The 72,089-nt window shown below is 32.3% G+C and overlaps 5 protein-coding genes across 5 annotated transcripts; 1 reads left to right on the top strand and 4 right to left on the bottom strand.

The window, feature by feature from the left end:
* Positions 1-17,848: 17,848 nt before the first annotated feature.
* Positions 17,849-18,832, bottom strand: LOC139494128 (maternal protein exuperantia-like). Its single transcript, XM_071282304.1, has one exon. It carries the CDS (start codon positions 18,830-18,832, stop codon positions 17,849-17,851), a length of 984 nt encoding a protein of 327 aa, XP_071138405.1.
* Positions 18,833-19,834: 1,002 nt separating this feature from the next.
* LOC139495453 (uncharacterized) lies at positions 19,835-25,277 on the bottom strand. Its single transcript, XM_071283735.1, has 6 exons — positions 24,427-25,277; positions 23,288-23,503; positions 22,780-22,909; positions 21,805-21,996; positions 20,672-20,842; positions 19,835-19,976 (listed from the first exon to the last, which is right to left on the bottom strand). Exons 2-6 carry the CDS (start codon positions 23,349-23,351, stop codon positions 19,859-19,861), a joined length of 675 nt encoding a protein of 224 aa, XP_071139836.1. The 5' UTR covers positions 23,352-23,503; positions 24,427-25,277; the 3' UTR covers positions 19,835-19,858.
* On the bottom strand, positions 25,273-26,979 carry LOC139494127 (uncharacterized). Its single transcript, XM_071282303.1, has 2 exons — positions 26,372-26,979; positions 25,273-25,466 (listed from the first exon to the last, which is right to left on the bottom strand). The coding sequence occupies exons 1-2, from the start codon at positions 26,817-26,819 to the stop codon at positions 25,273-25,275; spliced, it is 642 nt and encodes a 213-aa protein (XP_071138404.1). The 5' UTR covers positions 26,820-26,979.
* A 7,243-nt stretch (positions 26,980-34,222) lies between these two features.
* LOC139495449 (uncharacterized) lies at positions 34,223-41,399 on the bottom strand. The gene is made up of 2 exons (XM_071283733.1): positions 40,696-41,399; positions 34,223-36,794 (listed from the first exon to the last, which is right to left on the bottom strand). Exons 1-2 carry the CDS (start codon positions 41,239-41,241, stop codon positions 36,126-36,128), a joined length of 1,215 nt encoding a protein of 404 aa, XP_071139834.1. The 5' UTR covers positions 41,242-41,399; the 3' UTR covers positions 34,223-36,125.
* Positions 41,400-55,862: 14,463 nt separating this feature from the next.
* On the top strand, positions 55,863-59,607 carry LOC139494126 (fibrinogen C domain-containing protein 1-A-like; the record flags this gene model as incomplete). Its single annotated transcript, XM_071282302.1, has 4 exons — positions 55,863-56,018; positions 57,332-57,428; positions 58,209-58,415; positions 59,170-59,607. Coding segments are annotated over 4 exons (714 nt in total), but the record flags the coding sequence as incomplete, so codon positions are not given.
* Between the last annotated feature and the right edge of the window lie 12,482 nt (positions 59,608-72,089).

Here is a 72,089-nt window from a genome sequence, read left to right as displayed (position 1 = left end):
TGTTTTACAATTACATCATATTCCTGTAACAATAAACTCCACCTAGTCAACCTCTGATTCTTGTTTCTCATTTTATGTATGAAGGTGAGAGGATTATGATCAGTACAAACAAGAATAGGATATACAGTGGGATTCAAATAAACATCAAAATGTTGAAGTGCTGACAACATTGCAAAACACTTTTTTTCAATAGTTGAATAATTTTTCTGATGATTATCTAATTTCTTAGAAAAATATGATATAGGTTTCTCAACATTATCATCTGTCTCTTGATATAAAACAGCTCCAATTCCTACATCGCTTGCATCAACGACAAGTTTAAATTGTTTTTTAAAGTCTGGAGTAATCAGAATTGGACTATTAATTAAAAGTGATTTGCTATTTTCAAAAGCGTTTTAACAATTTTCACTCCAGATAAATTTAGAATCTTTTCGTAAAAGATGAGTCAATGGTTGAACCACAGTAGCAAAATTTGAACAAAATTTTCTGTAAAATCCAATTATGCCTAAATATCTCATAAGTTGTTTTCTATTTGTAGTAGGAGGAAATTTGGAAATGGCTTCCATTTTAGCCATTATATGTCAAAAATTCTCAGCAAGCCTCACACTCCTATTTTTCACTAAGGCTTGTAAGGTCTTAGTCCAAATAATTATGACGTCTTGAAAGGCTATTATAATTTTTTTCTTTGACGCCTTACTTCGACGTCATAATGCTGAAGCCGCCATTTTCGGTTGGACTTCGAGAGCATATTTTGCTCTCAACTTTGAGACCCGATTTAGCCATCAAATTTTCATTGAAGGCTAAAAAAAATTGCATATATAAAAATTCTTACCTTTTATGTGTTTGTTTGTGCAAAATATTTCCAATTAATCCCTACAGAAATAATAATATAAATAACAATTCCATCCGAGGCGGGAACATGTCGACTGCATTTTTTAAAACGTTTATCTGATTTCTTTTTAGGAGATTGTAAAATAAAAACTCGGTAAAATTTGGACAGACCCGAATTTCCGAAACCTTTGTTTTACATTATCCGGAAATTCAGGTCCGTCAAAATGTACCGAGTTTGGTTCAAAAATATATTTTATACTCCTAAAATGAAGCATCTTAAGGAGAAATCAGCTAAACGTTTTAATAAAGCAGTAAATTCCCTCTCAAAGTCCACCTGAAAATATGAGTTTGGCGTTATGACGTCGAAGTAAGGCGTCAAAGAAAAAAAATATAATAGCCTTTCAAGACGTCATAATTATTTGGACTAGTAAGGTCTCAGCTATTTACTTTTTTGTCATTTGCGATTTCTAGGTTTGTTGCTACTAGTTATTTTGACGTCCAACAGACAAGAGCTCTGTTATAATGAATTATAAGTGATAGGTATCCTGTGTTGAGTTGCAGATGTCTAAACAAATACTTACAGTAGGTGTGCCAGCAGACACATGCATAATGGAGTCTGTCCAAGTTGCTGTTTGTGTCTGAGGAGTTCTTGTATCCATTTGGGATTGAGGAGAATTATTAAAGTTTGTCCAGGAAGTCTGCATTTGATTTTGTGGAGTCATAGCTGTTGGTGAACATCTACCAGCATTAACTGTATAAGGACTAGAACTTGTTGATGCTACAGGACCTGGATTATTTCCTTCATCTGCAGATGAAGAATCTGTCATACAAAATACATCAGCAATCTGAAATAGAATTATGCAAATTTTGGAATGATGGTACATGTAAACTAGTCAATGTGTGCAAAAATTGGATGTCCTGCCCTCTAAAACATCTGCTTCACCTGTTCAAAAATTAAAACATTTCTTAAATGCTTCATTTAATTTCCACAAAAGAAAGGTTTAATGAAGTCAATGTTGTTTTTAAAAACTTCAACCACAGACTTTACCAACATGTTGTAGGCAAAAATTTGCATCTATAATATATTTTGTCTATTTTGATTACTAATCAGGTAATATAACAAGTACATTTGTAATTAATTTTAAGTATATATATCCTTGTATATAATTGTTAATTCTTAATATTATATATATATTTGAAATAAATGAATTATTTGGCTTTACATGAATGTTAACTGTTTGACCAATCGAGACACAAGGGTGATTAAATAGATTTTTAGGATAATTATTGAGAAAAGCTTATTGTGTCTTCTAATTCACTTGTCTCAAGAGTTTCTAGAATAATACATTCTCAAATGTATACTGTTGACCCTTGTATTATACATCTCTTCGAGGGTATTACCAGCCCAGTAGCCAGTACTTCGGTACTGGCATGAAAATACGGATTTTTTTGTATTATTAAAATTTGCTGTTACAAAATGATAGAAATTATTATAAATTAAGGAATGTATCTCCCACATGCAAAGCTCTGATTCCTTTCACGGATTTGGCTATACTGTTTGGACCTTTTGGATTATAGCTCTTCATCTTTTATATAAGCTTTGGATTTCAAATATTTTGGCCACGAGCTCCACTGAAGAGACATGTATTGTCGAAATGCGCATCTGGTGCAAGAAAATTGATACCGTTAATTTTATTAAACAAGTATGAAACTTATTTATCAATCAAAATGTGTTTATTCATATCATAAACGTATAACATTTGTGTTAAATCACTGAATCCTCTTCAAATTCAGGCCGGTAATTAACATTACCCAGTTAAACCGAGTAAAACCTGGGTTTTCCCAGTATTTCCGACTGGTCTGGGCAATATTCATAAAACCCAGGTTTTTGCCAACCCTGTAACAATCTCCATGTAAATGAGATGTGCCAATGCTAATACAACTGCATACCAAATACCATTGACTTATTATAAATCGTTCCCAAACCTAATACAAACATAAACTTGTAAACTATGAACATTTTTCAGTCAATGAACCATGAAGAGGGGATGGGGCTATATAATCTCCATGGAAACAATACTTGCAGATGCCAATAAATATGCATACCAAATATCATCTTAAACTGATCTAATCACTAACTAATACATGTAAACTAAAATAAGTTTCAAAGTCATTAGACTGTGACTGAGGAGAGAGGCCAAATATTCTCCATGGAAATTAGATGTGCCAATACTTATACAACTAAATACCAATTAAAATTGGCCTTCCACTAATGGTACCCCTTAAACTGTCCTAATCACAAACTAAGACATGTAAAATAAGCAAAAGTTACGAAGTCAATAGACCATGACTGAAGGGCCAGGGCCAAATAATCTCCATGGAAATGAGATGTGCCAATGCTTATACAACTACATACCAAATATTATTGACCTACCACTTGTGGTTCTACATAAACTGACCTAATCACAAACTAATACATGTAAAACAAGAGGCTGTCACAACGACAGCAAACCGGATTTATTAACATTTATTTGTGTTCTGGCAATATCACAAGAACCATTACTGATGAATGGTGAAAGTGAAAATCGTCAATATCAAATTTGACCTCCATTTTGTCATCAGTATCAACATATTAAAATTTGAAAAGCTTAGATTGAATGGTTTATGAGTAAATGCAATAAAGTGAATGGAAACGCCATTTTACGATCTTTCAAGAACCATAACTCCTGAACGGTAAAAGTCAAAATCGTCATTATTGAACTTGACCTCTATTTTGTCATCAGTAACAACATATAAAAATTTCAAAAGCTTTGGTTGAATGGTTCATGAGAAAATGCACGGACACGACTGTAAACACCATTTTTCAATCTTTCAAGAACCATAACTCCTGAACGGTAAAGATCAGTTTCTGTAACAAAATATTAGAAATTATTATAAATTAAGGAATGTATCTCCCTCATGCAAAGCTTTGATTCCTTTCACGGATTTGGCTATACTTTTTGGACCTTTTGGATTATAGCTCGTCATCTTCTATATAAGCTTTGGATTTCAAATATTTTGGCCACGAGCATCACTGCAGAGACATGTATTGTCGAAATGCGCATCTGGTGCAAGAAAATTGGTACAGTTAACTTTATTATAGTAGTTCCACTGCTATTCGATTGTTCGCCCCATATGAAAGTAACTAGTCAATTAGTTGTAATAAAATTAACGGTACTAATTTTCTTGCACCAGATGCGCATTTCGACAATACATGTCTCTTCAGTGATGCTCGTGGCCAAAATATTTGAAATCCAAAGCTTATATAAAAGATGAAGAGGTATAATTCAAAAGGTCCAAAAGGTAAAGCCAAATCCGTGAAAGGAATCAGAGCTTTGCATGAGGGAGATACATTCCTTAATTTATAATAATTTCTATCATTTTGTAACAGTAAATTTTAACAACACAAAAAAAATCCGTATTTTCAGTCTGGTCACAATAAAATTACTGAATAAAGGCAACAGTAGTATACCGCTGTTCGAAATTCATAAATCGATAGAGAAAAAAATAAACTCGGGTTACAAACTAAAACTAAGGGAAATGTATCAAATATAAGAGAACTACGACGCAACGGAAACATAACAATAAAATGTAACACACACAGAAACGAACTAAAATATAACAATGGCCATTTACCTGACTGACCGTTAAAATGTGATAAACCTGAATTGCAAGTCCATATGAAAATGAACTAGAGGCGCTCATGAGCATTTGCCGCTCACCTTGGTTTATGTGGATTTTCAGCAAATGGCATTATCCAACAAAGCAGAAACTTTTAAATTAAATGTTTCCAAGATTCTAATAGTATTTTTATCAAGTATTTATTAAATCTTTTTTTTATATAATTCTTTTATATGGAGCTAAAATGAACAATATAAATTTAAGAAATTTAAACAATTTGTTAACTACCTTATTGCAATGACTAATTTTAAAAAAATCATGAATTTTAGGAGTTGGAGCTTGAGGTCAGTTTTGATGCAGGTTGGCAGAAACGTGGATCCGGATTTAATTACAATAGCTTAACAGGTAAACTTGACCTTGTAAAAGAGGGATGAAAGATACCGGAGGGGGACATTAAAACCCATAGATCAAAGATAAACTGACTACGCCATGGCAATGGTGGCTAAATAAGAAAAAGTTCTGCACTTTATTTAACTTTGCATTATTTATATTTGGTGAAATTGTCTAACAAGATCAAAACCTGTAATCACACTACCAATACAAATACTATAGTATATATATAAATTTCAATTATTAATGGACATTGGGGTATCCAGGGGTTGGAACCCCCCCCCCCCCCTTTTTTTAAATGGCTGTATCCGCCCCTGATGGGTATACAACATACTACATGTTAATTCAATATTTCACATTATATGACATGCAATATATATATATATATGTTTCATGTATGATGCATATTTATTACAAAATCGACAAAAGAAATATTTACCTGAAACATCGTCTGCCATCTTGGGATATACGTAACTGCAGTTACGGATATCAGTTTTACCCCAGTGTCCATATCAAAATGTTAAAATCGAGATGTTTAAAAGCTTTAGATATTTTAGAAGTTGTCGGCAGCACTGACTGGGGTGCTGATCGCAACATTTTACTTAATTTATATAGATCTCTAGTTAGATCTAAACTAGATTATGGCTATATAGTGTATGGCTCTGCAAGGAAGTCCTACATACAGATTCTTGATGCTGTGCATCACCAGGGTTTGCGCCTCTGTCTTGGCGCATTTAAAACCTCACCAGTTGAGAGTCTGTATGTAGAGGCTGATGAGCACTCACTCTCTAACAGACGTTTGAAGCTTGGACTTCAATATGCTGTCAAACTAAAAGCCTATTCAGATAATCTGCCTACAGCTGTGTTTTTAATCCGATTTATGAAGATATATTTTTGCAAAACATGAAAATAAAATTCCTCCGTTAGGTATACGTTTAAAACAACATTTAGCTTTTTTTTATTTAAAATCTGTTGCTCAAGTTAAAATTTGCAAATGTCCTCCATGGGAACTTCCCAAACCAAAAATGATATTTGATCTCCGTGAACACAATAAAAATAAAACAAATCCTCTTTTAATTCAGCAACACTATGCTGAAATTAAAGCCAATTATCATGATTTTTCAACTGTCTATACTGATGGATCAAAAGATGGCGACAGAGTTGCATCTGCTGCTGTCTTCAGGGACAGAGCTGCAACTCTCCGTTTGCCATCTGATGCATCCATCTTTACTGCTGAAGCAGAAGCAATAATTTTGGCTTTGAAATTTATTGCTTCTTCAGATAAATCCAAATTTATTATATGTTCTGATTCACTTTCATGCTTACAAGCTATACAAAATACTAAAATTAAAAACCCAACAATTCTCCAAATTTTATATGTAATGAGGAATTTAAAAATTCTTCTGAAAGAAATAATATTTCTATGGGTTCCGAGTCATGTTGGAATCCTTGGAAACACAGCTGTAGACCTTGAGGCAAAGCATGCCCTGGGTGACCCTTTATCTAACTGTGATATACCATATACTTATTAGAGAATATGTGTTTAATATTTTTAAAAATGAATGGAGTAAAAAAGATGATAATAAATTACATGAAATTAAACCTAATATAGGTAAACCTTTTAATAATTTTATGTGCAGAAAAGATCAATGTGTTGTTACTAGATGTCGTATTGGTCATACTAGAATAACACACGAGTATCTTTTAAAAAATGAAGATGAACCACAATGTGTACCTTGCAACTGCAAGTATACTATTAAACATGTTTTAATTAATTGTATTGACTTTGCTGATATTCGTAAGAAGCATTTCAATGTCAATAATATGTATGATTTATTTAATAATGTTCCATTTACAAATATGGTTGCATTTTTAAAAGAAATTGGAATTTATTATAGAATATAAAAATGTTATTATATTTAAGTCGTTTTTAATTTTTATCACGTTATTTTACTCATATTGATATTTATTTGTAAATAATCAATTTGTTTTAGTCCAGAATTTTAGTATATTGAAGGACTTTATGTCTTATTTTAAAAATATGCTTTAAATTGTAAAAATATTCGAATTAGCTCTCGCCGCGATATAGCCTTTTTGTGCTAATGCGGCGTAAAGCAACCAACAATCAATCAATCAATCTTCCTGTTCTTTCACGACAGCTAACCTCTAAACTTCTTCACCCAATTGGGACAAAGCCTCGTCCTTACTCTTATTGAAATTGGGGTCATTTGCACTTTTAGACTTGACAGCAAATGAAAGTTGTAATCTTTCTACATATAATGATAATTTTCAGGTAGAAGTATGTTGAACCGACTGGACAGGACAGCAAGTCGGGTTCACAATTTTGTTAGAAGGCAAAAGAACGAGGGGACAGAGTATAATCAAGCAGATGGTGATGAAGATGATTTTATACATAGATTATCATCAACTTTTCAGACTCAAAGAAGAGATTGCAGTCTAAGCTCCAAAAGAAAAAGAAAAATAGCAGATGGCGGCCAACAGACATGTTGTCAGTAAAGCTGACCTGCCTGTCGTATCCAGAGACAAAAAAATGACCAGTAACTAAGATGTTACTCGCTTAAATCGAATGGGACTTGGTAAATGTTTTATTTATAAGATTTGGCTCAGTGAAAAGGCCACTTTTTTATTTATTGGTATAAGGGATTCTTCTTAAAAAAGAAAGGGTAGGAGGTCGAAGTTATGAAAAAATATCGGATAGGAGGTAAAAAAAATGGATTAATCCTGTGGTTTTTTTTTTTTACCGAAAAACGAGAAACAATAAATGACATAATACAATCTCATTGAGGAAATACCATGCGCTCTGCATGTCATATATAGACAAACAGTAATTAAGCAGGAAATAACTGAAGCAGTAGTATGGAATAAAACATTGTAGTTAATCACATTTCAAATCAGACACAAAAACCTACATTACCAGAAGCTAGTGATGATAGTCACAAAGTAAAGGACCCCAGTGATGAACATGAAGTAAGATTAAGGCGGAAAAGATTTGGGCGGAGAGCGTTTACCAGCGGTATTTTCTGGCTAAGGTATACGGCAATGCAATCACATATGAGGATATTGGTTCACTCAATGAACACAGTTGGTTAATTGACAAAATAAATGTATTCATTTAGCTGTAATATTGATAAACATAATGTGTTATAATTATATGTACAGAATTAAAAACTTTTTGTTTACCTTGTGAATTTTAAAATTGAATATTGAGAAGTAACATAAATCGTCCAAATCATTAAAATTTTTCAAATATGATAAGAACACCCTTAAATTTTGATTTTTAGGTTTTTGAATCTTTTCTTAAGTTGATCACTATTTTGGTGAAGAATTATGAACTGCATTTTTATATGGTATGAGCATTATCACAATTTTTTTATTTACCAATCGTTTAAATTTGGCCTTAGTTAATTAAATAATGAAATGATGATTATTTTCAAAACGCATTATAACCAGATGCTCCGCAGGGCGTAGCTTTATACGACCGCAGAGGTTGAACCCTGAACGGTTGGGGCAAGTATGGACACAACATTCAAGCTGGATTCAGCTCTAAATTTGGATTGTGATTAAATAGTTGACACAGCATAGGTTTCTGACACAGAATGAATGTGTTTTAATGAACTTAAAATTTTTGTTTTCTCTTAGAGCAATTCACTATGCTGTTGAATATTAATCCTCTCAAAAAAATGTTTGAAGAAATTTTCTTTTATATTTATGAAATTTCAAATGAGAAAAATTGAACCCAATTTTTTTAATCACATCCCCCTTTCCCTTATTCCAAAACTAATCTCAATTAAAATTTCTAATGGAGTTTGCAACAATAACTACTCATTTAAATACATCATAAAATATTAATATGTAAAAAAACTGCTTGTTATCACTGAATGGTAAAGATTATTTTAATTTATCAGTTGGTAGTAAAAAGTGAATATACATTGTATATTGTATATAACAAAGATTTAAGTTGATTCTGGACAAAGAAAGATAACTCCAATTAAAAAAAAATCTTGCTATTGCACAATATTTTGCAATTAGATATTTCTTGCTTACTATTCTGGACAAAGAAAGATAACTCTAATTGAAAAAAAATTTGCTGATTCACAATATTGTGCAATTAGATATTTCTTGCCATTGCGCAATACTGTGCAATTGAAAAGACTTGCTATTGCACAATACTTAATATAATAATTTTAGATCCTGATTTGGACCAATTTGAAAACTGGGCCCATAATAAAAAATCTAAGTACATTTTTGGATTCAGCATATCAAAGAACCCCAAGATTTCAATTTTTGTTAAAATCAGACTAAGTTTAATTTTGGACCCTTTGGACTTTAGTTTAGACCAATTTGAAAACAGGACCAAAAATGAAGAATCTACATACACAGTTAGATTTGGTATATCAAAGAACCCCATTTATTCAATTTTTGGTGAAATCAAACAAAGTTTAATTTTGGACCCCGATTTGGACCAACTTGAAAACTGGGCCAATAATCAAGAATCTAAGTACATTTTTAGATTCAGCATATCAAAGAACCTAACTGATTCATTTTTTGTCAAAATCAAACTAAGTTTAATTTTGGACCCTTTGGACCTTAATGTAGATCAATTTGAAAACGGGACCAAAAGTTAAGAATCTACATACACAGTCATGACAGTTAGATTCGGCATATCAAAGAACCCCAATTATTCAATTTTGATGAAATCAAACAAAGTTTAATTTTGGACCCTTTGGGCCCCTTATTCTGTTGGGACCAAAACTCCCAAAATCAATACCAACCTTCCTTTTATGGTCATAAACCTTGTGTTTAAATTTCATAGATTTCTATTTACTTATACTAACGTTATGGTGCGAAAACCAAGAAAAATGCTTATTTGGGTCCCTTTTTGGCCCCTAATTCCTAAACTGTTGGGACCTAAACTCCCAAAATCAATACCAACCTTCCTTTTGTAGTCATTAACATTGTGTTTAAATTTCATTGATTTCTATTTACTTAAACTAAAGTTATTGTGTGAAAACTAAGAATAATGCTTATTTGGGCCCTTTTTTGGCCCCTAATTCCTAAACTGTTGAAACCAAAACTCCCAAAATCAATCCCAACCGTTCTTTTGTGGTCATAAACCTTGTGTCAAAATTTCATAGATTTCTATTAACTTAAACTAAAGTTATAGTGCGAATACCAAGAAAATGCTTATTTGGGCCCTTTTTGGTCCCTACTTCCTAAAATGTTGGGACCAAAACTCCCAAAATCAATACCAACCTTCCTTTTGTGGTCATAAACCTTGTGTTAAAATTTCATAGATTTCCATTCACTTTTACTAAAGTTAGAGTGCGAAAACTTAAAGTATTCGGACGACGACGACGACGACGCCAACGTGATAGCAATATACGACGAAAATTTTTTCAAATTTTGCGGTCGTATAAAAATGAAAATTGTGGCATGGTTACCAGTGACACAAATATCCCAGATAGATCTTCCAAAATAAAATGTACTTTTAAGGTATGATGATATTATTTTTAATTTGTTGAAATTGGATGAGCATATTAAGTTAATATGGTATATATTTCATTAAATTTTTTAAAATATAATTATATACTTATGTTGTATGTCATTGGTTTATTATTGGTTGTAGCATACAATAGAATATAACTGAATTCTGTACTTTTAGGGTTATGGACGCATACATTTCGTACCAGGTAGAAAATGATAAGGGGACAATAAAGGTGCGCCATGAATAGGTAGGTTGATATGATAGAGGCCATCTGGGATGATGGTCGGGGAAATTTGGACTGCCACTGGAAAATGAGGGTATCTTGGATGGGGACAGAAATTTTGCCATACAACAGGCCACCTACAGACCCCTCAAAAGAGTTGTTGCAAGGGTTCTTAACGTGCAAAGAGCGTGGCACTCTCTTTAAACGAGGCATCGGATTTAACGTCCCCTTCTGACCGGACGTGACTGCGAACTTGATACATCCCGCACAGCCAAACGGACGCCCCACTTCGGCAAGCGTTTAACTGTCGGTCGGGAGAACACCAACTGTACAGAACCAACTGTCATAGCATCTATCCATTGTCAGCATGGCTGACAATTTATCTTTTTATACACTACCTGACTCAATTGGTTAATGCCAAGTATCAACTGCTTATCACACTTTCACAATACAAATTGTATTCAAATTAGCCCTGACAAAGAAGATTCGTCTCTTTAAAACTGAATTTTTAGGCCTTCCAGTTCTACCTGAGCATTGCAGTTTTCGTCATCCAGTTGCAGTCACCCATCTCAAAAACAGAAGTTTCAAAGTACCAACAGCATGACGGTTAAACAACTGCAGCACGAAATTAAAAAAACTTTTAGACCGGATCGAAGAAAAATTTCAATTAAATTATATAAGGAATTATATTAGCAGGAAGGTAAAACTAAAAGAAAAGCAAAGCTCGTAAATTTCTTAAATGGACTCCAGGATGCCCAAGAAACCCATAGTATGGATCTTGCCACATTACTTGCAGAATAGGTACCTTTGACTTTATAACGCATGAACCTATTGTAATCTTTTTTGTGCATGTATTTTAATGCTTAAATACATTGTACCGATGGTACCTATGCATGTTATATTTATAACTAATAACTGGTTGCCATATTGAATTATACTCCTATTAACCATCATGATCATGCATATAATAAACAGAGTTCATGATCACTGCCTGGTTTAAAAAAAAACATATTTCATATCTACTTAACCTATGCTTAACTTTTCCTTATAAATATAAACATGTACTGTATTTGACCCAATAGCCACCCCACGCATTGGATTTTCTAGAATAGAGTGTTTCACAACATTGAAACATTGCATTTTCTAGAATGGAGTGTTTCACAACATTGAGTGTCTGCCTTTAAACTGTGGCTAATGAAAAATCACATGAATTTCAATCTTTTCAATTTTTTTTTTCATTAAACTTGAAGCTACAGCAATCTAAAGTAAAAAAAAATCTATTTTGAAAATGACAGGTTAAATGTGCAATTTATGAAAAAAATAGTGTTTAAAAGGGGGGTGTATTAGGCCAAAAACAGCACTAAAAATCATTGGACTTAACTATATTTTCTGTGTTGGACATGCTATTATAACATGTTTGTTGATTAAAATATGATTTTTCTTTTTGTTTTAGAAATTGACCTCATCAGCATGGACATATTTTGCATGTTTGTGATTGTGTTGATGATATTTGTGCGTATATGTATAATGGAGAGGGGGTGCAAACTCGATTTAGAGACACGATCATACCTTCAGAGAAAATGCCGTATTAAATTTCAGTGATATATAGTGTATTTCTTATTATTATGCAAAAAAAGTTGACATAGAAATTAAAGTTCTAACTCATAAGCCATTGGAAAACCAAGACAAGCAATGTTTCTCCATAAGTTACCCAACCAAATACTTGAAATACATAAAATGATGAATTAAGATTCATCATAGAAAGTACAGGCCAACTTTGTTAAAAAAAATTGTGAAAAAATTTCACTTACCAAGCTTACCTGCAGAACCAAGGGTATTATTGATTTGTAAACTTATACATGTAATAAATGTAATGTCATATTAAAAAAGAAAAAGAAAATTCATTGTGATCTTTGAAAATTATAGCAAATTTAAATGGTGTTGCCCTTCTAAAACTTAAATATGTTTTGAAGTTAATACACAGCTTCTAATACATATTGATACTTGTATATCTTCTTGTAGCTACAGAGGACAACAGCACTAATGATGTAAGAACTGTACATGTACATAGAAAACTGAAAGCAGGAACTTTTAAACCATACACAAATTTAGAGGAGGAAAGGAACTGTAAAATTAAAGCGTTAAAGAAATCCAAAAGTAGGGTGATGAACTAGCTGAAACAACTAGCTGTGAAACTTGAGAGGGAACAAACATACGAAGAATTGGACACTTTATTTCTAATTAGGAAAAAAGGGTCAACAATCATACAATCTTATGGATATGGGGAATTGAAAAGCAGATTTATGGAGGGATTGCCATTGACCGATGATTAAATTCACTTCAAATGTTTACAGAACACTACATTCAAAAAGTCGAGGAAGATCAAACAAAGAAATACAACAACTATCAAAGCAAATGTCCATATAAGGAGATTCGGTGACGAACATAACTCTTTATTTGATAGCTTTCATTTAAAAATCGTTGCCGGCTAATTCTTTCTTTTGCATTATAATAATTGGCTGTTGCCTGCAGTTGAATTTGATTGTGAACATCTTGAATCCCATGTTTCATGCATTTCTATTCTCATTTCAACCCGCAAACAAAGAACTGTTTATCATAAAATATTTTTGATGTGATCTGTATAGTAGCAATTCAGTCACTCTGTTATATTTTTGTTATTTAATGTATATCACATACATTTCTCGCAGGGAACTACCATTTAACTTCTAATCCCTTTGATGAAATCAAGGATTTGTCGTATAGTAAGAAGGATTGGAATCTCGTGGGCTTTTGCATAGATTGTAGTATAATATCTTATGCGGCGCGAGATTTTGTGAGATTACCCGTGATGCATCTGGAAAATGCTAAACGTGCCTTTATTAATGGCGGACATTTGCATCACCTAAATAAACTGACACCCGATATGTAAGTATTACAATTCATATTTATCAAATTTTATGCTTGAAATAAGAAGTTTAAAATGGTTCTGGTGTAATAAATAACTTTTACGATCGCAGTAAGAGTACACGGCTCCATCGAATGAATTTGCATAATGACCGAAGTGACCTCACCCTATCCCGCCTATTATTCTGTCTCATTTGTGGAACCATCTACCTTAGTCTGATCGTAGTTTAGGGCTGAAACCTCAGAAGGGTTGTTATGTCTCATTTGTGGAACCATGTACATAAGTCTGGTCGTAGTACAGGGCTGAAACTTCAGAAGGTTATTTTGTTTCCTTTGTGGAACCATCTACCGTAGTTCAGGGCTTAAACGTCAGAAGGGTTGTTATGTCTCATTTGTGGAACAATCTACCTTAGTCGGATCGTAGTTAAGGGCTGAAACCTTAGAAGGGTTGTTATGTCAAAATTGTGGAACCATGTTGTACATCAGTCTGGTCGTAGTTCAGGGATGAAACCTCCGCTGGTTGTTCTGTCTCATTTGTGGAACCATCTACCTTAGTCTGATCGTAGTTTAGGGCTGAAACCTCAGAAGGTTTGTTATGTCTCATTTGTGGAACCATCTACATTAGTATGGTTGTAGTTCAGGGCTGAAACCTCAGAAGGTTATTTTGTCTCATTTGTGGAACCATCTACCTTAGTCTGGTCGTAGTTCAGGGCTGAAACCTCGGAAGGTTTTTCTGTTTCATTTGTTTAACCGTGTATACGTTATAGAAATATTTCCCTTTTTAATGAGCATATCAGCATATGTATTCACAGGAAGTAATAAAATTAACGGTACCAATGTTCTTGCACCAGATGCGCATTTCGACAATACATGTCTCTTCAGTGATGCTCGTGGCCAAAATACTTGAAATCCAAAGCTTATATAAAAGATGAAGAGCTATAATCCAAAAGGTCCAAAAAGTAAAGCCAAATCAGTGAAAGGAATCAAGAGCTTTGCATGAGGGAGATACATTCCTTAATTTAAAATAATTTCTAATATTTTGTATAGTAAGAAGGATTGGAATCTCGTGGGCTTTTGCATAGACTGTAGTATAATATCTTATGCGGCGCGAGATTTTGTGAGATTACCCGTGATGCATCTGGAAAATGCTAAACGTGCCTTTATTAATGGCGGACATTTGCATCACCTAAATAAACTGACACCCGATATGTAAGTATTACAATTCATATTTATCAAATTTTATGCTTGAAATAAGAAGTTTAAAATGGTTCTGGTGTAATAAATAACTTTTACGATCGCAGTAAGAGTACACGGCTCCATCGAATGAATTTGCATAATGACCGAAGTGACCTCACCCTATCCCGCCTATTATTCTGTCTCATTTGTGGAACCATCTACCTTAGTCTGATCGTAGTTTAGGGCTGAAACCTCAGAAGGGTTGTTATGTCTCATTTGTGGAACCATGTACATAAGTCTGGTCGTAGTACAGGGCTGAAACCTCAGAAGGTTATTTTGTTTCCTTTGTGGAATCATCTACAGTAGTTCAGGGCTAAAACGTCAGAAGGGTTGTTATGTCTCATTTGTGGAACAATCTACCTTAGTCGGATCGTAGTTTAGGGCTGAAACCTCAGAAGGTTTGTTATGTCTCATTTGTGGAACCATCTACATTAGTATGGTTGTAGTTCAGGGCTGAAACCTCAGAAGGTTATTTTGTCTAATTTGTGGAACCATCTACCTTAGTCTGGTCGTAGTTCAGGGCTGAAACCTCGGAAGGTTTTTCTGTTTCATTTGTTTAACCGTGTATACGTTATAGAAATATTTCCCTTTTTAATGAGCATATCAGCATATGTATTCACAGGAAGTAATAAAATTTACGGTACCAATTTTCTTGCACCAGATGCGCATTTCGACAATACATGTCTCTTCAGTGATGCTCGTGGCCAAAATATTTGGTATCCAAAGCTTATATAAAAGATGAAGAGCAATAATCCAAAAGGTCCAAAAAGTAAAGCCAAATCAGTGAAAGGAATCAGAGCTTTGCATGAGGGAGATACATTCCTTAATTTAAAATAATTTCTAATATTTGTAACAGCAAATTTAAATAACACAAACAATCCGTATTTTCATGCCAGTACCGAAGTACTGGCTACTGGGCTGGTGATACCCTCGGGGTAGTCGTTGGTATGATTGGTAACGCAAATCCTTCTGGTAATTAAAAGACAATTACAAATTGGTTGAAGTACCAAGGAAGTCAACTACCAGTAATTCCAGACTGTGATTTGATGAATGTCTTTGATAATGAACAAGTCATTGGTAAGACATATTCAATAAAGTCACGAAATAAGGTTTCAATGTCAGTTATTACAAACAAAGGTTATGTCAAATTACTCTCCAAAGAAAATATGCAATGTAAACCAGAAACGGTAGTAAAGCCATTAATAGATATTGATCAAACTGAGAAGGGACCGATTAAAAAGACACAGGAGAATGACAAATTAAAGTCTATTATTTCAGACATAATTGATCAGGATGGTTAAGACTACATAAGAATGACAACAGAACACACCGAACAGTTGTATCACCATATAAATCATGCCATAGTGATTGTTTTAAAGGACCAAAAAGAGAATGGTGAAGATTTTATAGATTCTATAGACGATTTAGTTAACAAGAATTGTAACAAGGAAAATTACATAACTTCCGAAAAAATGTCAAACATTAAGGGGGTACCCAACACTAAACACCAAAAAAAACCTGTCGTTTAATTTTTTTTGTTTTTATCCCATTGATAAACTAGGTTAAGCTAAACATTTTGTAAAAATTTCGAAGGATTTGAACCATACGTTAAAAAGTTTTGGCAACTTGAATATGACATATTTTACATGCTAATATTAGCATAATTTTGAGGTTTTAGAAATATGGGTATAGGGGTATATATGTTAAAAAAAAATAAAAATGATCCTAAATTGACAAAAGCATAGTTAATAGTGAAAACTAAGGCAAATATTAGTTCACCAGTTCCATTTGCGTGTATTTTTTTTGTTCTGGATTTAAATTTTTGTCCGATTTAAAAAAGGGGGGTCTTAAATTCAGCCCGCAAAAGTGACTATTTTGGGTCCAGTATTTGAAGACGAAATTAAAAAAAAAAAAAATGTGTCGTTTAATTTTTTTTAAAAACTAACCATTTGTACTGCTATATTAGTTTGTTAAATTTGTAAAATATTATAAACTTTTAACCACCAGATTTTTTTCAATTTTATTTTTTTATAATACCACCACCCTCAATAAATAAGAGCAATTTCCATTCTGATAGTATATTTGGGGCATAGTTTTCTTGTCTTTTGACCTAGGGCTTAGATATTTTGTATGTTGACGTAATATCATGAGGTAGAGTGTCACATTTCATGATGACTTCATGTGACCTTGTAATTTGACCTCAAGGTCAAATAAATGTATTTTTTGAGAGAATAAAAAAACAAGGCCATATGCATTTTTTTGTCTTTTGACATAGGTCTTGCATCTTTCGTATGAGGATGTATAATAATGAGATGGAGTGTCCTGTGTTGTGATGACCTTCATGTGACCTTATATTTGACCTCAAGGTCAATTTTACTTTTTACTATAAACACTCTACCATGCCATGTTGTCTTTTGACCTTGGCCTTAGATCTTTGGTATGTAGATGAATCATCATCAGATAATGTGTGTTGCACCATGATGACCTTCATGTGTTCTCAATTTGACCATAAAGTCAACTTAATGTAGTTTTATTGCATGAAAATTACCAAGCCATAACTTTTGACCTTGTTCTTACATCTTTGGTCTATTAGATGGGTTAACATGAAGTGGTGTGTTCCTTGCAATTTTGACCATCATGAGACTTTAAAGTTTGGTTCTTATTTTTGTTAGTAGCTTCAGAGAAATAGTTTTTGGCATATCTATATGATAGGGTACAATATCCAACCACTAGTAATAAGAATGTTTGACTTTGGCGGTCATTTCTTCTGCAGACGAAAAATGGCAAATTCTTTATTATTCAGTGTCAATAGAACTGGGACAATAACTCAAAATATAAAATTATAATGCAGGGAATCAATTTTTCATATAACTTTGTTTTATGTACACACTAATTGCATTCTTACCACCTTCTAAGTTTCATTAAATTATGTTGTGCCGTTTGAACTAACAAGAAAAGGACAGACAAACTGACAGACTAAAACATCTTATCCCTGGCAAATGCATTGTGTTGGGAAAATAATAAAACAAGTATTCGGGTTGACACAGTCAGGTTATAAGAAAACGCAGACAGATATTTATTTTTTGGCCATACAAAATTCATTCCTCAGTCTGAAAATAGTCCTGAATGCATTTCACACTCTTTGGTGGTATCTTATGGTCCTGTATGACAAATTTCGATCCATTTACATCTCGTACAGATGCCAGTTTGAGGTGTTTCAACAATATACCATCTTTCGCTAGTTGCATGCAAACTGGCCTTGAAACAATTTTACTACTTAGTAAGCCAGAGTAGGAGTCCATGCAATTGTGGTATGACATGGCAAATACATCATCAGATTTCACTAGTAAAGCAAGTTTACTGTCATATAATGTTTTTAATGAATCCACATCCTCTATTGCATTGTGGGCGAGGTAATTTTCTCCTACAAACTGTTTGACAAGAGTCTGCTGCTTAAAATTTTCTACATCATGTTTGGGAATATACTTTCTAGCCACTTTCATTGTGTCAATAAAACCTTTCACTGTTTCACAAAATGTCGAAAACAAATTATATTCTTTCAATTTGTTAACGATTACAGGAATGTCAAAGTTACAAATGTTATGACCTAATATTATTGGCTGATTCTGTTCCTTTAAAAAATGTATGAAATCAAGTAGAGCTTTATGAAGTGATACCGGTTCAACTATTTGTCCTCGAACATACATTTTATTCGTTCCATGGCTGTAAGTTATACCAGTTATCTTACTGGCCTCAATCTGAATGTCCACTCTTGGAATGACATACCTATTAAAACTATTTGAATATGACTTAGCTGCTATTTGAATGATGTCGCTATTCCTTCCCAAGCCTGTTGTTTCTAAATCAAAAAAAACTTTGCATTCAGTGCCATCAATATTAAAAGGAAGTGGAATTTCTGTGGTCAGCTCAGGGTCCTGTTGTTGATCAAACTCCATTTGAGATCCATAGGTTTTACCTTCTCTTACAAGATGTTTACGCTCATTTGTATTGCGGTTCCTTTTCTTTTGTATACGGTCGACTTTGTATTCCTTTGAATTTTTCTTTTCTTTCCTTTTTTCCATTTTTTTTATCTCTTACAGCCGAAATTGCCATCGTAAATTCTCCTGGAGAAAGGTTTGCTGCTTCATTGTTCATTGATCTAAACAAAAATTGCAAAATAATTAAAATGTAATACACATATGCATTAAAATATTAAAAATCATGAAAAAAAACAGTAATCTCCATCTTGAACACAAATTTTTACCTATAATTGTAACTCTTTATTTATTGTGACTTGGATGGATAGTTGATTCATTAACACACATACCACATCTTCTTATTTATAAAGATAATAATTTGAGAAGAAAGTCAAAGATAATTGAGTTACATACTAGATAAACATAATTTGTCACTGTAAATTGTACAATTTATATCTGCAGGGCTAAAAAAGCAATACTGTTACAGTAATCTCCTTGTATATAAACATTGGATGCAACATGTAACATGGTTTCAAAAGATAAAATTTATTAAGGGAGACTGTGTAAGATATCATAAATGCCTCCGCTGTAGCTTTGCAATTTTCCAAGTTAAAAAGGGACAGAACTATAGATTGACAAATGAGTCACAACACAAATTTGAACTCTGTCTGAGTGTTGTGATTCTTATATGTATCAGTTATATAAAGTCAAACTAATGTTAGAATAAGGAAACAAAACAATTTGCAATTTTCCAAGTTATAAAGGGGCATGACTCTAGAACATTAAGTGACTCACTTTCCCTGATTAGGCAAACTTCAGTTAAAACTTCAGTTAGAGTGAGGTAAGGAAAGAGGATAAGAGTATGGTCAGACGGACGAAAAGTCATGGAGTGGACATACAGAGAGTACTAGAAATTTAATTTTCATGAACTTTAGGTCAAGGTCTTAGTTACCAATCCTGGAACTTGAGACAAGTAATATACCCACATACTTCAAATTCATTATATGCCACATCAAAAGATTAATAAAGTTATGGTCTGAACAGGCTTTTCTGAGAAGATGAAAAAGAAGAAAGAAATAGAAAGGGAAAGAAAATGAAGAAATCGTATTCAAACACTATGTCATCCTTCATTCAAAAATAAGATGTAAAAATTTTCATAGTTACCTTGGATAAGTAGCCATATCCTTCATTTTTCTGAAGCACAGCTGCAGATAGCCTATTCTGAAGTGAGCATGATCCACCATAATGTCTAAAAAAGAGTATGAAGAACTATTTAAGTACATTAAAATATATTCCCCTCTTCATTTATTTGAACTTGATGTCAAAGGTGCAGGTAACAGTAACATACTAACTCACAAAATATGAAGACTCTTTGCAAAAGATTAATATTTTTATATAAAGTTTTACTATGATAGTAATAACTCCCTTCATTGAAAACTAATAAACTGCAACCTGCCTGACAAGAAAATTAAGTTTTACATGTATTTGTTTTTTATTGTTATTGGCTTTCAACTAGCTCTCAGTAATTGCAATGTTACATATTTGTTTATCATTTATTTTATTTTTTACATTAATTTTGCCGTTAGTTTTCTTGTTTAAAATTGTGTTGACTGTTGTGCTTTGACATATATGTATAATTGGTTTCTCTTTACAAATTGTGACTTGGATAGAAGAGGTGTCTCATTGACACTATTACCACATCTTCTTATATAAATTTGTGATTTGGGGCCTTTTATAGCTAACTTTTTTCATATGAGAACTGCTCATTGTTAAAGGCCTTACTGTAACCATAGCTGTTAATTTCTGAGTCATTTGGTCTATTGTATAGAGTTGTTTTATTGGTACAGTAATCATACGACATATTTTTTTTATACTTATATTCATTGTTGCTTAAGAATGGGAACTGAAATGCATTTAATTTAATACCAAATAATTATAAATTACCTTGATTTAGGTGCCTTTACAGATACAAGCTGGTTAAAGCTTTCATTTGACTGTGTAGATCCAAGATCATTTAAAGAATTACTCCTTCCAATCATTTTTGTCACTAAATTATTCAATTCAACCTTTAATCCTTCAGACTTGAGTGGTTTCCCATTTGGTAAACTTTTATACCTGAAATGGAGATGAATGAAAATAAAGTTTACATTTCAAATTTGAATTTGCACAAAATACTTAACCTGAAACTTTAGTGTTAGCATATATGCTCTATATTTCTGTAAATGGGCAGATCAAGAAATTTTAAAATAGTGGCAGGAGGTGTTAAGAAAAAAGGGGAGGTCTTAGAAAAAAAGAGGGCGCAGCTTAATACAGCTGCAGAGGTCTGACCTAAAATCAAAAATCTAAATACATGGTTAGATTCAGCATATAAAAGAACCTGATATATTCCTCTTTTTTTTAAAATCAAATAAATTTCAATTTGGACCCTTTGGACCTCAATGTGGGCCAATTTAAATGGGGCTCAAAATTATAAAAACTTAATACACGGTTAGATTCAGCATATCAAAGAACCTCATATAAATGATATATATTAAATTTTTCTTGAAATCAAACAAAGTTTAATTTTGGACCAACTAAAAAACTGGACCCATAATCAAAAATCTAAATACATGTTTAGATTCAACATATCAAAGAACCCCAGGATTTCAAATTTTGTTAAAAACAATCAAAGTTTAATTTTGGACCCTTTGGACCTTAATGTACATCAATTTGAAAATGGGACCAAAAATTAAGAATCTAAATACACTGTTAGTTTTAGCATATCAAAGAACCCCTATAATTCAATTTTTTATGAAATCAAACAAAGTTTAATTTTTGACCCGTTGGACCTCAATGAAGACCACTTTAAAAACTGTGCCATAAATCCAAAAACTTAATACACGGTTCGGTTCAGCATATTAAAGAATACATTTTTATGATTGACATATGTATAATTGGTTTCTTTTTACAAATTGTGACTTGGATAGAAGAGGTGTCATTGGCATTCATACCACATCTTCTTATATCTATTATTTTTTTTGAGAAATAAGACAATACGGAAAATGATATATTGTCAATACCAGTATAGAAGATCTTACATAAATTTTTCTTGATTTTGATGATAGCTACACCAGTCAGCATCTTTACAATTTTCATGTGATCCAAAAATATGTGGTACAATTCTTTGCAGCCCAATCTTAATGTCATCTTCATTGTCACCTCCCTTAATGGCATACATAAAGCACCTCAAAATATATTGTTTTGTTTCATCCTTTAGCAATTCTTTGTAACTGCAAAATAAGAAACAAATAATGAATGTAAAATTTAAAAAAAAAATCATCAGACTTTTATGGGGCATGGATGAAATCATCAATCATGGTATCATGCATCTGCCTTTTAATTTTCAGAAAAAAGGTCCTAGTTTCTATTTTTTTTAATGTCTGCTTTTCTATTCTAAACTTAATATAGCCTCACTAAAAACTGTTTGGTTCTTCCATAAGCCATGAAGATTATTCATATATATATATATATATACTTATAGATCATTGTTGATCATTTCAACGAGAAAAGCAATCGAGTTGAGATGACCAATGATAAAATTGAGAATGGAAATGGGGAATGTGTCAAAGAGACAACAACCCGACTATAGAGCAGAAAATAATCTGTTTATCGCTATTTTACCTACATTGTATGGCGACATTGTCAATTTCATGTCAATTTCATTAGCAATGCCACATGCCTCCTTAGTTTCTAGCAATAATTTTCCATCTCAAGCGAGTAGCATGATATGAGAAATCATCACAAAAAAAGATCAAAGGAAAAATGCACAAAATAGCGATAATAATAGTTCTTTTAATTTTCAATGTAATGTTTGTGAATTCAGATAACACAAAGATCTTTATATGTCTTTGAACAACACAAAATTGAAATTTCATTGAAATGTTTTTGTTAAGAGTAAGTAGTCTTCACAGATCAATAGAATAAGATCTTTACGTAAGATTTGATTTAGTTAAGGATGGGCTTTAGCCTTGTCATAGACATATCTGTAACACTAAAATTAATTTGTAAAATACCTCTTTGAAATATTATACAAGCTTGTTGATAACCCCTTCTTCACATGGTTCTGGTCATCTTTTTTCTGTATGTTTCCAAACTCAACCTCAAGTCTTGCTGTTGTTGAAGCATCATTATCAGCATGTATGACTGAAATGAAGATTAAATAATTATAAACCTACAAAGAGGTCAAGATATACAACGGCAAGCATATTTTTTTATTTGGAAAATAGTGATAGCTGTTATATTCTGCCTTATTTAATTACATGTAGCTAATGTATTAATAAAGCAACTTAAATAAACATAAACCGTTTTTTTTTAAATTACATTGGTCATGTTATATCATTAACCAAAAAATCAATTGATTCTATGTCAGAAAAGTGTAAGAACAAAATCCAAGTTTCCTGTAAAAATTACAAAATGATCACCTTTTAAATTTAAAAGAATTGTGGAAATAAGAGTTATTTCCCTTTATATGGTATTTTCAAAGCATTTTGGGGAACTCTTTATTTTGAATATGAAACATACCATTAATTTCACATTCATCATCTTTTAATCTGTGGGCCATTGCCACCGCCATATCTGCCTCCATGGATTTACTAGACCCATGCCAATTCAGATGGCACTCATGCTCAGGAACTGTCTCTTTTTTGTTTTGATGGAACTCACAAATCTTACATGTCTTGCTTCTTAAATCGAATGACAGCACCTTTCCTGTCTCCTTTCCAATAAAAGTTGCATGTCCTGCAAGAATAAAAAGAAAAAGGTATTACATTAACATGATGCAATTATAAATTAACAGTTAAGTAAATATTGTTATGATTTGAATAGGGGTGTGAGATAACGAGTATTTTAGGCCTAAAATAAAATATCGTTTGTTTCCCCAATCCCGACCGACCCTGCAAAATTGGTGCACTCATCAAATTTTATTGTCAAAAATAAGTGAAATACTATTTTATACGTTTTGGATTTTCAGGCTTGCCGGATCGTCTGATAATGTTCAAGCTTTTTAGAAAAATAAAATTATTTCCCTACCTACCTACCCACACCTGGCTTGGCAGGGTCGGGATTGGGGAAACAAACAATATTTTAATTTAGGCCTTAATGAAATGCTAACAGAATGATGTCATGTTACAGATTAATATGGCGAACAGATACTGATAATAAAGAGCCTATAGTTCAGTGGTTGTTAGTTTATATCTGTCATATTTTCTTCATAAATGTTTTTGTTATTAATTATGCTGTTAGTTTTTTTCATTTGAATTGTTTGGTATTTTTCATGTTGGATATAACTTTTTCTCATTGTTGAAGGTTTAATAGTATAATTGTCTACTTTTCGTGTGAGCTCTGGTGAACAGTTGAGTCACTAACAATCATGTACAATGTAACACATCTAACTTCTATAATGTATACAAAATGATGGCAAAAGCTCACATATTTGCTATAATTGAACCAGGTAAGTTAAAAAGATCTACCCTAGGGATTGAATAAATATAAGTATGGGAAGATATTTCTTTAACTACAGCTTCTCATATCAATTTAAATAGTAAAATTAATGCTTTGTCCAATTAAGTTATTTATATTAATAATTGATTCAGCAAAATTTAACAACATACAGTAAGTAAATCATGAATGTCAGACATTATATTATATAATTATGTATTTACCTGTATTACTATTATAATTCCAACCAGAGCCTCTCTTTTGCCAGCCACCATCAAAACTTGCTTCAATCTAGAAAAGATTGCATTTCTTATAAAAAAAAAAGTCCCAGCAAGTTTATTATAAATTGACCTTAACCATTTACATGTACCTTAACCTTTAGGATACCTAGTTGTGTAGTAAGCTGCAAATATACATTATTAAGAACACAAAAACATATTTTGGGTGCATATGTTTGCAAGAAACAAACATTTGCATTGACTGCAAACCTAAAACACAATTAGAAATTATTGTTTTTGTGTTCCTCACTATTAAATAAAAAAAAAATGTGCTGTCCTGTGCAATTTTAGGTGGTGAAAAGTCTTGATCTGTACATGCATGTACATGTATGGTTGTTTATTCTGTTTATGAAATAATAAAAAAACAGCTTTTAACTTTAAAAACATGTTTGATGTTATATACATGTATATACATTTTTTACTTTCATAAGACACACAGTCCTATTAAAGTCCATTATAAACAATGAAGCATTACATGATCAAATTGTATTATAATTCTCATGTATATAATTATATATAACCTAACCACATTATTTATGTATGTGCCTGTCCCATGTCAGGAGCCAGTAATTCAGTGGTTGTCGTTTGTTTATGTGTTACATATATTTGTTTTTCGTTATTTTTTTTACATAAATAAGACCGTTAGTTTTCTCGTTTGAATTGTTTTACATTGTCTTATCGGGGCCTATTATAGCCGACTATGCGGTATGGGCTTTGCTCATTGTTGAAGGCCGTACGGTGACCTATAGTTGTTAATGTCTGTGTCATTTTGGTCTTTTGTGGATAGTTGTCTCATTGCCATTTGTGCTGAGTGACTTTTCCTCTCTTTGTGCCATATATATTGCAGGACTGGATTGTTACATTTTTAATTTGTCCTCTTAATTCTTTCTCTTTTTTCCTTAATGTGCTCTCTGTAATGGATGGCAGGTTACATTCTGCTAGAAAGTTCTGCAGATGAGTTGGGCCCATCCCTGCATGTATCATTCCTTTAATAGAATATGAGGTACATTGTATAATCAAAAATTGAGAAAAAAAATTGATTGCTTAATTATGGAAAATATATACACACCTGCATTTCTAAGACTAAGAAACAGTTGTGTTATTAACTTTAGTAAAGATGGTAATTTTTTTCTCTTAAAATTGTAAAATTCTATAAAATTTCCTAAACTGAAGATAAATTTACAAGCTGTCAGTCCTGTGCTTATTTCTCTGACTTGGCTTACAAAATATCTAATCTAAGAATATTAACATGATATTATGATGATGTACATGTAGTTGTACATTTAATGGTGAAGCCCTTCACAGTTTATAATTAGTTATTTTAACTCTTTTCAAAGCCTAATTTGGCTATGAAGAAGATAAGAAGGGAGGGGTTGAAAGTTGTTGATGTTCATTGAACAATAACAATATTTTCAACAATTAATTTGCTATACATGTAACACAGGCACTTGTCTCCTATATGCCTTAATCATGTTTAATAAGCTTTCACAACACAATAATTTGCCCAAGATTGCAAGCAATTTATATATATGCACTGTTTAAGTTAGACACATTAATTAGTAGTAATTGACCCCAAGGACTCTTTTTAGTTTTTAAACAAAAAATCATGAATGCATTTTAATATAATTATGTCAAATAAACAATGCAACATGTTAAATGTCAACCAGGCACAGATTCAGGGGGTGGGGGCGCGTTTGGATACCCCCTTTTTTGGACAATCAATGCATTTGAATGGGGACATGTAGTTGGAACACCCCTTTGTCCTGGGTTAGGAACCCCCTTTTTTAAAATGGCTGGATCCACCCCTGTAAACAGTAAAACTACAACTGTAAATATTAGCATCATACAGACTATTAGTATTATAATTTACAAGCATGTGATATAATCATACCTATGGAAGCTTTTGTGTTGATGTCATAACTTCCAGATGGTCCTCTCTTCCCAAAATGCACATCAGTAACAGTATGACACAGTTTACAATCTACCATCAGTAGACCACCTAGCCCAAACAATCGTTCTCCTACAATATCTGACAGGTGAAGTGGACACTTGCAAGTACAGCAATACATTCCTTCCGACAGGATATTCCACTCTACAATTCTTCTCCCAATTGTCCAAGATTTTGAAACATCAGACGTGTTATCACCTTCCAATTCAGCCTCAACATCAAGATACTCGTATACGTAATTGCCATGATCATTACGCAAGCCGACTTGCGGAGAATCTTCCAATTTCCTGCCATCATTTAACCATTTGAAGTAATCTGAACGACTCGATTTCTTTTCGGCAGATTTAGATCTCGAAAATTTACCAAACGTATTACGTTTACGCTGTTCCATTATGACAGTGATGTACCGTCTGCTTCATAACAACAGGTAAACAACTATTCCATGTCAATAAAACGCTTGTAATATGAGGCGTATTTTAAAACACTTAATTGACGTTAGTTAACTCAGAATTTTAGTAAGAGTTATCTTTTCTTAGGTGTACGGTACCCCCTTAAATGAATAACGAAAACGAGCTTGCATTAGCTGTGGGGAAAGAGAGATTATCAAAGAAGCAATACAAAAAGATAACAAAAAAAGCAACTCAACCAAAGAATGAAATGATACAGAAGATTGTTTTTGAGCATGATAAAGAAATTTTTAACAGCACTTAAAATGTTCATACAAAATACATATCTTTATTTAATAAAAAAGAAGGAGCACCAATCGTAATATAATAGTTATTGACATTACGGAGTTTTTTTTAAGAATAAATTATAAACTAATGTAACTAATCAGCTACATTGTAAGTATGTAATTCATTGTTGGTATACGATAAATTAATTTACAAATATAATTTGTATATAGACAAAAGGCTTTTAATGTGTATGAAGCTAGTGTCATTTCAAACATTTTTCTAACAATGTTCATATTCCTTCCCATATTGTATCGTTTACGTAATGAGATGGATATTGGAGAGGGGGTCAGTAAGTCAGTGATCTAAATGTATTCTAAATGTAGGGCATACTAATCAAATAGAATATTTTATTGATAACCTTACATATTCCATCGTTTATTTTTCAGAATGAATTGTGACCAATCCCGTAAATATAAAATCGGTGAAAAAAAGATATATAAAACAAGAAAAGGAGTCCTTGGCAAATTTGTCGAATGATCGTCGTATAGAATGTGAAGTTATTAAACAAATTAAATGCCAATTAGAAAGGTTAAAAAGTTTGAAGGCTGATCCGGTTACAGCAGTATTTGTGATCAAAGATGTCAAGAAAAACAGAAAGACTAGACCAACATATATCGGGTTAGGAGAGATCTTCGACAAAGTTAAAAATGCAGAACCAGCTCTTAGCAGCGATGGGTTAAGAAAGTAAACGGCGTAGACATGTTGTTTCCAACACATGAAGATATAATCAAAAATGTTACATTGGTTACTCCCAGCAAGTTAAACATTGGACCCGGACATTCAAAGCAACTAGCAGAAAGTCAGAAGAAAATGTTAGAACAGACAGCAACTGCCCCCTCCAATGACACTTTATCAATTAATTAGTATACTTTTAAAAGAAGGTCTACAGCATACATGTTTCAACAAACAGAAGAAAAAATCTAGAGGCTACGTCAAACTGAAATTATATTTGATATAATACTGCATGATAAACTCTAGATGTGATTTCGATATGAATACCTCATTCAGGCCCCTAATTCAATTATATTGTAGCCCTGTAATGTTGTGTTGTCATTTTAATGTTATATTTCACATGGCCTTAAAAGAGGGAGGTTTGGTATGCTACAAAACCAGGTTCAACCCCCCATTTTTGCCTTTAAAAATGTCCTGTACCAAATCAGGAATATGGCCATTGTTATATTATAGTTCATTTCAGTGTGTGTTACATTTTAACGTTGTGTCGTTTGTTTTCTCTTATTTTTGAGTGTGGGTTCACATTACCGTAAGACGTGTCATGGTACTTGTCTATCCCAAATTCATGCGTTTGGTTTGGATGTTATGTTTGTTGTTCTCGTTGGATTTTGTCTGGTGCTTGGTCCGTTTCTGTGTGAGTTGCATTTTGATATTGTGTCGTTGTTCTTCTCTTGTATTTAATGCGTTTCCCTCGGTTTCGGTTTGTTACCCCGATTTTGTTTTAGTCCATGGATTTATGAGTTTTGAACAGCGGTATACAACTGTTGTCATTATTTATGATTTAATTAACTGGTGTGTTATCAGCATTATTAAAGTTAGACGTTTTTCATATATTGACAATAATTTGACAAGTTTTAGGTGGAACTCATGGTTTACAAAATGTTCAACAGATTAGAAACAGGTGCTCCGCAGGGTGCAGCTTTATTTTAATGTTATTTCACATTGCGATAAGACGTGTCACGGTACTTGTCTATCCCAAATTCAAGTATTTTGTTCTGATGTTATATTTGTTATGCTCGTGGGATTTTGTGCACAATGTATGAAGTGCAAAATTATTGTCAGTGAAATTATAGTTCCATTATCTAATGTAAAATACTAAAACATTTTTATTGACTAATCAACTAATAAGAAAGGATAAATATGCTGAAATCTGAACATATTAAAAAAAAAACAAGACACTTTATATCTTCCACAACAGTTTAAAAAGCACTTTATTTAATATATTTCAACTTCAACCTACAAGCTTAATAGTGACTTGTATATATAAACATGATAAATATAAAAAAAATAAACGAAACAAAGTACAAAATGTATGCTGAAAATGGGAATCAAATTTGATTGGACTGCTTTTTTTTTCAAACCAGATCTCCCCCACCCCCAAGCTTTTAAAAGTTGATTTCACACTCCTCCTCCAAATGAAAACTAAAACATTCAGATTTACATATATGTAGTTGGGAGGGGAAACCTCCATTCAAAATAATATATATCCAAAGTAACAGAAATTTGCTGAACATTGCTCTTCAAAGGCTTTTCCAAAACACTACAACCATGGATTTTAAGTTGCGATATGAAAAGATCACACTTTACGATCTACCAGTTATACACACACCATGCGATTTGTGTAATAGAGATACAAGTAATAAACATGAGATTGAGAGCATGTTAAATTCAATAGACCAGACAGCAAGTCTGGATAAAGACCTTGTTGGAATTTACCACAACTTAGCACATTCCAGCACCCAAGATGGAATTAGACTGCTGTACTGGGTGGATTTAGAAAAGCTTGTGTGGTTATACGAGTTGGTGCGATGCCTGGACAACAACATTGGGCATGGAACCAGAATAAAGATGATGGTGGTGGATGTTATAGACCCTGCCTTTTCAAATGCACATTATGGGTAACTCTGTAAAATACATTCTAACAAAAAATATTTTTTCTGTATCCTTAACGAATAACTGTGCCAATGAAAAAAAATGGGGTATTTTCAGGATCCAATGATGTAAGAGAGTTTCTTCAGAAGCATCCAATCCTTCAAGATATTGAAATTAAAAAAAGGATAACAGCCACCAAGACAAAAATCTGCAATGATCGAAAAGGTCACAGAGACAAAATTGAAACTTAAGAAGATCCTCCAAAGTATGTGGCAAATGTTACTACAGATACAATTAAGTCGGCTTCATATCTTGACTTACATCTAGAAATTGACAATGAGGGTCGGTTGAAAACAAAACTTTACGACAAAAGAGATGATTTCAGCTTTCCAATTGTGAACTTTCCATTTCTAAGTAGCAACATTCCAGCAGCACCTGCATACGGGGTATATATCTCCCAATTGATACGATATTCCCGTGCTTGCATTTCCTATCATGATTTTCTTGATAGAGGTTTGCTGCTCACAAGGAAGCTATTAAACCAAGAGTTCCAAATAGTGAAGTTGAAATCATCCCTTCGTAAATTTTACGGACGCCATCACGAGTTGGTTGACCGTTATGGAATAACCGTTTCACAAATGATATCGGATATGTTCCTTACGTCGTAACTACAATCCCCTTCCCTTTCATGAATATGACCTACCGAATTAGACTATTTACCGGATTTGTAATCACATAAGCAACACGACGGGTGCCACATGTGGAGCAGGATCTGCTTACCCTTCCGGAGCACCTGAGATCACCCCTAGTTTTTGGTGGGGTTCGTGTTGTTTATTCTTTAGTTTTCTATGTTGTGTCGTGTGTACTATTGTTTTTCTGTTTGTCTTTTTCATTTTTAGCCATGGAGTTGTCAGTTTGTTTTAGATTTATGAGTTTGACTGTCCCTTTGGTATCTTTCGTCCCTCTTTTATAAAATGTACACACGTTGTGAGGAGAGAAATATTAAATGAATATTGTAGTTGCATGTATATTAATTTTAAATGTATTGCAGGGGATTGAGAATGTTGAATTCCATCCATCAGTATGTATTTTAAAATTATTTAAAAACGTTTCCAAATGTTTCGATCAAAGAAATTCTTTAACCAATTAACGTGACATTATTGACGTTCATACTTTGCATTGCTATTGATAAAGCATTTACAATATATACTAAGTAGAAGATAATTTTAAGCATCACAATATATTTTAAGCATCACAATATAGATAAACAAACATTTTGGCAACAATTTATAGATGAAAGGGTATATAATACTGAAAAAGTGTTATACAGCATAGTTTTGAATTGAAGAAACGCTTTCTAAATACTAAATAATTATTCGAATGCTTAAATACTTGCTTATTTACAATATCTGTATGTCTTATCTGCAAATGTTCTAAACTATACTAGTATTTTTTAAATATTACAATGTTTTTCATCTAGTAAATGAGTCTGTTTTACACGGTCATATTTATGGTTTTATGCACACAAAAATCATAACTCCAAATACTTTTTTTTTCTCACTATGCACCAGTTTTCATTTGTTTAAGATGCACTAAATATAGACATGAAAGACTAATTCAGCTTTTATAATGTACTTGTGCAACACCTTACCATATAAATAACTCTTTCCGTAGTAAACAGTTAGCATGTGCAGAACTAGATAATGTACATCTTTCAATCATAAATTTACACGGTCTCTTATGCAGATCATAGTGAAAGATCTAAAATATTTGCTTACATGCCTTGAACAATATATAATGTTTAAAAAAAGTTTATGCTATTTTATCACAAAACAATCCAAGTATAAGTTGATGCGAATAATATTCATTTATTATGAAAGCACTTCATGTTAGTTTTGCGAAACTCTGAGCAGCATGGATGGATGGCTTTTGTATTCAGATACAGAATATGATCATTTGTCAACCCTGACCTACAACAAATTTGAAATGATTGATGATGTCACCATGTTGGCTACTGTCAGTGAACATGAGTCAAACAATGATGTTCAACATAGTTGTCCTGTAGCCTACCTTTCAATGCCATTTAAAGCTTTTTTGAAGAATTTCGGTCTGTGTTAAGTAATGAGAGAATTGATTTTCCATTGTACTAATTATAGAACACATTTGATAATGTGACACCAATTTGGATAATCATGTAAGGTTGATTGATTGATTGTTGGTTGCTTTACGCCGCATTGGCACAAAAAGGCTATATCGCGGCGAGAGCTAATTCGAATATTTTTACAATTTAAAGCATATTTTTAAAATAAGACAAAAAGTCCTTCAATACACTAAAATTCTTGACTAAAGCAAATTGATTATTTACAAATAACTAGAGGCTCTCAAGAGCCTGTGTCGCTCACCTGTTAATGTGTTTACTGATGTCGGCCATCTTCGTTGGTAGGCGGGGTCATTAGACACTTTTTTTTTAAATAGATACCCTAGTATTATGATTGTAGCCAAGTTTGGTTAAATTTGGCCAAGTCGTTTTAGAAAAGATTTTTATACAAGTTACAAAAATGACGAAAAGTTGTTCAATATTGACTATAAAGGGCAATATATTTATTTATAGTGGATTGGGAAACAAGTTTTGCAACTTATATTAATCCCTCTCCACTTTGCGGGTGCGAGTGCTGCCTTGTAGCGGCATTAGCCTACTCTTTTTCGAAATCTACAAGGGTGTCTTTAACGTGCAAGAGATGTGGCTCTCTCTTAACACAGGTCAGCCATTTATCGTCCCCGTCCGACGGACTATCATCGTTTCCTCAAGACCATAATGGGAATCAACCAGGAACCTTTGTGTTAGAAGTCAAATATACTAGCCCTATTGCTTATAGTATCTGAGATATGAACTTGACCGCCAAAACTTATCCTTGTTCACTGATCCATGAAATGAGGTCGAGGTCAAGTGAAAACTGTCTGACAGACATGAGGATTTTGCAAGGTACGCACATACCAAATATAGTAATCCTATTACTTGTAATAAGAGAGAATACAACATTACAAAAAAATCTGAAGTTTTTTTTTGTGGTCACTGAACCATGGAAATGAGGTCAAGGACATTGGACATGTGACTGACAGAAACTTCGTAACATGAGGCATCTATATACAAAGTATGAAGCATCCAGGTCTTCCAGCTTCTAAAATATAAAGCTTTTAGGAAGTTAGCTAATGGCGCTGCCGCTCGATCACTATCCGTATGATGAGCTTTCTGCAACAAAAGTTGCAGGCTAGACAAAAAACTGTAAAGTTTCATCAATATTGATTAATCTGTTTAGGAGTAGTTGAATTACAGACTTGTTGCCATTTATAGCTATATTTAACTAAGTAAAATCAATTATCTCCCTTAAAATAATTGTGACCAGTAATAATTTCCTGCATGCACAACCTCAGGTTGTGTACTACAACTGTGTGAAGTTTACCAGAAAGGCTGAATAATTCTGACTGCTTAAAGATTGCAGTTGGGATAGGTGCAGATATGTGACAAGTTTAATTTTTTTTTTAGTCCTTTGTTGCTTCTTATTGTTATTGAAGTAATAACACACAGCAGCTGCAAGTAATTAGCATGGTTTCAAATGAGTATATTAGCATGTATTTTAATATAGCTATGTTTTCTTGTGTTTGTTGTTGAGTTTTTATTGCAATGACGAACAAGAATTGTGTCCAAAGTACACGGATGTGGCACTAGCACTATCCTTTTGCATGTTCCATGGACTGTGAAATTGGGTAAAAATCTACTTTGGCATTAAAATTAGAAAGATTATACTATAGGGAACATATGCAATAAGTTTCAAGTTTCAAGTTGAAATTTATCAAAAACTACCTTGACCAAAAACTTTAACCTGAAACTTTCATTTCTATGTTTAATGGATCATGAAATTGAAGTCAAAAGTCTAATTTGGCTTTAAAATTAGAAAGATCATATGATAAACAACAAGTGTACTAAGTTTCAAGTTGATTGGACTTCAGCTTCATCAAAAACTACGTTGACCAAAAACTTGAACCTGAACGGACGCATAGATGGATGAACGAAGGAACAGAGCCACAGACCAGAAAACATAATGCCTCGAGCTCTCTACTATTGTAGGTGGGACATAAAAATGATTTTTGTTTTGCAATAAAGATATAAGAAGATAAAGAGTGGACATGATCTTTTTCATAGGACATCAGGTTCTATGCTAAAATCTAGGTTTTGACCTTCACCTACAAAGTTGTACATACATAATGACATACCCTCTGGTATTGCTTAATATTCATGTGAAGTTTAAACTTTGAAATCATAACTGTTCTCAAGATATAGAGTGGATAATATTTTGTTGTGGATGGATGGACAGACTGAATACTATAGATTGACCTCTAAAATGGCGGGGTCTTCAACTCTTGCACTTAAAGGCATAGGTATAATATAAGTTGTCAGTGATAGGTAATCAATTATTCTTTTATTATAATAAACTGTAAAAACATAAAAATGCATTAATAATAGATGAACAATATTCAATATTAAATAGCAGATGATCAAGACAAAATTTAATAGCAATTTTAAAATTTGTTTCAGTGAATCATGTCTAAAAAAAGTCCAAGAATGAAAAAAATAAATTTTAGTAAAATTATTTTGGAAAATATAAGATTTATGCAACTTAAAAACAATAATGGTTTATTGGTTTGTAGTCACAAAATATATCTGCTGAATTATATATTTAAACAAAACGCACTTTTTAATACTAACAAAGGAGTAAAACACAAGGTAGTAGTATATATTCATGCTTATACATTAAATAATAATTTGTTTGATCTATAATGACGTTCTCCATGCAATGGAAGTATCTAATAACAATAAAATGAAAATTCAATAAAAAAAGTGTTTTGTCTGGGTGTGTCCACTGTTTAGTGTTCAAACAACTAGTGAATATTGAATAGACTAAAAGTACATAAAATTATTATAGTTGATTGTGCTTGTTTTTTAAGATACAAATATATTGAATTTTGGTGAGAAAAGTATATATTTTGACATGTCAACATTATATTAAGGATGAGTTTTATTATTTAAGATGTAATAAAATTTAAATCAAGGATTCATAAGATATTTAACAAATTGCTTATTGTTTTATATGTAGATGATATATGAAATGAAAAAGATCATTCTGTAATTTGATGAATATTAAAAAACTTTAGCAGCTTACACCCTCAAGCAATGGATAAAAATATATCAATTGTTTATTACACTTGAAAACAGTTCATTGTATATATATTCAAAATTAAAGTATTTTCTAACAAGACAGTTAAAAAAATGGTTGGTAGTATGTAAACAATGAATTTAATTTTTGACTGAATATGTTCAAATTGTCATCAGTGTTTTGTTTTCTTAGTATTTTGAGTTTTGTTTAACAATTTAACACTAATGTGCTTTAAAAGATAATCAAAATCACTAACTTAAGATGTCTAACATTAATACTACAATGACAATATAAAAAAATGTTGTCTTCCTGACAAACGACTAAAGACTATATAAATGTACTGTAAAAGTCATTGGACATGATCACTTGAATAAGTTTCTTGCACAAAGTTGTAGAACAAATTTACATGTATGTGCTTTGAGAATATCAAAATCACTAACTTAAGATGTCTAACATCCATACTACAATGACAATATAAAAAAATGTTGTCTTCCTGACAAACGACTAAAGACTATATAAATGTACTGTAAAAGTCATATGTTGTCTTCCTGACAAACGACTAAAGACTATATAAATGTACTGTAAAAGTCATATGTTGTCTTCCTGACAAACGACTAAAGACTATATAAATGTAGTGTAAAAGTCATATGTTGTCTTCCTGACAAACGACTAAAGACTATATAAATGTACTGTAAAAGTCATTGGACATGATCACTTGAATAAGTTTCTTCTTCAAAGTTGTAGAACAAATTTAAATGTATGTGGTTTGAGAATATCAAAATCACTAACTTAAGAAGTTTAACATCTATACTTCAATGACAATATAGTTTTTTTTTGTCTTGCTGACAAATGACTAAAGATTATATATAAATGTACTGTAAAAGTCATTGGACACATTAACTTTAATAAGTGCTTGCACAAAGTTGTTTTAGAATGGTGTCTATTTTAGATGGTGTAAATATGTTTTAAAAGAAATGTTAAATGCAGCTGTGCTATGCATATTCCAGTATTTTTGTAATTATCAGATAATAAAATTTAAATAAAATACATATATATGGATAAGGATAGTCTATTTATATTTCTAAAAAAAGGTTAACAGGTAATGATACATGTATTCATGCTTTTGAAGAAATTTGGTACATGTACCTACATCACTGTAAAAGAATCTACTATGTTGTCAAAAAGGTTAAAAGCGAATGTTTCTTCTAGAAAGAATTCTTCCATTTTGAGATGATCTTTAAGCAGTTCTTCTTTGTTGTTTAGTGTACAAAAGTTATTAATTTGAGTATTGAAGATTGTTAGTTTAGAGGGTTGGTTATCTTCAGGTTCATCTTCTGATTCTACATTTAATGTTGCAGTCAGACAGGAAACAAAGTTTTCTGTTTTTTGTAACATTTTGCAGAATGTGCATCTATTGTACTTTTCTTCTGTTAACATCTCTGGCAATTTCCTTGTACATGATTTGCACATATAACTTTGTGTTATTTTAATTTCTGTTACAGTTCCAACAATAGTTGTTGGTATTTCAGCAGCTGTTGCTTCATACTCTACAGCATTATTGAGATCTTCAGTTCTGTTGATCTTTGTGGACTTGGTTGTTGTGAGATATGTTTCATTTTTGAAGTTCCTCACGGACAAATTTTCAAAATTATATGTATTATCTAATTGCACACTTGAAACTGATGCATCCCATAGAGTAATTCTTATTTGGTTGGTGTTGTCCACCACAATTATGTCTTGGAGATTTGTAGGATTGCCATAGAGCATTTGTACTTTAGGGATTTCAATTTTCATTACCTTGGCTGTTGTTGAAAGCTGAAAAGAGATAAGAAAAAAAACCATGTAGAATGAGCGTGTCAGGGATAAACTATAAAAGGGGGGGGGGGGGAGGGGTAGTTTATTTTTGTCAAAGTCGAAATTTATTTTTTTATTTTTCAATGTGGTCAAACAAATTACATTTTTCAAATTTTAACACTATAGGTTTGTATAAATATCTTATTTATTTAAATGTATCGAATGAATTTCATGCAATATAGTTTATTCAAATTTGTGATTTGTACGGGATTATAGGATTAACATCTTCAAACACAATGAAAACAAGAGTGGACATAGAGGGAGAGATCCGTTTGCGCCAAAAATGCGTCCTTTTGCGCCACAACTCTTTTTCTCCGATGCTACGTTTGCACCACCTGTTTTAAAATTACATGGTATCATTTGCGCCAAAAATAAAATATACGATTGCGCCAATTTAAAGAAAAATGACTTCCCTCCTCCTTTATCCAGGCTTGGGACTTGCAGTTTTCACTGGCAGAGTTAAAGTAATTTTAAGTCATTTAATGATTAACTTTAATTATAAAACTATGTACAGTCGGACATCATAATAATATAGAATGAAATTCAAAACAGTGTGGCTGTGGCCATTGATTGACACATTAAATTCATCCATTGACTGGGGACAATTTACGTGAACGTTTGTCTGTAACGACCACTGTTCACGACGTACCTACGATAGACATTTAAACTGTAGGGTCACCAAAGGTTTCTTAACGCCTTTTATTATAAAATAATTCGAAAAAATAACCAGGAATAACCTTTATGTTTTGATTTATATAATTGATATAAATCAAAACATCGAGTTATTTCTGATAATAATTTTTTCTAACTACTTTATTAAGGTGTTGAGAACCTTTGGTGACCTCATAGTTTAAGTGTCTTTCAAAAGTACATAGTGAGCAGTGGTCGTTACATAAAAACGTTCACCTAAATTGTCCCCAGTCAATGGATGAATTTAATGTGTCAATCAATGGCCACAGCCACACTGTTTTGAATTTCATTCTATCTGTTTAAGAAGTTAAAGGCTAGAATTTATAACTCATTACACATACAAAGTCTATGCGGCTAAGTTCTCCTTCTGCATATTTCTCATACTTTTCAACGGCGAAACTTTCCTTTTCTGACACATGCCTAGTTCTAAATGCTGGTGCATTTGTACTTCTCAATTTAATGTAAGTTGTAGCTTGAAATTTTACTATATTGTCCAAAAACTAATAATTCATACACAAAAATCATTCTTAATATATATTAATCTTTAATATGTACGATCAATATGTGTTCAGGTAAATTGGCGCAAATGAGTTCCGAAAACTGGCGCAATTGATACATTTGAAATTTTTTTTTTGGCGCAAATGATACCCCTGAAAAACAGTAATTGGCGCAAAAGGAGTGCTGCCGACATAGATGAGTGTGGATAGTATTATGCATTCAGGGGTTGAATTTCAGATTTTTTGTGTACCAGCCAGTTGGACCAGTGGACTGAAAATTCTATTGGTCCTGCAAAAATGACATTTAACAAAGTCAAACATAAATTAAAGATGTTTACTTTTATTGTGGTGCCTTTGTTTACATATATTATACATTTTTCATAGAAGTTATTGTATGTGATTATGATAAAAGTTAATACATGTAGTATTCATTATCCAAATCAGGACCAAGAACTGTAAAAATGTTGTGATTGTTTTCAACATCATCATCTTTATGGCGACCATAGGGTGCCAAGTGGATGTCTGGAACGCTGTCCAGAAATATTCATTTAAATACTTGGCAGTGTATCAAATGAGCGGCGGTTTCATATCTTCCAAAAAGTTTTATTTTTTGTTTATTGTAAAGAACGCCCACCAAGATAGTAATTAAACTAATCAATTGCATTACTTCCAGTACTGTGTAATTGATTTTTCTGGTAATTTGTAAGTAAACAACTGAGATTGTGATGCAATCAGAGATTTTTATCGAAAATTTTAAACTGGTCCCCCAGACCACTAGCTGACAAAATCTACTGGTTCTGGACCACTGGACCAGCACCTATTTCGACCCCTGTGCATTACAAAGTATTGCATAAAACCAGGGTTTGAAATTAATGCAGGAGTTAATGCAGAAAACAGATGACTTACTTATGTGATTTTTCTGAGTCCAAAGGCAATAACTCTGCAAAAAAAATCACCAAACCAAAAAAAAAAATTTGAACTTGATCTGTAACTCACGGGGAGGGGTCTCTTCCTATATAAAGGTATATACATATGTGCCGCTGGAATGGGTCCCTTTTTTGATCCATCAAATATATGAATGGGGGCAATTTTACCGAGGAAATATATCAATAGGTAGTAATTGACCGATTGAGATATATCATTCAATGGGTCATAAATATATGAATGGGTTATGATTTCGCTGTGAAATATATGTATAGGTAGGGATTTCACAATTATTCAATATATGAATGGGGGGTGTTTTTTAAAATCCCAGCTGCACAACTGTACCCAAAATCCCATGTTGAGACCCCCCCGTGCTGTAACTTGTCACGGTCATATACGAAATATCAAATATCAAAGCAATATCTTCAGGCGCAACAAAACAATGTGTTGAAAGCTGATTTGCTGGAGAGATGGATTGACGTTGACATAATGCAAACCTATGTCTTCTTCAAATTTGTTTGTAAGCAACTATAAATTTTGCAAGATATGTACTCATGAGAGCACTAATGCCAGACTGACAAACTGATTAACATGATTAACAGACATAATGATATGGTATTTTTAGCGAAAGTCTACACATAAGCACGCATGGGACAATAAGTGAAGGAAATGGTAAACAAAGGTAGCTTAACCCTCTTGTTGCCGGAGGGACACTTGTGTCACTACCGGGAGTGCTGGAGGGACACATACACATGTACATGTATGTTCATGGTTAAATTTATGGAAGCTTCTCATCGATGCTGTATTTTTTTCAAACAAAAGACCAAAGATTAAACAGCGTTACGTTGTTGTCAAATGGGTGTAAAATGTACATGTAACAGTCATAAATTGAATGACGTTGTTATTTGGCATGTTATGTCTCAAGACGTTGAACTATAGTATTTTGCAACATAGGAAATGCAACCTTGAAAACAGTCGGCAGCAAGAGGGTTAATACAATGTATATGAATAGGCAAGATATATTTTGATTGGTGAACAGTTAATAATAGAATGAAGTTGTAGTTTTTGCACAGTTGCTAGAATTTTAGAGACAAAAATATAAAAACTAAAATTCAAGCAACTGTGGTTCTTAGAAGACGAAGTGGATTTTATTTTAACATTTGTTTTAGGAGAAAGGCGCTGCGGTATCTGTAGTGTTGCATTTGATAGCTTCTTATGGTTCATGTGAACTCTTTGGCTAAAATTGCTGATATTTAACCTAAAAATTTGCTCGAGTACAGAAAAAGTGGTACATTTGGAAAAGATTTAAGGCATATTGCATGACCTAGATAAATAAATTTCAAATATGTATTATATATATACTTTTAAGGATTTTGCTATATTGCATGACCTAGATAAATAAATTTCAAATATGTATTATAGTTTTAAGGATTTTGCTGTTCACTTTTTTTTCCATTCCTCCAGAAGGTGTTAAAATAAACTAAGTTGGGAAATTCTCACAGGGTGTCCACAGGTTATAATTGGAGTGATAACAGTTTATGTCAATTGGTGGATTATACGTCAACAGTAAACTGAAAATTCAAATATAATCCACCAATTGGTGGTTATACCCGACTTGTTTGTCTGTACTCAGTAAATTTTGAAATAAAAATACAGCAATTTTACCCTAAGGGTCCACATGAATCTTAATCATTTATGCAAATGAATGAGTGGTTCGTATAAAATAAAAGTTATTTTCTAAAATTACTTACAATAGATTTGACAGGAAGGGCCTGAACTTCAGTCAAATTTCTGGTAGGTGTTGTGGACTGTGTTTCTGGTTGGTGATTTAGAAATTTCAGTTTTCTAGCAGTCTGCACTACAGTTTTTTTGTTGAGTATGATATCTGTACCGGTAGTCGTCCTTGATGGTGATTCAGTATAATTTGATAGCTTCAGTGGGGATTTACCCTTTGCTGCACTGTCTATTATTGGGCGTTTGGAAGCATCAAAACATACAACTCTTTTGTAATTGGAAGTATTGATCTGTAATGTGAAGTCAAAGTACTTTGAGTTCGTTCTGGAAATTTTTATGGGGGATAATCCATGTATAAATCCTTGATATTCTTCGCTGTCAGTAGCACTTGCTGGTCTTTTATTACTAGCCATTTTGTTATCAATCCCGCTGTCGTCGATTATGGCGGGAAATTTGTCCGAAGAGTAACGATTCAAAGTCGGTTGTTTTCGTACGTGAATCATATAATAAAAATTTTGGAAATTACATTTCTTTTTATAAATTTTGTGTAGAAGAGTAAACATATAAATATATATGTAAAGTATTCATCAAAGAATGTTAATCAATACACTAAACTTTCAAGCAAATCAGGACTTCGGGATAGTTCGGAGAGCCGACAATCTTTCTTCCGGAAAACATTTTGTTTTGGTAAATTACTCCGGATGAAGGAACACCTCAACCTATACAGCCATGTCATATATAAAAACAGTTGTAGTAACATAATGACTTGTATATATATATTTATCATATATACAAGTTCCTACAGTACATAAAATGCAATTTAAATATCTAGAATAAAGAATGGAAATGTTAAATGCATAAATGCATTTATATATAATATATATAAATATTAGAATCTTTAATATTTCAACAGCTACTATCATAAGTATCAAACTAATACTTTTGTATTCAATAAAAATAAATGCTCAAATTATATCAGAAAGTAATGTTAGATTTTTTGTGAATCATCCATTTCTAGTGATAAAGTGAGAGATATTATTTCGAAATAGGATTGCAAATATTTCATGAGGAACAATTAGTGCGTAAGTTTAAATCATGAATCTAACAATGCAGTCACATTTATTCAATACATATAAATCAGCATGGCAAAAATTTCTGAATAAACAGTATTTATTGCTTTGTTAAAAGATCAAGTTTGTGTTCAGCAATCATCACATTATAAGACACTGTTATTTTTATCAAACATGCTTTAAATAATCATTTTGTTCAATATTATGCTATAACTGTTATTTTAAGGAATATAAATTTATTATTTTTTTTAATTAATTTTAACAGCTTAAAACAATTCTGATAAGCATTCTTGTAAACAAATGAATTTGTGATGAAATATGTACCAGTTTCACAAAAAATGCATTATGCACAAATTTCTGCTCTATTAAGCAAATGTTCACAATTTTTTTCTCTACGAAGCAAATGTTTACACGAATTGTTCATTAGTTTCTGTTTTATAAATGACTTTTACATATTTATCAAATGTATAAGCAAAAATGCAACCACATAGTTGTGTAGAATGACAAATTAATGCAATATTTGGTTTTTTTTCTCAACATTTAACCCTTTGTATAAATTAATGATTTACACATTTTGATAAACCTGTACTTAGAAAAAGACTTAATTGAAATCATAAGAAATCAAAAATGTTGGATTTATGGATTGTTTTTCAATTTGGAGAACTCCAAGAAATTATATTATAATAAAATATGTGGTATTTGTACAGAAACTGATTTATTATGTCTGATATGAACCTGAAAGCATTTCTTAAACAGAAAAGTCAATAAATATTGGATGAGATAAATATACAGATTGATTTAGCATTACAAAAATTAAACTGTACATAAATAATCATGATAAATGTTTAGTATATCATACATGTACAGTGAACAAAAGTATTGTAAATTGTATCAAATTATCTGTATGAAAAATTACAATGAATATATGTACATAACAGCAAGGATTTCAACATTATAAACATTTTGATTTTTTAATCATAGTACATCGAACAGCCAGTTAAATTTAAACATTTTGTAGAAAGAGAAACGAGGCATGGAACTTGTGGTCTTCAAAACTCCCTTTTTACATCTATATGAAAGAATGGTTTTTGATGGTATTCAAAAACAAATATTTCAAGAATTATATATAAATACATTTATTACAAGTAAATATCAGGAGTGTTCTCATGCAAAGTGCAAACAACTCTCCACTGATACAATGAGCATTCAGGTAGTAAAATTTGATGTCTCCAATCATTACTGACTTCAAATGAGTGGAATTCTACTTTTCTTCCATAGCAAAATGGTTGACCAATCACCAATGGCCTTTCTGCTATATGGAAGTCAAAGCAACACAGTTTCAAATTTCTTTACCTTTGCTACCTTTAATCCAGTGTACCTATAAAGAAGAAAGCTTTGTAAAGAAGCTTTCTTCTAAACAGGTAAATCTGGATATCAGGATTCTTGAAGCCAACTCATTTCTATTCCTACTTATAAAAAGGCAAATCTGTTGGAGTGGAAACCCATTTTCCTTTAAAACCACTCCTGCACATTTGAGGTTGCATTTTCAGCAACCCCAAATGTGTCATGTTTTTCAGCGGGTTTGATTTTCATGCTTTCAAACAAAGCTGGTTTTGGCATATAAAATAATTATGACACTGAATCATTGTATTTCAATGGCTACATATATAACTTTATGATCTGACCAATAGGAATCAAGAACATCTGCTTCAAAATTTACCTTACTATCAAAATTTAGGAAAATTAAGTCCAACAATGTACCATAAGATGTAGTAGGTTTAGACACAATTTGTGAACAGCAAAATGAATCTATCATGAACTTTAAAAAAGAAGTGTTCCCAGTGTTTAAATCAATATTAAAGTCTCCCATTATGATAAGTTTTGGGTGTCTTAAATACACGTCAGGAAGAAGGTTTGCAAGGAAAGTATCTTTTAGTTGTTGCAATTTGCAGTTTGGTGCTTTGTAAACAAAGACAACCTGAAAAAGACCTTTGCTGGGTGATATTATGTCTGCTATTACAAACTCTAAAGATGGAGTTGAGAAAGTTACTGTATTGTGAAGAACACAATCATTTCTATAATATAATACCAATCCATGAGGTGGTCTTGTATTAAAGTGTGTTTGCTTTTGGTCTAAGCGTACTGGTGGTTCAAAACCAGGTAGATGAAAATCATCATTTTCATCTGTTGAAATAAGTCTTGATTCAGCAATACCAATAACATCAGCATCCAAGATGTTAGGGTCTGATTTAACGTCATTAAAATGAGCATGCAATGACCTTGTGTTGTGAAAAACTACTTTAAAATAGTTACTTGATAAGTTATACAATGGCTTAAAGCACAACTGTAGAGTTGCATCTGTTCTTAGTCTGAGTAATTCTTGTCGAACACAATCTGCTACAGCTATTGCTTCTTGATTAAGATCTAATATCTGTAATCCAGTTAAGGATGTTACTCTGCTTAGTGCAACATAGTGAATATGTGGTATTTTCCCTTTACGTTTTGATTTCAGACTAACAACAACCTCGTGTAATGTATCTCCTTGCGATTTATGAATAGTTTTTCCAGCTGCTGGGCGAAGAGGAAACTGAATTCTTTCAAATGTCTTATATTTATAAGTAAATGATCTTTTAATGTCAAACATTGGAGTCCATGTTTTTTCAACATCTTTTCCGTACAAGTGTGAATATTTTTTTCTATTGTTAGCACCTATTTTGGCATCTTCAAACTTAACCCATATGATACTTGGTCTTAAAGATGTAGTTTTGCACTCAATCAATTTAAGTTCACAAGTTGAACCATTTGTAAGACCATCAGTGACTTCAATATTAGCTGTAAGATCATATTTCATCCCAATTGCTAGTACTACTTCTTTTGCAAGATTGGCTGTATCAGACTGTTTTTCTGGTAAAGAACTCAGTAATTTTGTTTTTACAGAGGCTGGTAAATCCCCACAAACTGTGTCAACTGCTTTAACTTTAACCTTTTGTGAGCCTAATTTAGATATGTATAGCAAATTAAAATTATCCACTAAAGCATTTTCAACAAACAAATGTGTAGCATTAGTTTTGTATGTTGGATCACTGATTGAAACAGTTCTGGTATTTAAAACTGCAAAATCATTTTCAGTCAGCTGATTTTGTCTCAACCTGTTTAGTAACAAAGCAAATTCTAAATCATCTTTTTGTCTCATTATTTCAGTAAGTTCATGAAAAGAAAATAATAATTTCCAGTAATTAGGGGCTAATGCTGTTAATCCTTTACTAAGATCATTGAAAATCCAACTGTCAAATACAGGCTGGAGTTGGAAAAAGTCACCAATAGCTATGATACTAACTCCACCAAATGAACAGTTACTTCCCTTGATTTTTTTCAGCCTTCTCTCCAGTAAAGAGAACATTTTGTTTCCAACCATTGAAATTTCATCAATCAAAATCAGAGACAAATTTCTGTATTTCATTCTGAGTGTATTGAGAACATCACATGACAATGACTGGTCAAGTCCTTTATTTGGTTGTATCTGGAAAGCATTGTGAATGGTCAGACCATTTATATTGTAAGCTGCCTTTCCAGTAGGAGCACAAAGAAGAATTCTAATATCGTCAGGGTCCTCACCTTCAATAGAACATAAGTGTCTGTGTAAAGCTTGAAATATTGCTCTGACAACTACAGATTTTCCACATCCTGCTCCACCTGTCAAAAATGTATAAAATGGTTCATGTTTTGTTTTAACCCATGTGACAACATGTTGGAAAAATTCCCACTGCTTTTTATTCAAGGATCTTATCAATCCAAAATAATCACTCTCACTTATTCTGTTGACATGATTTGTCAATTCTACTGTTCTTGCTTCTATTCCAACTTCACGGGACATATCATACAGTCTATGTTCTGTTGGTCTATCTGGATTGAAATGAACATACTGTTCAGATTCTGTTGGGCCTATTTCAGCATCTTCCATTTCTACTTGTTGTGTGGCAGGTGCTATTTGATCATTCTCATTACATTCATTTTCTGCCTCTTCTATAGCTTTCTCTAGATCTATTACTTTACCCTCATATTGCTTGGCTTTTTTTTCTAATAGTCTTGCAACAGTCAAGTACATTTTTTCAAATGTTTCATGTCCACATTGCAAATCTGAAAGTTCATTTCTCCATGGATAAAATAACATTAAGCGTTCTCTGTAGAAGTTTTCAGAGTCAGTCTTGTAATTGTATTTAACATATCTTATAACCTTAGGTGTTTTTCTTTGGTATATTCTAATACCATTCTTCAGAGTTAAGTCAATTTTGTTATTGTTTTCTTCTATAACATCTGTATTTGCCTCTTCATTTTCACTTTCAGATCCATTGTCCTGCTGTTCTGATTCATGATCTGAGGACTCTGAAGTTTTAGGATACTGCAATTCAAGTTCAGATACATAGTCGGCTAGACACCAATTCTCTAGTTGTTTTGGTCTACGCGAGTATCTTTTAATATCATTGTCTGATTCTATTTCAGTAGAGTCTGGGCCTAGTTTTTCTAGGGCTGATGATTGCTTTAGGAGGAAAGTTCTTTTGTGATGTGGAGATGTGTTAATGAATACAACTTGTCTTGTAGCTTTTGTTAAAGGCATCTGTAGTGTTAAGTAGGTTGCTTCTTGTGCGCTTGTCTCAACAGAATTTGAAAAGTAATTCCCAATGTGTCTTACTTGATGCTTCAAGTCTAAATTTCCCTGTCGTGCTTCTTTTGCTGCTTGATCTAGTAATGCACTCATACCTTTTTGTGATTTACTTATGTATGAAACAATATACACTGCACATGCAAATGCATCTAAAACAAACTGTAAATCATGATTTGCTTGCCAGGCTACCAACACAGTTTTCATGTAACCATTAACACGGACTTCAGATGGTTTTCGTTTGAGAAAAACTTTTGGACCACTCAAGTTGCTTCTAATGGCCTTAATGTAATTTTCATCATTCATTTGTAATACATCATCTAAAAACATGTCATATGTCATCTGGTCTATATCTTCAGAATTGTGAAGTGTATTAATTTCGTTTTGTATTTCTTTATATACAGCCTTGTGTTTTTCTATGTCATCATTTTCTCCCAAAGGTTCTAAAATAACTGTTGCTTTCATAGGTGGAAGGGGAAAACCAAAACGACAAATTGGGTGACCTTTTTTTCTGCATGTTTTTGAATGTTTATGAACTTGCAAATTGACTAAACTATCATTTTCTAAAAGTGAACAGGAGACATATTTATCAATAAATGCTACAACATCTTCATTTGAATCACTTTCATATACTGGTGCATTTTCAATCCAAATTAAGATATGAATATGTGGTGAACCTCTCTGTTGAAATTCAACCCTATAAAAAAAATCTGTCAATTTTCCAATAGGATCATGATCACTTTTCAACACCAAGTTTATAAACTGTTGGACACGATAATCAAAATATCTAGAGCATGTCACAGGGTCTTTCTGAACAAGTTTAGATTTCTGATGCCAATCCATTTCTTCCAATTCTTTGTCAGTATACTCTTTTCCATCATTTAATTTGCCTAGAATTCGTAGCAAATCTTTCCAGTTAGTGTCTGCAGATGAAAGAGAGCCAAACCACGTTGGAAGACCCAACTGTCTAATCATTGCAAACAAATCTTTTTTCCTCTTTTCAAGGTATACTGGAGAATTTCTTAAACTTCTAAAGATATAATAACCTTCATCCAATCTTACAAGATCATTCACAGTGTTAGGATTCAGTACATCTTTTGCTGTCCATTGTTTTCCTTCTGATTGACACCTTCTCAGAGCAAGATTGACCTTATCACTGATGTTTTTTAACTGAATTTTCTTTAACTTAAAAAAAATGTTTGGTACAGACTGTGCTACTCTCCTATCCATGGACCTAAGTTCCCATTTAACAATATCAGTATAGTGAACAGAAACAGACCTGTCTTTGTTATCTGGTCTCCTTTGACCACAAAATATAGTTGGAAAAGATAAGTACTCTGCATCAGGATCACTGTAGAGACTAATTGGTCGTTGACCTTCACCGGGAGCAAAAGTTAAACCTGCATCACATAGTGGATTGTCGTCTGGAATGTGATCTAACAGTGTATCTGTGTTTCCAACATGCGTTTCACTTTCATCTACTTCACTGAAATGATCGGAGTCATGGTCTGAATTATTTTCATCTTGGTTATCCTCTTGTTCAGTACTATTGTTTTCAATTTGTCTTTCTTCTTCATTTATTTTTGCTATTTCGGTAATCCAATCATCATTTATTTCAATTCCAGAAGACTTGTACAAGTCACTTGTTCTCATTAAATAATGTAATGCACAAATGACAGCAAATGGTCGGACATTTTCACTAAAATCACATTTTTTGAATTCAAGCTTTTTCTTCAATTTAACTGATATTGTACCTGATTTCTCTATTGTATGTGGAAGAGAATTTATCGTAGGTTGAACTTCAACGGGCACATTTACAACATTGCCTTTAACTGATAACTGTCCACCTCTAGGCAACTGTCGAATCTGCATAAAAGGAATTCTTAATGATAATAGTCTCTCTTCTAAAGGATACAAATTTAATTCTTTTGGTTTTTGAGGAAATCCCATTTTATTTACTATTGCAAAACGAGGTATTTTTCCTCTTTTAATTGCATTTAGACAAGTGTGGCATATCCATTCTATGTGCTGTACAGATTTAAAATTAGTAAAACAATGAGTCATGTTAGCAGGAGTGTTCATTTTGACAGTTTTAGAATTTACTACAGAATCACAGAACCAAGTTTGATGACATGAAGTACATATATATGTAGGACCTTGATTTATTTTTGTTTTAAAATTTCTTATGCAAGCATCAAGGGTTATACCCTGAGTTCTTTTCTTTTTCAGGTCTTTTTCATGATCTGTAAAATCAATGTTTTTTCTTTTAGTACTTTTGACTGTCTTTTCATAACATCTGTCTATATCTAGGTTTTTCTGTCTAGAACTTTGTTTCTTCAAACGCTCATTTTCTAAATTTTCTGGATTTGACCTATATTCTTTTTTTCTGTTGAAGTCTCGTTCAGACTCATGTTTTCTGTAGTCTTCATCTTGTCTGGCAATTTTTTTCTTTTCTGTTTCGTTTCTTTTGAAATCTTCACTCTTTCTAGCCTCTCTTTTAGAAGCAAGTTCTCTTTGTCTTTCCATCTGTCTTATATCAGAATTATCTCTTTGAGACTTCTTACTTTCTGCTTCAGCCCTTCTATAATTTTCATCCTTTCTAGCCTCTCTTTTAGAAGCAAGTTCTCTTTGTCTTTCCATCTGTCTTATATCAGAATTATCTCTTTGAGACTTCTTACTTTCCGCTTCAGTCCTTCTATAATTTTCATCCTTTCTAACTTTTCTTTTAGCAGCAAGTTCTCTTTTATTGAAATCTTCATTTTTTCTAGCCTCTCTTTTAGAAGCAAGTTCTCTTTGTCTTTCCATCTGTCTTATATCAGAATTATCTCTTTGAGACTTCTTACTTTCTGCTTCAGCCCTTCTATAATTTTCATCCTTTCTAGCCTCTCTTTTAGAAGCAAGTTCTCTTTGTCTTTCCATCTGTCTTATATCAGAATTATCTCTTTGAGACTTCTTACTTTCCGCTTCAGTCCTTCTATAATTTTCATCCTTTCTAACTTTTCTTTTAGCAGCAAGTTCTCTTTTATTGAAATCTTCATTTTTTCTAGCCTCTCTTTTAGAAGCAAGTTCTCTTTGTCTTTCCATCTGTCTTATATCAGAATTATCTCTTTGAGACTTCTTTCTTTCTGCTTCAGCCCTTCTATAATTTTCATCCTTTCTAACTTTTCTTTTCGCAGCAAGTTCTCTTTTATTGAAATCTTCATTTTTTCTAGCCTCTCTTTTAGCAGCCAGTTCTGTTTTTTTGAAATCTTCATTCTTTCTAGCCTCTCTTTTAGAAGAACGTTCTCTTTGTCTCTCTATCTGCCTTATATCAGAATCATCTCTCTGAGACTTTTTTTTATCTGCTTCAGTTTTTCTATAATTTTTATCTTTTCTGGAATATCTTTTTGCATTTAATTCTTTTTCCTTGAATTTTTTATTTTTTCTTCTATTTTGCATGTAGTTTTTCATATATACAAATTTGGGTACCTTCATATACTGGTAGGAAACTTTTTTTTGTTTTGTGTTCCTTAGTTTCTGATCATCGAAATAATTCTTAATCTGCTTGGTCACATCTTTGTCAGTATCTTTACTACTGATACATACAGGTAAAATTTCAAATTGAGAGTCTAAATCAATTTGTAAACTTGCGTAAAAAGCATATAAGTAACTGAGGAGGTCATGCAAGTCAGCAAATCCAATCAAAATACTTTTGCCAGAGGAATCTAATGGATTATTCAGTGTACATTCTGAATGAGAATGAGTGTCAAAAAAATAGTATGTATGATTAAAATAATAAACTGCCGAACATATGGCTCCAATCAATATAAGAAATTTGTTAGACTGCTTTATACAATTTTGAATTGCTTCTTGTAATGTTAGAAATCCAGTCAACTCTTGGTACTGTAAAGCTAGACCAAACAGAATATTTTGTTTTTTAATTATAAAAGTCCCTTCAGGAATTTCTATTTTGATGGGAATTTCATCAAAATTTAAAAGCATATTTTTAAATAATCCCTGTGTTGTTAATTCTTGAACATGCTTCCTGTAAATTTCATCACCTTTATTCAAAATGTAATCCAGGTTCAGTGTGTTTGAATCAAAATTTGATGTAGAAAGTGACAAGAAAACTAAGCAATTACAAGTACATTGGTTTCCCCTGCTTTGATCAGCAAATTTTGTGGCATATTGGTCAAAAGTTCCAAATTTCAGAAATTTTGCATTAAAAGAATTGGAATAATCAGATATCTCTTCTAAATTATTTTTAGATTGTTCATTTTGGTCTTGCAACAGATCAGTTTGGATATTACTATGAGAATCTTTTCTTGCATAACTATTGTTTGATTCATTTGACAGAATATCTGTTTGTATTTGACAAGTTTCTTTTGCACAGCAATTGTTACTGTTTTGATTCAATTCTTTTGCACAGTTATTGTTACTGTTTTGATTTAAATCAGATAGTTCATGTTCATTCAGTTCAGATATTTCAAGTTTATTCAATTCAGATTTTTCAAGTATATTCAGTTCAGATATTTCAAGTGTTTTCAATTCAGAGTTTTCAAGTATATTCAGTTCAGATATTTCAAGTGTTTTCATTTCAGATTGTTCAAGTAGTTTCAAGTTACTGTTGTTTGCATTTGAGTGGAGGTCAGTATCCCCCATATTATTTGAGTTACTGTTGTTTATATTTGTGTGGAGGTCAGTATCCCCCATGTTATTTGAGTTACTGTTGTTTATATTTGTGTGGAGGTCAGTATCCCCCATATTATTTGAGTTACTGTTGTTGAGGGTGTCAGTATCACCTATGTCAAGGTCGAACTCTGTACTGTTAATGGGACCAGTATCCCTAGTCAAGTCCGTCAGTCTCTGTTTCTTTGGGTTTTTCCCACCACGTTTAGCCTCAGCTGCCCTCCAATTTTTTCTTCTTGGCATCTTTAAAAATCTAAAAATACATATATATGCAAACAATGGTCAATCGTCAAAATGATTTTCTCCGGAGGAAGAAGGAAGAATTATTCATAAACATTCTCAACCCGGGATTAAATGATAAATGATATTCTAATTTTAACGTAACATTTTAAAGTCTTAAAATGACATTAGTAGTCTCCCTTGTATTTGTTAACGTCATACTATTGTTAACGTCAATCAATTGTTTTATTTATATACAAGTCACATTACCTGAAGATCTGCGGAAGCAGTGAAAGTACTAGTAAAAAAGTGATGCATTGAAACCGTTTTTATCTTTTAATAATTTTCTTATATATATATATATATATATATATATATATCATGAATATAATATGTGTTTTCTGCCATAGAGTGGTCACTTGTTCAGACATATTTATAGCTATATCTATATATGTGTCTAGAATATTTTATGCTTCATGTATTTGAATAAATAATTTATAAAAGTGGAATTATAGTTTCTAAACATGTAGCCTTTGGTTAAATAAGGAAAAGTTATGTTATGTCCTTTTTATCATGATTAATATTATGTCCTTTTTTTTTTTTTTTTTTTTGCATGTAAAAAAATGACCATTTTAGAAATGGGTATTGCTAGTGCATGGCGCAGCTTTATACGACCGCAGAGGTTGAACCCTGAACGGTTGGGGCAAGTATGGACACAACTTTCAAGCTGGATTCAGCTCTAAATTTGGATTGTGATGAAATTGTTGACACAGAATAGGTTTCTGACACAGAATGAATGTGGTCTAGTGAACTTAAAATATTTGTTTTTGCCTTTAAGCAATTCACTATGCTGTTGAATATTAATCCTCTCTCAAAAAATATTTGAAGAAATTTGACAGTTGAGATGTAATAACTGCATTGAGGGCAGTACACATGAAACATTTGGGTTTTTTTAAAATTAATTATGCTCATTCTATTTATTGTTCGTGGAGATAATAACTTCATGGTATTATTTATTAAAATGTTCTGAATACGGCCGAGTTGTTAATATTTTATATAATTATGCTATTAAATTGATATATATTTTTTTAGCTATATAATACAATATTTTCTTTCCAATTATTTATATATCATTGCGTCTTTCGTTTTAATCTTCAATGCGTTATCTAATTTTTTAGATAAATAGAACTAGTCTACCTTTAGAAAAAATGAATAACGAAAACTCAGTTATGTTGGTAGGGAAATAATGTTAGTGTGAACCTTATTATTTTTCTTTTATAGGTTCAATTTCCTTGCGCTGCAACAATCTTCAATTTACTTTTTGATGAGTGTGGCCAAGTTTTGTTAAATTTGGCCAAGTAGTTTCAGAAGAGTTTTGTAAAAGTTAACGACGACGGACGACGACGACGACTACGGACGCCGGACGCCAAGTGATGAGAAATAGGTCTTTATTATGTATGGTTAATGAATAAAATTATCAAACGCGTAATATTATAAATAGGTTGGAGAAAAACTCACGTTAAATGTCCACTTATCCTGTCAACCAACAATTTAGTAAAAATATGTTGTCGATATCTTATACGGTTTTTGGAAAGAAGGGAAATAAGCTTGTTGGCGAAACATGTAGACCAGAATAAACTCTTATCATGCGGTAATTGATGGTTTTTGTTGTCTTAATTACCGTTTTATATATAATTATTGTCAAATTAACGTGATATATCTATATGGATTGGTCACCAAATTTTTTATTGTCAATAAAACTGAAATATACACAACTGTCTTACAACTATCTCACCATGTTCTACTTTTGAAGATGCTTGTACAAAGTCAAAAATATGACAGTTGTTGTCCATTCGTTTGATGTGATTTTGGCATTTGATTTTGCCATTTGATTAGGGTCTTTCCATTTTGAATTGTCCTTGGAGTTCAGTATTTTTGTGATTTTACTTTTAATAATGCGGATGTTTAGCTTGATATAACACCAGGTTTAACTAACCAAGTACAAACTATTCTTTATTCGTTCCGTTGGTAGATATAGTCAAATATTTGATTTTGTGAATGGTTTTATATTTACTCCTTTTTTACTTTACTTTCGAGTTAAGTATTTTTGTAAATACTTAGTTTTTTATGTAAAGAAGAAAAAATAAATCAGTGTGTCATTACAAGATACCTAATTGCTACAGAATAACGAACGGATATATTATGGGAATCACAGAGATATGTCTCCCCTTTTTGTAATTTTGATGATGCAAATGTTAAAATTAAAAAGTAATACTGTAACATCTTACATAAGTTATTCAAATATTCAAAGTAAATAAACCATGACTGAGGTACATGGCTAAAATATCTCCATATAAATGAGCTGTGCTAATGCTAATACAACTACATGCCAAATATTAAAGACTTAGTAAAAGTCGTTCAGCAATCTCATAAATTGATCTTACAGAACGCCAAGTTGTTTGGTAGTTTGGTTGACTGCTGTCAAGTTTAAGAATTTAATTACTGGGTATTTTGACTGAATTAAGATAGTCAATCTCAGTTGTATATTGATCTTACTGAATCCCGTGTTGTTTTATTGTTAGGCATATATATTGCTGTCAAATTTAAGACTTGCATTCATCAAGGTAAAAACAGCTTGAATTTTCAGTTCGGACTAAATTCAGATAGCCATGTTTAAAAAAAAAAAAATTCAAAGCAGCTTGAATTTTCATCAAAATATACAGCTATCTCCATTTTATATTTCTCTTACAAAATATCAGGTTATTTGGTGATTTGGTTTAGCTCTGTCAAATTTAAATATTTAAAATACAGGTATCTATCTGAGTACCCCTTGAACTGACCTTATCACTAAAACATGTTTATAACTTAGCAAACTGTTCAATGTCAATAGACCATGACTAAGGGGGTCGAGCCAAATAGTCTCCATGGAAATGAGACATGCGAATGATTAAACAACTGCATACCAAATATCATTGACTTACCACTAGTGGTTCATCATAATGTTGACCTAATCATAACTAATACATTGTTGAATACGCCGCCGCTAACACCCGCATACATATGTCTAGCTTTTGACTCCGTCTGTAAAAATTAGTACGTCAATAATAATAAGATATTTTATTTGTAAAACGCTCCTCCTTGCCATTAAATTGTCTCTTTATTAAGGACATTGGTAGAATTATAAAATATTAATTCTTACTCTTAATGTGATATCAATCGATAATAATTTGTTTTAGAACATTACTGTCTTTAATTTTCGTTTCATGTTTTTTAATTCTAATGCATTTGTTTTTATTAAACGCACCTCCTGGCCATCAAATTGTCACTTTGTAATAAAAATGGTATTGTTCTTAAATATGAAATCTAACTATTATTGTGTTATCAATTGATTTACATTTTTTAAACATTTGTATCTTGAATATCACAGATATGTAAGTGAATTGGTTTAAAAGGATAGTTTAATATTGACAAAAATCCTATTGTTTTTACACAATAAGTTTCGATCTTATAATTACATATCAGTTTGTTCAAGCGATATACAAATGTAGCGATTGGCGTCAAATCGATGTAAAACAAAAAAACTCAAGGACAAACTTATCTGATGCCCCTTCAACACACCACTAGAAAATAAATAAACAATTAAATGGATGTGATCAACCATCTATGTAAATAAATTGAATTTAAATTTAAATTACCACTTAATATTAATGGAATTAGTTATTATGTATAAAGGGGTTGATATTTGTTAACAAACAGTTGAAACAAGTAGTTTTAATTGCAAAACATATACAATTAAATATACAGTGTCTAAACAACGGTGGTGTTATCAACAGTTCATCAACGACGATTTGTAAGTTGTAAAATACAAAAAAGATGTCCCTCCTTACAAAGACTTACGGTTTACTAATTGCCTTAGTTCTTAGCGCTTTTGTGTTGACAGCTGATACGTTTACAGAGTATTTTGGGATGAAAATTAAGGATAACTTACATGTTAGATTATTCACAGGTGTCTCGGAAGTGCAATGTTCGTATTCATGCTTCGCAAACGAAGGCTGTTGTGCTTCGGGTTATAACAAAGTTTTGATGGAGTGCAGAATGGACCTATCTTATAACTGTTGTCCTCCAAATGAAACAAATCTACACTGGAATACTCTGTACAGAGATAATTTTCGTACGTATATATGCAAATGAATTAATTATATATAGTATTTTTCGTTTCTTTTTGTTCATAAAGATTATACCGTTGTTTGTTTCTGTTTCAAATGTTTTACACTAGTCTAGTAATTTTTGGGATCTTTGATACGTTGGAAATCATAAATCGGATGCGCCGTGTAGCGAAAATACTATCGTCTCTTGACATGAGGACACTTCAAATAACAATGAACATATACCCTGTATACATAATATTTCAGTGGCATTCAAGTTTTTTAACCTTTATCTCAGTCGGTGTATTACAGGACCTACTTATTGTATTACTTTTTTATTCGTTCTAGTAAAAAAATTGCCACTGTATTTTAAGCAAGCAACAATCAATCACCTATTGTGGATAATTTTCTCATTGTAACCGTACCCCTATCTCCTTATCTTAATATATGTTTCAGCTCCACCAAAAGATTGCGGTGACATAAAAGGTTTAAGTGGAGTGTACACCATCAACCCTAATAGAGATAGTTGTGGTTTTAGTGTCTACTGTGACATGACTACAGATGGCGGAGGTTGGACAGTAAGTACATTGACCCTTTCAGAATGTAAACAATCATGGTTTATTTTATTCAAAATCAAAATAACGTCACGTCATTGGTAACATTTCACTTGTTTATGACATTTTTAACCAACCAAGACGTTTCGTTTTACACTTTTGAAAATATTACCCAGAATGCATTATATTCTAAAACGTCTAATTTGTACATAATCGGTATCTTGGGTATATAGAACTTGTCACATTATATTTTTTCTATCGACCGTCAGTAAACCCATTACTGAAGTGACAGCTTCCATGTGGCTTTGCAGTCAAATACGATGACATCTGAAGAGAGCATCGTGCTATGTTTGTTTAGAAACCTTATCTACACCACGTCAGGAATATGACAGTTGTTTTCTTTTCGATTGACATGTTTCAGCTGTTGATTTTGTCATTTGATTTTGTTGTTTGTTTTTGGAGCTTTCCGTAATGAATTTTACTTAGATTGCATTTGATGGAAACAGTTCATATATTACGTATTAGGAGCAATTTATATGGTTGTAGTTATATTGGCATTTTTACAAATATTGCAAAACAGATCGGATGATCTTTTAATGTTAAGTTTTCTATAGTTATTTATAGTATTTTATATCATAGTAAATAATCATCTATATAGGACAACAAAACATTTGACAATCTGTAACGTTTCTTTCTGTCTGTCTGTCTTCCGCTGTTCTGATAAAGATAAGTTACTTGATTTATTAATTGCTGGTTGCAAAAAGTTCCAAATATTTATTGCATGTTCAGAACTAAATCAAATGAATAAACATAATAGGTGTGTCCTGTAATATAAGCTGTTTTGGATGATGGCAGAGTATGGAGTAAGTCTTGGAAGAGCAGATTTTTGCCTAAAATTTTCAGGTTCATCTGATTAAAGATTTTCAACACTTTAAATCTTCTTCAAAGTGTCTACTTTAATCGATTCAATTAGTATGTGTGAAAGATTAGAACTGATAATAAAGACGCTCAAATTTAAGCTTGAATGTGAAAAATCCACCAAAAATGCCATAATATGTAACTTTTCAGATGGTCTTCGTCAAAATGAAAGAAACTTGCATTTAAATATTTAGACTGAAAACAAATCCGTCCACTTACATTTAAAACAAAATGTGTTTAACTCAAATGCTAAAATTGTGAAGATTTCAGAACTTAAGCATGAGGCTTGTACCCGATATATGTTCATTATATTATTAAAATAACAGCCCATATTAATGTATCCCGTGGAATGGTAAATTATTCCATATTCAGTCACTGAACCAGACCCTCATTTGCATGTATTCTTGTTGTCATTTCAGGTATTCCAGAATAGAATAAATGGTAACGTAGACTTTTATAGAAATTGGGAGGAGTTTGAATTAGGATTTGGTGACATTGAGACTGAATTCTGGCTAGGTAAATATATTACAATTATCTGAAAAATGATCTACACACTTTGTCGTACAAATAAATTTTCATTTTGTAATTAAAGACATGATATAACATGAAAAAATAACGATCAATAAATAATCAACTGAAAAGAAAGGCGGAAGCTATCAAATAAATAAATGTAGTCAGAAAATTGCAAACATATTAAAACAAAACAACAGGGATATTGCCATAGATAAAATCAACAGTAAAAAAAAGTAATAAATTCAATAGACAAATACATGAATACCATAACACGTTATTTAAGGAATGACTGTAATATTGTTTCTGTCTATAACACGTTATTAAGATATGTATAGGATAGACAACATCATTACCTATCATTTGCTATCTCCCGTTGAGTTGTTTTAGAAATAAAAATCGAACATATTTTTGACTAAACATGCCATAAAATGCCAAAAATGGCTAAAATAACATTTACGTCCAGAATAAAAGTGTGTCTCTATGCTCGAGTTTGCCATAAATGAAGTTGTTAATAATTCCAACAGATTAAGAAAACGATACATCACCCTTTCGGCCGTAAAGTGATCTTCTAAATAATTTCTAAGTTGAAAGTCTGGTTGGCTTGGACGGATATTTAAATCTGCTGTCACAGCTTTTCAGAACGTAAAAATTAAATTGTTTGTATCTAACATAGATGCTCTTCCTTGTAACAGCCAAAATTTATGGCTTTCACACAAGTCGCCGTTTGCTTGAAGTTTTCTTTATACAAGTACCGTCGTTTTTGGTATCTTTTTTATGTTTTAGGAAATGCAAAACTGCATCAACTTACATCCAGCAATGCATACACCCTTAGGGTTGTTTTAGAAGATTTTGATAACGAGACTCGTTATGCAGAATATCAATCCTTTGCCATAGGGAATGCGCCATCTAAATATGCATTAACTGTCAGTGGTTATAGTGGCGACGCAGGTAAATATGCAATATCTAACAGTGGTTATAGTGGCGACGCAGGTAAATATGCAAAAAACTTGCAATGGTTATAGTTTTGGCACAGGTAAATATGCAATATCTGTAAGTGGTAATAGCGGCGATGATGATAAATATGCCATATCTATCAGTGGTTATATTGGCGACACCGGTAACATTGCAATATCTGTCAGAGGTCTTAGTGGTGACGCGCTGAATATGCAATATCTGTCAGAGGTAATAGTGGCGACGTAAGTAAATATGCAATATGTGTCAGTGGTTAAAGTGGCGACGTTTAAAAAATGCAATATATTTCAGTAGATATAGTGGCGACACTGGTAAATATGCAATATATGTCGAAGGTTAAAGTGGCGAAGCAGTAATATGCAATATCTGTCAGTGATTATAGTGGCGACGCAGGTAAACATGGAATATATGTCAGTGGTTATAGTGGCGACGCAGGTAAATATGTAACATCTGTCAGTGGTTATAGTAACGACGCAAGTAAATATGCAATAACTTGCAATAGTTATAGTGGCGACGCAGGTGAATATGCAATAACTGTGAGTGGTTATAGTGGCGACGCATGTAAATATGCAATATATGTTAGTTGTGATAGTAGCGACGCGGGTAAATATGCAATATATGTCAGTGGTTAAAGTGGCGACACAGATAAATACAAAATATCTGTCAGTGGTTGTAGTGGCGACGCAGGTAAATATGTAATATCAGTGGTCTCTTAAAATAGGTTTCACTGTTTACCATTGTAATTGACAATATGTTTTAATCTTGATTATAGGAGACAGTCTTTCTTACTCAAATAGTATGAAATTTACAACTTCTGATCAGAAAAACAACCCCTACACTTGGTACGGAAACTGTGCTGAATATTTCCATGGTGCTTGGTGGCATAAGACTTGTCATCATAGCAATCTGAATGGCGGATATTTGGCTGGATATCACGCATCGTTCGCAGATGGAATGAATTGGTACACATGGCGGGGTTTGCGATACTCTTACAAGTCGACCAGAATGATGATACGAAGACAGTAGGCCGTATATTTGAAGTCTTTTACGTGGGTGTTTAGCGAACACCAATCACTAATGATGAGATTGTTTTTAAAAAACATTTAATCATAATGAAGCAGTACAAATGGACATTTAGATAATTAGTATGATTTTACAAATATTATTAAATTAAATATAACGTCCTTATTTTGCTTTGTATACAAATCAGTGTTCTAATTACCATAACATATGTTTGACACATGCGCAAACTTTTTTCATACCGTTTATTTGAATTTTAAATCGAATAAAATATATACATTTTTAGAAATTACATATAGTGTTATTATATATTTTTGTTCAAACAATATATACTTATTTTGCTATTAGTTTTTAAACTTATAAAATATGAAAGGTGCATACTTCATCGGTAGTAGTCGGGAACAGCCAATCATTGTACAAAGAAATTTCGAACTCTTCGACCTAAACAAAAAGCGTACTTGTCTCATTAGATTAGAAATAAGTTGTTCATGTCATATGCTATATTTATTTAAACTTTGGTATGCATTTTATTTGACCATATTTAGCATCACGTTTGAGATCGGTGTAAAATATCGACAATAAAAATTTCTACCCTGTATAAATTAGCATAAAGCATCATAAAGAGCACTCTATCACTCTATCATTCTTAATGAAATAGAATTGGAAAATGCCGATGATAATTGAATTAAATATAAATAAACTTAATATAAGATCAAAGACTTAGAATCGTGTAGAAAATATGTTTATTCCTTATGACATTGAGCTATCTAAAGAAGATTGAGTTGACTGAGTAATGGTTATAAAAAGTGTTATTGGAATTATCATTTCATCAGGAGGTTCTGTTTCAATTTGCCAGTTTATGCGAGTTGGTTTATTCTCATGACTAAATGAGATGGTTAATTCGAAACAAGAGCTATCTCTTTAACGTCTGATTAACTGATGTTTCTGATTTTATCCTAATAATATTTCTTTCTTAAAGGTAAACAGGGCAGTCCCTAGAAGATTAATTATATGATTCACCACAGTTTACGCATTTAGAAGATCAGAGTTACAGGTTGTTCCCTCGTGCCATTAGTGAGAACACTTGTTTGGTTCCATGGTAAAAATTTGACAAGGGATGCATAGAATTGTGCTAGCGATAAACCTGTCAACTCTGATTCCGACGCAATATATTGTAACCTCATAAAACGAATACTGGATAACGAAAGCACAAATGTGAGGTTCATGAATTTATTGTATATTCATATAATACATATATCAAAAACAATCACAATAATTGGCAACGCTGAATAGTTCAATATGTGTGAGAAATAGAAAAAAAACATAAATCATCATTAGTCTATCGATTTGAATTGATTTTGGTGTTTTAATGCCACTTGTAAGCACAGCATTTAGGCTTTTTTGTGGTGGCATGTTTTTATTGGTGGAGTAAGTCGGAGTGCCCGGAGAAACACCTATCTGATACAGGAAAACTGATTACAAGTCTATTGAAATGCAGATGATAATTTCTATCAATTGAAACTTGGAATAAAGGTTGCTTATCCAAATATCAATTAAATGCATCAGGAAATCGTTATCCATACAAAGCTAAATAAAAGCTTCCAGAACATGATTATCTTCCTTACTGAATATTACTATTATTAACGTTTCTCAATCAAAGTATGAAATAAGAGAACGTTTTCAAAGTAATCAACATTTGTTCCTGGTTAACCCATTTTTTTTTTTATTATTAGAAATGTAAAAAATAACTAAACATAATCGTAATACAATTCAATAGTCGGGTTGTTGTCTCTTTGACACATTCCCCATTTCCATTCTCAATTTTATTTTATACCCTAAATATGGAAATGGCAGACAATTTCACTGCAAAATATCATCCACTAGAAGAAAGAAATACATCTATTTTTATGTATACAATACTGTCGTATCAGTACCTTTATTGATTTAAATATAAAATACATCTTTCAAGGTATAAATATTTCTTCTTACAAATGCTTACTATCAAATGACACGATATACTTCAAATTCAAATAATCACCAAATTTTGAAATCATATTAGCATTTAAAACACTTAAGATATAATATAGAATGTTATTAATATGTGCATATCATATTTTTTTCCTTTGGTAATTTTACAATTTTATATAAAGCAGTCATATTCAAAATCATTATAAATATTTTTAAAAAAAAATTCAATCTTCAAATTTTTTTTGTTCACAACTTCATCATGTTCATCGGTCGAAAAGAAAAAAAAACATTAAAATGTAGTGACAATTTTTTGCCTGTACACTAATTACTAGAATGAAGTACTAGTAATTAACATTTGAAATACCCTTAAATAATAATAAGACAAAAAATCATCAATTTGTATCATAAATATGATTTGATAAAAAATATAAATGCTAACGTAATTTTTTTTTAATTTAATTTCCAAATTTCAATGTATTTGCTTAACTCTAAACAAAGAGAGATAACTCAAAAATATTTAATGTAATTTTTGACCTGTTACACTAATAAATAGAAAATAGATAAAGGAGAAGTCGGAGTTTGAGAGGTCAACAGATATGTATTTTTAAAATTTCATTATATTTTCATATTTTTTTTATATTTGAAATCTAACATCAGTTACACCTTGGTTTGAAAGTTTATCACTAATTTCTTAACGGTAAGGTCACCTTGATTATTGCCTTCTGACCGCATGGAACATTTACAACTGTTCAAACTATTGTGAGGAGAGGCAGACATATGAATGTCTGTAATAGTTATCATTGTCAGCAAATTTGTTGATTAACTGTTGTTGGAATATTCAACTTACAAATGTCCTGATCTTATTTTTGGAACTTTGTGCCAGCAATACTTTTAAGTTGTATGTGAATTACAAAGGCATATTTTTTTTAATAGGTTTTCATTTGTGTCTTTAATAACAATAAATCATGGCCAACTGTCATCTTGCCAACAGGGCACTGGGTCATCATTTTTTTTTCTTTTTTATGTCATAGAGGTGACTAAGAAGGTTGGTTTTATTGTGCTTACAAATGAAATAAAGGTTCATAACGTAGTAGGAAAACGGGTCCGGTGACCCCATTTTTTTTCTTTTTCTTAACTGAAAGCATTCTATTTAAGCTATCTTCTCATATGTTATCTCAACATTCTATGGTACAGTTTATGCTTTATTGCAGAAAATTGGATTTTCCATGCATAATCTGTACAAAATCTGTCTATTTTGAACAGCGTGTAGCATGGAAATGAGGCCGGTGACCCATTCTTTTTAATTTTTTTTTTATAAAAAAAGCATTATATAAACTACTTTTTAACAAATTATTTAAAAAATCTATTGATTATAATTTTCACACCCCATCTACCTTAACCAGTATTTAAAAAAATAGTAACTGCTAAAAATAAATTTACAGCTAATCACCTCAAGACAATGAACAACATGTCTTTAAACATTATTGAAAATCAGTGTATGGGAGGTAGTCCAAACTTATCATTGTGCTTAAAAGTAATTGTTCATTAACTAGGAAACGCTTGTTTTTTTTTCCCTTTTGACCCTTAATTCCTAAAAGGTTTGAGCCATAACACCCCCCCCCCCCCCAAGCTTATCATAACCAGTCCTTTGTGGTATGGAAACTTGTGGTATATCAGAAAGATTCATACACCGTTCAGCAAGTTATTGTCTTGAAACTATAAACTAGATTAGTGGGCTCCTTTTTGGGCCCTTATTTTAAAACTTTTAGGACAACAATCCCAACCTTCCTTTTGTAGTTATAAAACTGGTGTTTAAATACATAGATTTCTATTTACTTTTACTAAAGTTATTGTCCGGAAACCAAATGTCTTCGGACGACGCTTACAACGACGACGTCTTGATACCAATATACGACCGCAAATGATTTTTGTTGCGGTCGTATTAAAAGTATTTTAATGTAACAAGATATGTTATTTGTTAAATGCGTCACCTTGCTTTCAAATTGACTTATTTTTTTAGAAAGAAATTGGTAGTATTCTAAAATATGAATTCTACATGTAGAATATCAATCTATATTAATTTAAACATTTGTACCTTTAATATTAAAAAGACAGAAACTATGGTTATCCAAAAACCCACTAGAAATTCGCACTTTAATAAAACGTTAATATAACATACTACAAAATGTAACTAAATTAGAATTTGTAGGTTACTTAATTTAATGTAATGGTAATCTCATAGTCTGTAAGAGCTGACAAAGAAGGCGAGTAAAGTTTTATTTTTCCTGAGCAAAGACAGTCTCTCTTGTCTTTTTATCTTTTTAAGTGTCAAGAACTCTCTGTAATAAATTGGGCAACATAAAAAAGAATATGTGGTATTATTGCAACTCTCTACAAGAGACCTAATGACAATAAAGGGCTGCGCTTTAGCGCATGATACGCCCGTTGCTCTTTTAACTTGTCTTTTATGCTTTAAAGGGAAAATTCACGATTTTTTACTTATGGTTTAAATATGTTCATTATGACATAATATATATATTCACAAAGTTTTATCGCTATATGTGCAGTAATAAAGGAGAAATTCAATAGTTAATGAAAAAATATTAACTACTTCCTGTAGGTCGTGACGTTTTCTCCTGGTTTTTGCATGCCGGGATTTAAAATACAATCATTAAAAGTCTTGATTTTTAATCATATTTTAACGTAATCGTAAGCGCGCCGATGCCTTATGCTTTATCTAAATAACCATCCTATAATGAGGAGATAAAACGCACAGACGTTCAATTGTACATATTCATGAGATAAATCTATGTTAAACGTATATATTCGAATTATTTTTGTAGACAACACAAAAAGTTATAAATTTATTTTTAATTAATATATTTTCGGACTGATAAGGTGAACAAAGTAAAGTACAATAATCTGTAAAGACAATATGTTGGTGTACTCTTATTGACCTTTTACTATCTCTGCTATGACTTGGTTGATACGATGTGTGTATTCACGGTTCTGTGGCAATACTCGTAGATGGCTTGTTGAAGGTAAATTGTTATTTGCACTTCGGTATTTAACCACGCCTCTCGGGCACACCTTGCCAGGTGTGACTGTCTATTCGGATCAGTGAATTATAAGACAAGGGAGCATTCAATACACATATTCAAAATATATATTCAAGTTGGTGACAAATAAAAATTGATCGCCGTGGAATTATTTAATTATGTTTGGTGCTATTATTTATTTGAATTCAAATAAGTTAATTTACTAAGAAATACACAATTTTCGGTTAAAGACGGGAAACTTAAATCATATGTCCGATTGAAATGATTTACACCTTTTGTCCTTGATTGATGTCTAATAAAAAGGAGAACTTAGAAATTATAAATAGCTTTACCAAAGTATTTTTATTTGTCTTTATTAGGCAAATAAATGAATGAGAACACTTAGATTTAGACTTTTTAAAAGCCACGTATAAATTAATAACTGGAACTCACTGAAGATAACTCTACCGAAGCGGAATATGAACGAATAAAGAAAAAATAGTTTTCTACTTGAGAAGTTTTAAAAAATTGACAGCAAATTTAAGGTCTTCTTGGAATGGAATCGAAAAATTACGAATAGATATTCTTTATCAAGTGTGAAAAACGTCAACCAAATTTAATCATAATCGGGGACGTCCTTATTAAAATAGTCTTCGTCTCACAACGTATAATACTTAATAACTATTTGACCACAGATGTTAAAAAACAAAAGACAACGAATTTAATGTCATCTTTCCCTATTTTTGAATGTAATTATAAGTCTGTTCAACTGGCAAGAATACCCCTAAAGCGGACAAATATCTGACAAGCAGTTTATTCTTTAAATTTGCTGTCATTGAATATCAAGGAAAAAAAAATCCCGAAAATGATTTGAAACTTTAATACTCAATAGCTTTCCTAGAAAATATTCACATCCCTCGGGGATTATTAGTGTACGTCCAGTTGCATATGTCGGAACAATTGTGGTGATGACGAATTTCTTTCTTTTTTGGAGAACAATCTAATAATATATAAATCTGTGATGTTACTATGTTCATAACTTTGATGAACCAAAGCAAGTTATAGATCGACCTGTATTTAAATCAAATTGGTCCTCTTCTTCTTCTTCTTTTGGTATACAATAGTCTATCGAATTGGATGATTACATACTGTTGGTATACGTGGACTAGTCTATTTACAAAACTTTTACCCCAATTTGCACAAAATGTATGTTTCTTTCTTATGTTCAATGTATACATGTATATATTTTAAATTGCGCTGTAGTTCCGTAACTTTCTATCCGGGCGTATAAACGAATCGTCGACAAGTGCGCACATTTTTTTAATCAACATTTCTGGAATGATCCAACTATGTCCTTTACTATTGACAACGAGTAAATATTACATTTTCCCAGAGACATCTAATACAATTATATGTCTCTGATTTTCCCAAATTAACCCTTGGAAAAAATACGTATATTTGTATATCTTCATTTTTTTTTTTTTGTAACATTTTTTTTTTATAAATAATATTCTTTACACCAGAAATTTTATTTATAAACAAGCGTATGATTTAAGTAATGATTAGTATATTATATCACTTTCGGACACGCAAGACAGAGATGTATATTATACATGCACCTGATAGTTCAAAGTTATAAGTTATCGGCCGTGTACACTGATCAATACCTACAGAAGTGAAACGATGCATGAATTTGCAAGCCCGACAGGAAATCGCTTGAATACCTGGACGTGTCACCTTACACCCCTCACAATACCTTTGGGAGTAATACCTTTAGCCATGTGGGTGATCAGTGGAGCGAAGATCCTAATTTATTTGAATAAAGTATATTACTTTAATGAATTATGAACGAATTAGATTTTCGAAAACAATTTTCACGGAACACTTATTTATGATTTGAACTTTGACTTTTTAACTAATTCCAATATTAACAGTTTAAAAATAACAGACTATATGGTTCTTAAAAAAATAAGAACATTTTCCGTATCAAGTTAGTTAGTCAGATAAAACAACCGTACGATTGACAAGATATCGACACGTAATTAAGACTACATCGGTTACTGTAGTTTTGTTTCTTTGTGGTTTATAGACATATCGTGATTTTTATTTGGACAAGATAACAAAATGGCGGAAGGCAGAGAACTGATACTCAAAATTTAAAATCGATGGTGATCTCTTATCTAGCGGAATACAACTTTAATATTTATAAATTTGAGCATTTTTATACAGAATGGACATAATATCAATTTTTGATTTTTTTGCGAAGTTTCCCTTTAATGATTTGAGGGCATTGACTTAAGATTTCCATCAGTTTTGCTAAAAACACTTTAACTGTAGGTATTATATTCTCTATGGAGATAACACTTACTCAGTCAGAATTTATTTCTGTAGATTATCTTTACAGGATTTGAAAATTAAAAAACTAAACCATGCAAATGTTAACAAAATTCAACCAATACAATTACAACAGCAGGAAATTGTTTTGATCCATGTTGCATCAGAACATGAACCCAATTGTTATACCTTGAAACACATACATATATACTATTATTAAATTGAAAAAGAATGAATCAATGAAAACTTGTTTAAAAGACATAACCTTGTACTTTAATATTATTCCTTAATTTGAGCATCACTGATGAGGCTTGATATATAAAATAACAAAAACTGCTTACATTTTGTCAACTTAGCATATAATATAGCTTGTCTAATTAGCTTTCACCCAAATAAAAATTAAAGATTGTCAGTAAAAAACCTACATTGTACTTAGTTTTAACTTGTTCTCGTCCTGAATATGCATGAAATATTTGCCACTGGACGTTAAGCAACCAACAAGCAATCAATCGACCTTACGGAGTTACCTGCCCCCGTCCCTGACAAAATCTTATTTGAATCGCCTTTACATCGCTGTGTTTAAGTAGGATTGGCTCGGCTTCATCAATCTTCTATTCACCGATGTCATCACCCTATATGATTTGATTTGTGTTTGAATATTTTGAATATCTTTTGTTCCGACATGGATAAACACATTCTTTGGGTTAATTTTCTTCCCATTCCCAAAGTTTTAATATAAACACTTACATTGTCCTACTCTGAACTTCAGCCACACTCCACGCTAATCGAGCACCTTTCTACAAAAAAATATCCTGGTTAATTATTTTTATTTAAACTCACTACACTCATATTTGCTTAATTTTTTGGATCTAACTAATATTATAGCATTAATATTTCTGTAACATTCACCAATTTAACCTATATAATTAGTTATCAAAGGTACCAGTATTATAATTTAAAACGCAAGACGCGCGTTTCGTCTACATAAGACTCATCAGTGACGCTCATATCAAAAAATTCAAAAAGCCAAAGTACAAAGTTGAAGAGCATATAGGATCCAAAATTTCAAAAATTTGTGCCAAATACGGTTAATAATCCATGCCTGGGATTAAGAAAATCCTTAGTTTTTCGATAATTCAAAGTTTTGTAGAGGAAATTTATTAAAATGACCACATTATTGATATTCATGTCAACACGTGTACTGGGCTGGTGATACCCTCGAAAAATGTCCTTTTCAAAAATCTTAAATTGACAAATCTTAAAATTGATTAGTAAATTACTTGCTACCTATTTCACTTTGCGGCAGACTTTGATTTTGGCATTTAACTTGTTAATATTTCATATCAACTAGACTAGGCAAACTTAAATAGCCATGAAACCAAAAGATTGAATTGAATAGTCAAGGGTTATCTTTAAAGCCCCTCTCTTCTATCTGCAATGGTTTTAAATCAAGCGAAGATAATAAATACTTCAATATCCTAAGTGATGAAGTAAAATTTGAGTTGTACTAACACAAACCCCAACATTGTCCCAACTTCTATATATCTTCGGATTTCCAATGTTTGTTAGATGAATTTGGCTATATTTTTTAGGTATTTTTGACAGACAGCTCTTCAACGGTTTCGGTACTTATGCATCTTCGGATTTCCAATGTTTGGCTTTGAGCGTTCCTGATAAAGGTAATTCCAGAAAAGCGCTTCGGACGCAAGAAATTAATAACGTGTTGTTTTCAATATTTTACATCACTGGGTCGATACCTCTGCTGGTGGACTATCAGTCCCCGAGGGTATCAGCCCAGTAGTCAGTATTTCGGTACTGACATGATTTAACAAATTTTACTCAAATTGTCCGTTTATAAATTTATAAATTATTAAGAAACTAAGGTTTCAACTCCCTCAGGCAAAGTTGGCTTAAGATGAATTTGGCTATATTTTTTAGGTATTTTTGACATACAGCTCTTCAACGGTTTCGGTACTAATGCATCTTCGGATTTCCAATGTTTGGCTTTGAGCGTTCCTGATAAAGGTAAATCCAGAAAAGCGCTTCGGACGCAAGAAATTAATAACGTGTTGTTTTCAATATTCTATACTCTGTCCGGTTTGGAAACACAGTTTCACCGTTCTGTTTCTGTCATGCCTGTAAAAATGTTATATACAGCAATATAATAAAAAACAAACTATATATGCCTATTTTACGGACCTTACTTTTTTTCGAGTAGGTAATACCGCTCGTCGGTCGCAGATGCAACATTTTTTTACAGAAAGATTTGTACTGTAATCCATGTCTGTGCATATACATATGTCTATAATTAAGTACATTTCACACATCACGTTTCTCTATATATTAATACTCGCCACATGTGCTAAATACTTTTATAATCCATACGTAAGTCACAGAATCATTTCAATTTTTGTTTATTCATATTTAGTCAATAATTCCCAATTCTGAAATTTTTGATGACTTTTTTATAATTGTATTTGATGAAACCTTAAATTGGTCATTTCATTAAATAATATTTGAAGATGTACTGATAGTGGTATCAGATGTTAATATAAAGCAACCACATCTTCTATTTTATAATTATTACTTTTAGTTAATTTAAACTCTTTTTTGATAATTGTATAAGATGAAACCCTAAATCGATCATATCATATAGATATAGAATGTTCACCAAACCTGCCATAGGTGTATTAATAATTTTTTCACATTAAATATTTACATGTTTTTATATCTATATTTATGTTTGCATCGCTTATATGGTCATAAAGGTCAATTCATGCTGTCCTGATAAAAATACACTACAAAAGAAGCTGCATTTTTTATGACCATGCCCTGTTTATTTTTTATTTATTTTAGAATCAAAACATTGTTCCTATTAAAAAAAATATTTTTGTGTGTATTACAAATTAAAACTAATGAATAACAATATTAAAATAAATTCCCTGCTTAAATGTATTCTATACTAGAACACACCCGTGATATTGCGGGTCCGTGACTGAATTAAAGTATATAACTATGCGTATGCCTTATTTTAGTATTGGTATTGTCATCTGATAAAGTCATGCCGATTAAAAGATGCACAGTTTTCTCTGTTTTCAAAATCTTTCTGTTTGAACATGTTGAAACCGTCGACCTGGAACCTATCAATTACTGGTAATATTATTAATTATAAGGGCCTGGAATGGAGTAAGTTATATATAAAGTTGAATTCTTTGATTCATCGTTTTTACGTGATGATGGCTGAAAAATTGGACCTCGTTATTTTAGTATTATAGATGATAGGTTAACAAAAAAACACAATTTTCAATAGGAACAATAATAATTTTTGTCAAAAATCATTGTTTTTATGATTTGATTAGTGTCATATTGAACAGATTAAAAAAGACATTTTTTTACAATGAATTATAACATCATTTATAATTTATCATGACATGCAGTTCTGCAAGTAAAGATACAAGTATTTTCGTTAACTTAGACGATCATTTTTTTACTAAGGTTAATTAAGCAACGAGAGATGGATTTCTCAGAGAAATTTTGAATAAACTACACAAAGAACAATAGCTATTGTGGAACAATTGAACAGAAGAAGTTAAAATACCTTGACCAAGAGATGACTCTGTGGAAAGCTTTCATTTGGTTTGCAATAAAATTAATTTTAGTAAAACAAATTACTTTATTGTTTACAATATTAAAATGTGCTTTAAGTTTAACTTCTTTACAGCCTGGCATCAAAACAACCTTAGATGAAGATGTGCAGGTAGAAAACTTTTCTTGTCAGATTTTAACAAAGGGAGATAATTGCACTTGTGCGTTTATTAAAAGTTTAAATCTTAAAGCAATAAGTTTATTTTAGAAATGTCTCCTAACAAATCTAATCAATATAATTTTAAACATCATTATCAATTTCGAAGTCACTATCATCGTTAGCTTCATCCTTTTCTATTTGTGATTGTTCTAAATCTCTGATCTCTGATTGAATGGAGTTCATCCGATCTTCCAAATCATTTACATATTGCGATGGTTTTAAAAGCTCAACAGATAATAAAGCAAGAACTGTTTGAGGAATGTTAAATTCAATATATTTTTTAAACAAATCCTTACAGTTATTTCCAATTAGTTCGAGATTGAAATGTTTTTAATATAGGTATTGACGCTTTCCTTTAGCTATACGACTTTGGCCAGCCTTAATAGTTGACAAAGATTCAAGTATGTTCGTGCTTTGCTAATAAGTATTGGAAATAAATTATGACTTCTTCATTTATGGATTTCTTCTCTTCCTTTGCATGAAGAAGCAAAGATTTGGTTTCAACAGCTTTTTTTTGCTTGGTAGAAATTTTGACACAATCAAGCTCATCAAATATCGGTGAGGTAGGTGACAGAACTGAATTTAAATCCAGTGGATCACCCGGGGCCAAGTCTTCTGGTCACAGAAAACTGCAACCCCTTCAGCCAGCTTGAGTGGGTGTAACCGCACCCTAAGAAAATCACCCAAAGATGTCCGGGAAGGCAGTCCTATCTTGCTCAGCGACCTATCCAGATGCATGTGACTGTTGAATGCCTCTGGAAGATCCCTGCACAATTGGGACTCTACTCCTGAGGGATTCCCCGGGTGCTTTGATCCCTGTCCGCCACAGACGAGGATAAGCCTCGTGACCCTAGACCCGGAAGTGACCTATTTGGACTGGAACACGGGAGAGACATGAGGGATGGAATGGACCTTGGAGAGGGTCCCGTGGAACTGAACACCCCAACCTGCCCCAAGGGCCTGGGAGCCCCCAGCCTGCTGAAAACTTCTGCCTTGGCCGGTGGACTCCCCTGCTTTCCAGAGGAGTTCGCCTGAGAAGGCTCACTGGAGCTGAGGTTGACTTTCCCCAGAAAGGCCTGACGCTGATGCCCCTGTAAGAGAGCCATCAACTCCACCTGCGCCCTCCAGTGCATGAGGACTGCAGGCGCACCCGGGCTAACCCTGGGTCGGAAACTCCCAGGTCCCGGCACAACTCGGCCACGTGCTCCGCTAGGACGTGCCAGGCCTGGTCCCCGGGCTTCACAGCCAGACACTGGACAAGACGGTCCAGTCCCAACTGATCCACCCTGCACTCCATAGTGAGGTGTTGATCCCGACACATCCCCTGGACCCCCTGAGATGAGGTTTTCTGGAGAGGTGAGGCCGCAGCCATGGCCTTTTTTTTTTGGCACCTCTACTCCTTTTATTTGGCTTGGACTTCTTCTTTCTCTTCTTGCTCTTCACCTCCCCCTTCGCCTCACCCTCAGTGGCGCCCTCAGACCCCCCTTCTGATCCCCACCTACCTCTAACGAAGTCCCCGGGCTCCCC

Source organism: Mytilus edulis, chromosome 11 (assembly GCF_963676685.1).
Source record: "Mytilus edulis chromosome 11, xbMytEdul2.2, whole genome shotgun sequence".
Taxonomy (NCBI): domain Eukaryota; kingdom Metazoa; phylum Mollusca; class Bivalvia; order Mytilida; family Mytilidae; genus Mytilus; species Mytilus edulis.
This window is presented reverse-complemented; position numbering and strand designations above follow the sequence as displayed.

Coding starts and splice junctions, on each gene's coding strand:
- LOC139494127 (XM_071282303.1), bottom strand. CDS start 26,819: ATGGAACAGCGTAAACGTAATACGTTTGGTAAATTTTCGAGATCTAAA. Junction 25,467..26,371: donor CAACACAAAAGCTTCCATAG/GTATGATTATAT, acceptor ATTCTATTAAAG/GAATGATACATGCAGGGATG.
- LOC139495453 (XM_071283735.1), bottom strand. CDS start 23,351: ATGGAGGCAGATATGGCGGTGGCAATGGCCCACAGATTAAAAGATGAT. Junction 22,910..23,287: donor TGATGAATGTGAAATTAATG/GTATGTTTCATA, acceptor TCTTCATTTCAG/TCATACATGCTGATAATGAT. Junction 20,843..21,804: donor CAAAATCAAGAAAAATTTAT/GTAAGATCTTCT, acceptor TCTCCATTTCAG/GTATAAAAGTTTACCAAATG.
- LOC139495449 (XM_071283733.1), bottom strand. CDS start 41,241: ATGTTTACTCTTCTACACAAAATTTATAAAAAGAAATGTAATTTCCAA. Junction 36,795..40,695: donor CCCTTCCTGTCAAATCTATT/GTAAGTAATTTT, acceptor ATCTCTTTTCAG/CTTTCAACAACAGCCAAGGT.
- LOC139494128 (XM_071282304.1), bottom strand. CDS start 18,832: ATGGAAAAAAGGAAAGAAAAGAAAAATTCAAAGGAATACAAAGTCGAC.